Source organism: Lotus japonicus, chromosome 6, assembly GCF_012489685.1.
Source record: "Lotus japonicus ecotype B-129 chromosome 6, LjGifu_v1.2".
Lineage (NCBI taxonomy): Eukaryota > Viridiplantae > Streptophyta > Magnoliopsida > Fabales > Fabaceae > Lotus > Lotus japonicus.
Window position 1 is genome coordinate 19356595 of NC_080046.1, and position 72089 is coordinate 19428683.

Sequence of the window (72089 nt, forward strand, 5' to 3'; positions counted from 1 at the left end):
AGGTTGCAGTTGTTTTTTTAACCACTACTTTAGCCCCCTCCACACTAATTAATATAAAAAAAAAACGTGATAAGGTAGTGGTTCTTTTAAAACTGCCACCTTTAGGCCGTTACCTAATCCTTTTTGTGGTGTAGTGTTTTCTTTTGTTGTTAGTGGTTATATTTTTTAGTTTTGGACAACATTATGGTGGGTCTAGTTGATTTGAACCATTATTATTTTGTTGGGCCAGTTATACTATCCCATTGCGAAGACACTAGCTGAAAAAGCAGGCTGGGATTTTGCAAGGGAAACGGGCTTCGATCTGGTGATGATAAATCCTGGCATGGCCTTGAGCTCTCTTATTTCCCCAAGAATTAATGCAAGTATGGAGTGCTTGCTGGCGTTCTCAAAGGTAATCATGATACTTAATGCTTAATTAACATAAATAATATTTGTTCAATAAGTAAATGGGCTAAAGCATCAGCATCTCTAGCTAGTACTTTTTTAATTCCTTTAGAGATAATGTTTAATTTTCTCGCTATCAATAGACATGAGAGTTGTGTTTGCGAGCGGTTTGTATGTATCTTTGTAAGTGGCCAATTGTGTCAGAAGCATACTGTGACCCTAGAGCCGAACTCACCAATAATTTTTTGTCAGGAAAAAAATAAAATGTAATTCATAACCTTAAAAAAGACAAACCTAGAGCTACAAAGCACCCGCAATGTGCGAGCTCTACGAGAGGACACACCCACATTGTGAATCTAATTAAAGCAATTTTTTTACCTTACATTTTTTCAAGAGACAGATTCAACGACTTGAACTTTTTGACCTTAGGCTCTAGTGTCCTTTTTCTGGCCGATCCAAAAGGCTAAATGGTCGAATATCATCTCATGTGCCTAAAGATTTCGCAACTAAGTGAGCACCATATGGGCAGACAGGATGAATTAGTTAAGGAACATTCTGTTCCAGCTAAGGCCGATCCGCTGTACGACGACACACTTACTAACAACCACACAAGGCTCCCTAAGGGAAACCACAATATCAAAAGTCCTTTCATAAGACTTCCTAACGAATATCATAAGCAATTACGACAGACTCCGAGCCTATAAATACAGGTGTATTTGTTTAATTACATTTGAAGGTATGAAAAACGGTAGAAAGGGGGGGTTTGAATAACGTTTTCAAGATAAAGCTTCCACCTTAAAGATTTTGACAAATCTTTCGAGAACTTAAGTGCTAAAGATAAGAGATAGAAAAGCACACAAGGATTTTATCCTGGTTCACTTGATAAATCACTCAAGCTACTCCAGTCCACCCGTTAAGGTGATTTCTTCCTTCTTAGAATGAAGGCAATCCACTAATCAAGTAAGAGTTACAACTGCACTTGAAACCTACAAGTGACTAACAATTACACTGACTTAGCTCACACTAAGATTCACTCTCTTAGTCTTCTCTAGGATCCGATCAACCTTGATCTCCTAAAGGAACTAAACAAACTGTTTATCAAAGAATTGTTTACAAGAGATTTGCTTCTAAAAAGCTAATAGTAAACTCAATGAATTTCAGATGAAAGAAAGCTTAGAAGAATTTGAATTTGTCTTGTGCGTATGTGAATGCTTCTAGCCGCTTCTTTCAGTCTTCAGCCTCTTTATATACTCCAAGGATTAGGGTTGAGCGTTGCATGGGAAATGCTACCGTTGGAGGGCAGTTCTGGAAAATCCAGCTTCTACTGTGTCTGAGACTGTTAGGTAGGTCGTCAGGAAGGTACAGTTGCTTTTGTACTTGGATAGCGACTTGACCTTTAAACCTAGGAGACTTCTGATCAGGAGAAAGCTTCATGTTGGAACTTGTGAAGCCGGTTGATCAGAGTCAGAGGGAAAGCCCAGATCCTCTGACCATTGTTTCTTCTGATTCTGAACTCAGAGGGAAGTACATGGTCTTCAGAGTATCTTGCTTCTGGACATCAGAATTTCACTAATCAGCTTCTGGATCTTCAGAGTCTTCTACACCATCAGAATATCTGAGCCTTCAGTGTTTCTTGGTTATCAGACTTTCTGGATCTTCAGAATTTCTAGTGACTGAGTCCACATCAGAGTTTGTATAACTTCAGAACTTCTGAAGCTTTTCCACTGTTCATACTGAACATGGTGAATGCGAAAGCGTTGCTTGGGTCGCTCTTTATACACAGTGCTTCTGATTTGTGTGAGATTGAGTTGAGGTCAGAGCCTGTAAATAGCACACTCAGAAAAACACGTTAGAGTACCACAATTGTTCATATCAAAAGGTTAACTTGTAATCATCAAAACATAGAGTTGTACTACTAGATCAAAACTTGATCTTACAATCTCCCCCTTTTGGATGATGACAAAACTAAGATTTTTGATGAACAATTCTTAAACATTAAACTGAATTCACTCAGAGTTTAGAGATATAGAATAAGACTTATCCTGATGTGAATAGTTTATCTTGCTCATTCTGAATTCAAGTCACTGCTTGATTCTGAGCTTAGCTCCCCCTGAATCTAATACTTGATGAAAACATTAGTAAAGTCTAGATTCTGAGCTAAATGATATAAGAGTTCAGAGTGAAAAACTTATGACATAGATGAAAATAGAGTAATCAGAGCGCATAAGTAATCAGAGTCACGGACAAGGTATCAGAGTCTTGGGTATCAGAGTCAAATTAGAATCACTTCAGAAAAAGTGAAATGTATTCCTTGTATTTGCCCAGTGACACATCTATGGTCATAAAGGTGGAACTCTTAAATTCTCCAAAAGAAAAATAAATCACACTAACACATCTTACACATCAAAAACTGGGTTTACTCCTCTTTTTTGTCATAAGCAAAAAGCTTGGGGTGTGAAAAACTTAGCTTGAAGTACAAGGTACTCCCCCTTAGAGAAGGACTAAGTTTAAAGAAAATGAAAACGATGCATGAATCAGAGTTAGGCGAAATAAATAGAAGAGTTAATGCAAGATAAGAACGTTTACCACCGGCCAAGGGAGTAAAGAGGAGGATCAGTTACCAAGAACTTAACCTCGAGAAACTGTAGGAGCATTAACTTTAGAGAGAAAGTGAAGCCTATATAAAGCGTTGGAGAGAGAGGTAAGCTTCACAACTCGAGCAATTTTCAGTAAAGAAAAATGGCATCATACATCATAGCACTAGAAGAGCTGAGAAAGAAGGCCTTTGAGGAGGACTTGTTCCTGAACATTAGGCATCCAGAGGGTACAAAGACCATCGCAGAGCTAACACGGACACTGCTGGAGGAGGACCTGCGTCCAGAGTTGAAGAGAGACTTGAGGGAATTTCTTGCCTTCGTGGAGGAGGTGCAAGAACTCAGCCAGCTTGAACTAAAGCTGCTGGAAGAAAAGGAGATTTTGGAAAAGAAGCTCAAGACCTCAGAAGAAATTCTGGAGAGGGATGAGCAGATCGTCAATCTCAACAACATCCAGTATGCACTGGAGCGTCTGGAGAAGGAGAGGTCAGAGCAGCGCCAGGAGTGCAGAAGAATGAGGAGGGATCCTCCATTCTAGGATTTTAGGAAAAAGAAAGAGAATGTATGATGTAAAAGCGTTTATGATGAATAATAATAAAAAATAATTTGCAAACATAATGTCAGATATATATATATATATGCATGGATAATCACAAACGAACAAAGTAAAGATTAACAAGAAAGAGCTAGAGGTTAACGAAATAAAACATAGATAAAGGTAAAGAAATTAAGACGAAGAGATCCTAAAGATAGGGTTTATCAGATCGACGCAGAAGTTCCATCATCATTTGCTTCATTTCAATCAGCAGAGACTCATGAGTGTCAAGACGTTGTTCCACAATGTCGAGTCTGGACGAGTTTGGCTGGGTAGAACTAGAAGGAACATTCTGAGCAGCGTGAGGAGCTGGAATGGAAGCAGAAGCAGCAGGAGTAAAAACTACGGGTGCAAGTGCTTGGCATCTAAGAGCTTCAGCCTCAGCTTCAAGTCGTTCTGTCTCTAATCTGGCTTGTTCAGCTTGAGCTGCTGCTTGACGTGCAGCTTCTTCTTCTTGTTCTTTCTTTCTTTTGGCTTCTTCAATAGCTTCAAGGAGCTTATGTCTCTGTTCTTGTTCATGAAAAGCCACCCTTCTAGCAAACCTTTGCTTTGCAGCCTCGATCCTCTGACTTCCCTCTGCATGCAGGAGCTGCATCATAACTGGAACTTGAGCCACTAGCCAAGTGCTCAGATTGTTCCACTCTTCAGCCACATGTTCAGCATTCTCGCTTAGGTCAGTCTGACCTTGCACATTACGTAGCATCAAAGAGGCTTCATGATAGAAAATATTGATGCACTCAGAGAGAGATGTGGGTCGGAGGTGAGTGTAAGGAATTATAGAGAGGTTGGTTTCAGGAGAGGCTGGGTGATTGCTGCTGTGAGCTTCAGAGGCACCTTGTGGAGAGCCAATGTTAAACATTTGAGCATTTGGTTCAGAGGTTCCAAGGTGAGGTTCTGAAGTTTCAACCAGAGGATGGGGTGATCTAACTGAGGATTGGTTAGACACAGATTGTTCTGGTTCAGGTTCTGGTTGAATAGGCTCTTGTTGGTCAGGGGCAGGGTGAGCTTGTTGAGCCAAAGGGTCTGCCTCATGTAAAGGATTGGCCAAGATAGGTTCATCTGGGTCAACTAGACGTTCAGGTCTAGGGCCAGGATATCTCCTAGGGCTTGGACAAGTGAGATAATATTCTTCTAAGGTAGACACCTTTTCTTTTCTAACTTCCATGAATTTTCGAAGGGATTCAGAGTTGTTGGAAGGAGAAAAATCAGCAACATTTGTTGGGAAGGATACAGGTGTAAGGGCTGTGGAAGAGTCTGTATCCGTGGTTCTGGGAGCCAGACGTTCTGATGCTCTTGGGACAGAGTGATCAGAGGTTCTGGGTCCAGGTTCTGTTTGGGTAGGCTCTGGTTGCTCATGAATGATAGGTTCAGAAGTTAGTGGGTTGTACGGGATGGTAATGGGAGAGGTTGGTTCATCTGGCCTAGAGGGTTGGTTCTGGAGCAAATTCCAGAGAGGTGCTTCAGTAGGAGAAGGTTGAAAAAATGAAGACCTTGGGGAATGTGGTGGAGAGGTGGTTTGTGCAGCTGGTTGGGACTCAGGAATAGGAGTGAGTGGATTTGAAGATTGTTTGAGCATGGCTGATATGGGGAGTGCATCAAATAAATTCAAATCATCATCAGAAGCAACTGCAGACTTACTTGATTGTGCTGATGATCTTGTCACTCTGGCAGGAGTTTCAATCCTTCTGATCACTTCAGCAGCTGGTTCCACCCGAGTAGGCTTCACCACAATTCTGACCTGCTTCTTCTTCTTCTTAGGAGAAGGAGGACCATCCTCATTATCACCATCATCACCATCATCGGGCTTGCTGGTTTCATCATGTTTTCTCTTGGATTGACCAGCCTTCTTCTTTTTGGTCAGAGGAACATCTGATTCCTCAGAAGATTCTTCTAGGATCATCTTCCTCTGAACTTTCTTCTTGATAGGAGAAGGAAACTCTGGAGCTGGCGGCAGTCTGCTGAAAAATTCATCGAGATCAATTTCATAGCCTTGAGCCCTTAGGTCTTCAACATAGCACCTAATGGCTTCAGGATTGTCTGCCTGTGTCCACAGAGGGTAGTCATTCAGAGGCACCCTTCTACTTCTGATTTCAGAAGATGTGTCTTCATGGGCAGGAGCAATCTTCTTCTTGACTAGGCCCATTTTCTTTAGAGAATTCGCAGTGAAGACATCACTGACAATGGTGGTCAGATCCTCTGTGCATCCAGCATTTACCAGATCTTGAATGAGGCCACTCTCAATGAAGAGATCAGACAACAGTCTCCCAAAGGGAATATACTTGATTGCTGACTTGATGGAGGCAGTGGTACGAGACTTCCGGATACACTCCTTCAAGTAGGAGAACAGGAAGTAGGGAAGGCAGATCTTCTTCTTGTCTTGGATGAAGAACAACATCGCCTTCTGGTTGAAGTTGATGTAGTCTGGGGAACTGCCCTTTGGTCTCTGGTTTATGCAGTGGAGCAAAATCTTGTGCCAGATCCTGAGCTTGGGATGAAGGTCCATCACTTTGTAATTAGCCTTGCCCGGTTTGTAATTGGTGTACAGGGCCTTGTTGGTCTCATCCTTCGTCTTGGGTTTCAGCTTCGATTCAGTGAATTGGAAACGATACCCAAGAGCAGTTTCTGCACCCAGCAAGTTCACGAAAGACTTCTCTGTAATGATGATCTTTCTTCCAAGAATGTGAGATACCACCTGAGTATCATCGCAGTCGGCGTGCTTCCAGAATTCCTTGATCAGTTTGTCATACACCGGTCCTCGAAGCCTGTTGAAGTAATTTCCCCAACCTTGAACTTGGACTTCAGGACGAAGATCATACCCATTTGTAGCAAGGTTGTCGAGGTCGAATCTCCATTCTGCCAGTACTTGAAGTTCCTCAGGAGCATATACGCAGTGAACGGCACAGCCCCGTTCTGCAATCGGAATAATCTGCTCTTGAGCTTGACCTTGATCTTGAGTCGGATTCTCAAGACCCCTTTGACCTGTTGCTAGACCAACTACCATATGAGGGAACTGGGTTGCATCTGCAGTAGCTCTTCTGGTTTGACTCACCATTTTTGGAGCGGTTGAAGGTTTAGGTAGAAGATGAAGGTTGAAAGATGAAGAGAGATCGAGAGAGAAATCGAGGATAAGCGGTTTTGAAATAGCAAGAGAGAGAGAGAGTAAAAACCGAAAGTGAAGGAGATCGTGTGTGTATAGTGGGTTTTGACAAATAACCGTTGTTGATTCAAAAAGCAATTTAAAATCAACGGTTGAAAATTAAAGATAGATAGTAACAGTAAATACACATATCACACACAGGAGAGAAGCACATCTACACGCAACATGACAGACTGTCACACGGGCACAAGGAACTATGCATCAGAAATACTGACACACGTGTTGCTGTCTCAGCTTCAGAGTCAGTACCAATGGGTACGCACACTCTGATTGAGTTACCTTCTGGACTAGACATCTTCTGATCAAGAAGTATCATAGTCAGAAGTTCTGATCCATCTTCACTCTGGACAAAAGTCCATGTTCAGATTTTTCAGAATAAAATTAAATCTATCCTCTGCTAAGGGCTTTGTAAAGATATCTGCCCATTGATGGTCAGTATCAACAAACTTCAGAAGAAGTACGCCCTTCTGTACATAATCTCTAATAAAGTGATACTTTACCTCAATGTGCTTTGCCCTTGAATGCAAGATAGGATTCTTACTCAATGAGATTGTAGCAGTGTTATCACAATAGATTGGGATATTGCTCTCAAGGATCTGATAATCCTCCAGCTGATGTTTCATCCAGAGCATCTGAGTGCTGCATATTGCTGCTGAGATATATTCTGCCTCTGCAGTTGATAGTGCAATGGTTGATTGCCTCTTGCTTGCCCATGAGACTAGATTGCTTCCCAGAAATTGACAATTTCCAGAAGTACTTTTTCTCTCTGTTCTATCTCCAGCATAATCAGCATCACAATAACCTGAAAGCTTATACTCTGATGTTTTCTTATACATCAAGCCAAGGTTAGTGGTGCCTTTCAGATACCTTAGGATCCTCTTAACAGTAGTTAAGTGGGTTTTCCTTGGATCTGATTGGAAACGAGCACATAAATGAACACTAAATAGTATGTCTGGCCTAGATGCAGTTAAGTATAGAAGTGAACCTATCATGCCACGATAGAGCTTCTGACATACTTTACCACTTTTATCTTCTTTCTCCAGAATGCATGTAGGATGCATTGGAGTCTTGGCCACTGTTGATTCTAGCATATTGAACTTCTTCAGAAGTTCTTTGGTGTACTTGCTCTGATGGATATATGTTCCTTCTGGTGTTTGATCAACTTGTATTCCCAGAAAGTACTTTAATTCTCCCATCATACTCATCTCAAATTCAGCCTGCATCATCTCAGAAAATTCTTTGCATAGAGATTGATTAGTAGAACCAAATATAATATCATCAACATAAATTTGCACAATTAAGATATCATCTTTATAAGTGTTGCAAAAGAGAGTTGTATCTACTTTACCCCTTACAAACTCATTCTCCAGAAGGAATGAGCTGAGTCTCTCATACCATGCTCTGCGAGCTTGCTTCAGACCATAGAGTGACTTCTTCAATTTGAACACATGGTCTGGCTTCTTCTCATCTTCAAAACCTGGGGGTTGATGAACATAGACTTCCTCTGAAATATAACCATTTAAGAAGGCACTCTTCACGTCCATCTGATGTAGAACTATGTTGTGATTCACTGAAAAAGAGATCAACAGTCTGATTGCCTCTAGTCTTGCTACTGGAGCAAATGTTTCAGTGTAGTCTATTCCTTCCTGCTGGCTGTAGCCTTGAGCAACTAGCCTTGCCTTGTTTCTGACTACATCTCCTTTCTCATTCAGCTTGTTTCTGAATACCCATTTTGTTCCAATTACATGGACACTCTTAGGCTTCTTCACTAAGCTCCAAACATCGTTCTTGGAGAATTGATTCAATTCTTCTTCCATAGCCAGAATCCAATCCTTGTCCTGAAGAGCTTCATCTATGGACTTGGGTTCAATTAAGGACACCAATCCTTTCAGACTGAGCAAGGTCTCTTCAGAGGGTCTGAAGGCAGATCTGGTTCTGACTGGTTCGTCTTTGTTGCCCAGAATCAATTCCTTAGGGTGAGCTGCAGTGATTCTGCTCTTCTTCAGAGTTTGTGAGTTAGAGGGACCAGCTTCTTCCTCTGGTTCATCTTCCTCTGGCTCAGCTTCCTCTGGCTCAGCTTCCTCTGGAGCTTTGCCTTTGTCAGAAACATTAATGCTTAAATCTGCAAACTTCTCAACTAGCTTTGACTGGTCAGAGTCAAGCTTATCGTCAAATCTAACATGAATAGATTCTTCAATAGTCTTAGCATCAGTATTATAAAATCTAAAACCTTTAGATCTCTCAGAATAACCAAGTAATAGACATTTAGAAGACTTAGCATCAAATTTATGCAATCTATCCTTAGTATTGAGAACATAACAAACACAGCCAAAAGGATGAAAATAAGAAATGTTTGGTTTTATGTTCTTCCACAATTCATAGGGAGTCTTATTCAGAATTGGTCTCACAGAGATTCTGTTCTGAATGTAACATGTTGTATTTACTGTCTCTGCCCAAAAGTGCTTAGCCATACCAGTTTCTTGGAGCATGGTTCTAGCCATCTCCTGAAGAGTTCTGTTCTTCCTCTCAACAACACCATTTTGTTGAGGAGTTCTGGGACAAGAGAAATCATGTGCAATTCCATAGGAATCAAACAGACTCTCAAACTTGTCATTCTCAAACTCTCCACCATGGTCACTTCTGCCACGCACAATCCTACAAGCCTTCTCGTTTTGCACTTGGGCAATGAAGGTAGAGAACACAGCATGAGACTCATCCTTGCGGGTTAGAAACTTTACCCATGTCCAGCGGCTATAGTCATCAACGATAACCATCCCATATCTCTTGCCACCTATAGACTCAGTTTTCACTGGTCCAAAAAGGTCGATATGCAGAAGTTCCAACGGCCTTGAGGTTGAGACAACATTCTTTGCCTTGAAAGGGACTTTTGTGAATTTGCCTTTCTGACATGCTTCACAAAGAGCGTCTGAAGCGAACTTCAGATTGGGTAAGCCCCTGACAAGGTTTAGCTTGCTCAGCTGAGAAATCTTTCTCATACTGGCATGCCCTAACCGTCTATGCCATACCCACTGCTCTTCATTAACAGACAGAAGGCACTTCACATTCTGAGCCTCCAACTCAGATAATCTGATCTTATAAATGTTGTTCTTCCTCTTGCTGTTAAACAGAACAGAGCCATCGATTTGACTTACAGCCCGGCAGGACTTTTGATTGAATATAACATCATAACCCTTGTCAGCTAATTGACTTATAGACAATAAGTTATGTGTTAAGTCGTCTACCAATAACACATTATCAATGCATGGACTATTATCTACACAAATAGTACCAGTACCAACAATTTTACCCTTTTCATTTCCTCCAAAGCCAACTTCGCCTCCAGGCTTAAGTTTCAGCTCTTGGAACATACGCCTTTCTCCCGTCATGTGACGCGAGCATCCACTGTCCAGATACCATGATTGGTGTTTCAGTGGAGCTATCAAGGATATCTGCAACATAGATAATCTTGTCCTTAGGTACCCACTTTCTGGGTCCTTTCTTGTTAGTTACCCCAGAGGTTCTGATCACCTTGGGTGTCTCAACATGATATTTTAAAGGAATGTTTGCATGATATTTAGACATAGAGAAGGATCCCTTTTTAAGAGGGTTTTTAGCAACTTTAGCAGGTAAAGGATCAGGCAATATGGTACCAGAGGGAACAAAGCATTCATACAAGGATTTAGCTTTAGACACAGAGGGCTCATTTCTAATTGGTTTAGAATAGCCAATGCCATGCATTCCATTTCTGCTTACGCCATAGATCATTGAAGCCATTAAGCTTCTATCCACGCTTTTAGCTAGGAATCTTTGAAAAGACTTTTCATACTTAGACTCATTTCTACAATCAGAGGCATCACAAGCAACAATTTCTTCTAACTTAGCAATCTGGTTCTTAAGCACAGAGTTAGAATTGATCAAAGCATGATTATCATTTTTCAAATCAGAAATAATTTTCTCATGTTCAGAAGGAGTCTTGGAAACAGCAGATAAGTCCTTTTTCAGCTTCTTATGCTTAGACAATAAGGAGTTATACTTATCCATGATATCAGACAATGCATGTTTCAGTTCAGAGGTAGAGAAAGAAGCGAATACCTCATTTTCATCGTCTGAGTTAGGATCTCCTTCTGATTCTGAGTCAGAGTCAACAGCTCCCTTTGACTCTGCTTCCTTGTCTTTGACAATAGCCATGAGTCCTTGGACTTCACCATCAGAGTCAACATCCTCTGACTCTGATTCATCAAATGTCACCATCAGACTCTTCTTTGTCTTGAAGTGCTTCTTTGGCTTCTTGTCCTTCTTCAACTTTGGACAGTCACTTTTGTAGTGCCCTGATTCTTTGCACTCAAAGCATGTGACTTCCTTAAGTGAGGACTTCTTCTGACCTGAGGATTCAGACTTTCCTTTTGCCTTTCCAGAGCCTTTGTATTTGCTCTGCCTGTGCTTCCAGATGCGATTGAGTCTCTTGGAGATCAGAGTCAGCTCATCTTCATCGGAATCTTCTGATGCTTCTTCAGATTCCTCTTCTTCAGCTTGAAGAGCTTTTGACTTCTCAGCCTTAGCCTTTTCAGATTTAGATTTCAAGGCTATGGACTTTTTCCTCAGATCTTGCATCTCTGAGCGCTTCAGCTCATGGCATTTCAAAATGCTAATGAGTTCTTCTAAACTCATATTCTCAACATCTCTCGTGAGCTCTATTGAAGTCACTAAAGGCATCCAACTTTCAGGAAGACACCTGATGACCCTTATGACATGATCTTTTGTTGTGTAGCTCTTGTTGAGAGGTCGTATGCCAGCTACAAGCAACTGAAATCTGGAGAACATTTCTTCAATGGACTCATTTGGCTCCATGATGAAGGATTCATACTTTTGGATCAAAGACAATGCCTTTGATTCTTTGACTTTCTTGTTTCCTTCATGAGACATCTTCAGAGATTCGAAAATGCCTTTCGCAAACTCACGATCTGTAATCTTCTGGTACTCTTCATAGGATATAGCACTTAGAAGAATTGCTCTTGCTTTGTGATGTTGTGAGTACAGCTTCTTTTGATCTGCAGTCATTTCTGACCTTGGGATCTTCTTGCCATCTGCATCAACTGGACGCTCGTAGCCATCCACAATAATATCCCAGAGATCTGCATCGAAACCCAGAAAGAAACTTTCCAGTCTATCTTTCCAATATTCGAACCTTTGACCATCGAACATAGGAGGCTTTGCATTGTAACCATCTCTTTGAGTTTCACTGGTGGTGGCAGCCATTGTTTTTCACACCAGCCCGGATCACTGAACACTGTTAGGTGTGGTAATCAGAACTTGCGCTCTGATACCAATTGAAGGTATGAAAAACGGTAGAAAGGGGGGGTTTGAATAACGTTTTCAAGATAAAGCTTCCACCTTAAAGATTTTGACAAATCTTTCGAGAACTTAAGTGCTAAAGATAAGAGATAGAAAAGCACACAAGGATTTTATCCTGGTTCACTTGATAAATCACTCAAGCTACTCCAGTCCACCCGTTAAGGTGATTTCTTCCTTCTTAGAATGAAGGCAATCCACTAATCAGGTAAGAGTTACAACTGCACTTGAAACCTACAAGTGACTAACAATTACACTGACTTAGCTCACACTAAGATTCACTCTCTTAGTCTTCTCTAGGATCCGATCAACCTTGATCTCCTAAAGGAACTAAACAAACTGTTTATCAAAGAATTGTTTACAAGAGATTTGCTTCTGAAAAGCTAATAGTAAACTCAATGAATTTCAGATGAAAGAAAGCTTAGAAGAATTTGAATTTTTCTTGTGCGTATGTGAATGCTTCTAGCCGCTTCTTTCAGTCTTCAGCCTCTTTATATACTCCAAGGATTAGGGTTGAGCGTTGCATGGGAAATGCTACCGTTGGAGGGCAGTTCTGGAAAATCCAGCTTCTGCTGTGTCTGAGACTGTTAGGTAGGTCGTCAGGAAGGTACAGTTGCTTTTGTACTTGGATAGCGACTTGACCTTTAAACCTAGGAGACTTCTGATCAGGAGAAAGCTTCATGTTGGAACTTGTGAAGCCGGTTGATCAGAGTCAGAGGGAAAGCCCAGATCCTCTGACCATTGTTTCTTCTGATTCTGAACTCAGAGGGAAGTACATGGTCTTCAGAGTATCTTGCTTCTGGACATCAGAATTTCACTAATCAGCTTCTGGATCTTCAGAGTCTTCTACACCATCAGAATATCTGAGCCTTCAGTGTTTCTTGGTTATCAGACTTTCTGGATCTTCAGAATTTCTAGTGACTGAGTCCACATCAGAGTTTGTATAACTTCAGAACTTCTGAAGCCTTTCCACTGTTCATACTGAACATGGTGAATGCGAAAGCGTTGCTTGGGTCGCTCTTTATACACAGTGCTTCTGATTTGTGTGGGATTGAGTTGAGGTCAGAGCCTGTAAATAGCACACTCAGAAAAACACGTTAGAGTACCACAATTGTTCATATCAAAAGGTTAACTTGTAATCATCAAAACATAGAGTTGTACTACTAGATCAAAACTTGATCTTACAACATTTGCATGACTCATTATGCTAAACTCTAATTCTTCCTGGACTTTGAGATTCGGTTTTTCCTTTCACACTAACTTGAGCGCTAGAGTGTCTTCTGCTGGTAAACCTCTCACCGTGTCAATGCAACTTCTCCATGACAGTGAAATCAATCAAGGCTACACAAACCACCACCAGAAGCAAGGAGATCCAAGTAATTTTATTTCGAAAGAACAATTTCTTTATTCCTGCAAATGATACAACAACTTGTGGTGGAGTTGTTCGTGACCATGAGGGCATGTTTAATTCTAGTGGGGTTCTTTGTTGTTGGGGAAAAGGCACAACTTGATTTAGACAGTACGATAGAGCGAGAAAACATGAATAAACCACACAGAAAAATTTTGGTCACGCAATTCGGCCAAATTGCCTACCTCTGCGGCTATAAAGTAGGTATAGCTCCTTCCATTGATTCTCAACAATAGCAGTTTCTCTCAACTGTCCAATTGTTGTGTACCCTCACGCACCGCCAAATTGCGGCACACTTGCGCACCACCCAATTGCGGCGCACTCCGCACACATCTGGTGCACACTAGCACACTTTTAGGGTTGGGGACCTTATCTATTTATAGTGGATTCTGTTGATCTCTATTTTACAATTAAATCTTAATAAATCCTATAACAATCCCTTAAAACCTTTTACAATCCACATTAAATCAAATCCTAATAAATTGAATATTTGCCTCAAAATAAAATCTGTGGGCCCTAGATTTTTCTAATGAGCCAATTCCCAACAATCTCCACCTTGGCGAATTTCAAACTCCCTTGTGATGATCTATTGCTTCAGTTTCTTGACTCCGATTTTTGAAATGGTGGTGACTGACTTGGTCAACATGTCCGCTGCACTCTAACACTCAAACTCCACCTTGCTCAACACCATGTCCTGTGTTTGTTAGATCCGTCAGTTTCTCCTCTCGGTGACTTATGCAATCCTCATGGCCTTTATTCGCTGCGGAAGATATCCAACCTTGCACTGTCGTTTGCTCCACCGTGAGAAACAGAACACTCCACATGACCACACCGTCAAGGAATACTTTCGGCACACCAGCCTCGGTCTCGCGAACCAAGCGCTCTGATACCACTTGTAGGGGAAAAGGCACAACTTGATTTAGAGAGTACAATAGAGCGAGAAAGCATGAATAAACCACATAGAAAACTTTGATCACGCAGTTCGGCCAAACTGCCTACCTATGCGGCTATAGAGTAGGTATAGCTCCTTCCATTGATTCTCAATAATCAATTATGTTTACAATAGAAGTTTCTCTCAAATGCCCAATTGTTGTGTACCCTCGCGCACCGCCAAATTGCGGCACACTTGCGCACCACCCAATTGCGGCGCACTCCGCACACATCTGGTGCCCACTAGCACACTTTTAGGGTTAGGGACCTTATCTATTTATAGTGGATTCTATTGATCTCTATTTTACAATTAAATCCTAATAAATCCTATAACAATCCCTTAAAACCTTTTACAATCTACATTAAATCAAATTCTAATAAACTGAATATTTGCCTCAAAATAAAATTTGTGGGCCCCAAATTTTTCTAATGAGCCAATTCCCAATAATTGTTAAACTAGAAAAGTTGCTTGGTTAATCAGGCTTAACTATAGAAAATTGTACATGGCATTAGGAAGGTTAAATCTTAGGGTTCTCTATGATATTAATTGAGTCAATTCTGAATTGCCAATCAAATTCATGGATTAAAAAATGGCAAATTCCAGCTCTAATGCTTATTTGGTTAGAGAGATCAACGTCCTGATAGACAAGAATTCTCATATTCATTGAAGGCTTATTTATAAAGAGACTAATTCTATAAATTCGTTCGCGACTTGCTTACACAGATGAAGATATATGTAAATGATGGACTCAAAGTTTGTTTTGGGATTATAGCCCCTTTGATATTAGGCTTAATTGCACTTTTGGTCCCCCAACTTTGACTTTCTTGCGAAAATCGTACTCAAACTTCAAAATTAGCAAAAAGTATCCCTGAAGTTAACACCCAATTGCAAAATTGGTCTTCTATTAAATTCCGTCTGAAAACTAACAGAAAATTCTGAACTCCACCTTTCCCATTGGAGCAAATTTGGTCCCTAACAAATCAATTTAGCAATTTTCATCCCTTACTTTGAGAAACTACAGCAGTTTTGGTCCCTTATCCAAAATCTTCCAATATTTAACGGTTCAACTGGAAAATAAAAAAGTTAATGAAAAATAAACCCATCAAATATTCATCAGCTTCATCACCTACCTCATCATCATCTTCAAAGAAAAACCCAAGAACCTTCATCATCATTGTTTTCTTCATCATTCATTATCATCTTCCCCAAATTTCTTCCCATTTATCTTCACTAAACCCCCAAAATTTTCTTTTCTCCCCCAAAATCTTCTCTTCTTTATCGCAACCCCAACCCCAGCCCCCATTAAACCCAGCCCCAATTTAGCCACTCTAGCCCCCATTAAACCGAGCCCCAACTCAAGATCTCAAAACCCAACAAAATCCCAATCACAAATCTCAAAACCCAACCCACAACCTTGAGATCGAGATCGATAGAGGGAGGGAGGGAGAAACTTTTACAATCCACATTAAATCAAATTCTAATAAACTGAATATTATCCTCAAAATAAAATTTGTGGGCCCCAAAGTTTTCTAATGAGCCAATTCCCAACAATTGTTAAACTAGAAAAGCTGCTTGGTTGTTCAGGCTTAACTCTAGAAAATTGTACATGGCTTTAGGAAGGTTAAATCTTAGGGTTCTCTATGATATCAATCAAATTCATGGATTAAAAAGTGGCAAATTCCAGCTCTAATGCTTATTTGGTAAGAGAGATCAACGTCCTGATAGACAATAATTCTCATATTCATTGAAGGCTTATTTATAAAGAGACTAATTCTATAAATTCGTTCGCAACTTGCTTACACGGATGAAGATATATGTAAATGATGGACTCAAAGTTTGTTTTGGGATTATAGCCCCTTTGATATTAGGCTTAATTGCACTTTTGGTCCCCCAACTTTGACTTTCTTGCGAAAATCGTCCTCAAACTTCAAAATTAGCAAAAAGTATCCCTGAAGTTAACACCCAATTGCAAAATTGGTCTTCTATTAAATTCCGTCTGAAAACTAACAGAATATTCTGAACTCCACCTTTCCCATTGGATCAAATTCAGTCCCTAACTAATCAATTTAGTAATTTTCATCCCTTACTTTGAGAAACTACAGCCGTTTTGGTCCCTTATCCAAAACCTTCCAATATTTATCGGTTTTTCTGGAAAAGAAAAAAGTTAATGAAAAATAAACCCATCAAATATTCATCATCTTCATCACCTACCTCATCATCATCTTCAAAGAAAAACCCAAGAACCTTCATCATCATTGTTTTCTTCATCATTCATCATCATCTTCCCCAAGTTTCTTCCCACTTATCTTCACTAAACCCCCAAAAGTTTCTTTTCTCCCACAAAATCTTCTCTTCTGTCCCCCAACCCCAACCCCAGCCCCCATTAAACCCAGCCCCAATTTAGCCACTCTAGCCCCCATTAAACCTAGCCCCAACTGATCAAGATCTCAAAACCCAACAAAATCCCAATCACAAATCTCAAAACCTAACCCACAACCTTGAGATCGAGATCGATAGAGGGAGGGAGGGAGAAACTTTTACAATCCACATTAAATCAAATTCTAATAAACTGAATATTTTCTTCAAAATAAAATTTGTGGGCCCCAAAGTTTTCTAATGAGCCAATTCCCAACAATTGTTAAACTAGAAAAGCTGCTTGGTTGTTCAGGCTTAACTCTAGAAAATTGTACATGGCTTTAGGAAGGTTAAATCTTAGGGTTCTCTATGATATTAATTGAGTCAGTTCTGAATTGCCAATCAAATTCATGGATTAAAAGTGGCAAATTCCAGCTCTAATGCTTATTTGGTAAGAGAGATCAACGTCCTGATAGACAATAATTCTCATATTCATTGAAGGCTTATTTATAAAGAGACTAATTCTATAAATTCGTTTGCAACTTGCTTAGACGGATGAAGATATATGTAAATGATGGACTCAAAGTTTGTTTTGAGATTATAGCCCCTTTGATATTAGGCTTAATTGCACTTTTGGTCCCCCAACTTTGACTTTCTTGCGAAAATCGTCCTCAAACTTCAAAATTAGCAAAAAGTTTCCCTGAAGTTAACCCAATTGCAAAATTGGTCTTCTATTAAATTCCGTCTGAAAACTAACAGAATATTCTGAACTCCACCTTTCCCATTGGATCAAATTCAGTCCCTAACTAATCAATTTAGTAATTTTCATCCCTTACTTTGAGAAACTACAGCCGTTTTGGTCCCTTATCCAAAACCTTCCAATATTTATCGGTTTTTCTGGAAAAGAAAAAAGTTAATGAAAAATAAACCCATCAAATATTCATCATCTTCATCACCTACCTCATCATCATCTTCAAAGAAAAACCCAAGAACCTTCATCATCATTGTTTTCTTCATCATTCATCATCATCTTCCCCAAATTTCTTCCCACTTATCTTCACTAAACCCCTAAAAGTTTCTTTTCTCCCCCAAAATCTTCTCTTCTTTCCCCCAACCCCAACCCCATCCCCCATTAAACCCATCCCCAATTTAGCCACTCTAGCCCCCATTAAACCTAGCCCCAACTGATCAAGATCTCAAAACCCAACAAAATCCCAATCACAAATCTCAAAACCTAACCCACAACCTTGAGATCGAGATCGATAGAGGGAGGGAGGGAGAAACTTTTACAATCCACATTAAATCAAATTCTAATAAACTGAATATTTTCCTCAAAATAAAATTTGTGGGCCCCAAAGTTTTCTAATGAGTCAATTCCCAACAATTGTTAAACTAGAAAAGCTGCTTGGTTGTTCAGGCTTAACTCTAGAAAATTGTACATGGCTTTAGGAAGGTTAAATCTTAGGGTTCTCTATGATATTAATTGAGTCAATTCTGAATTGCCAATCAAATTCATGGATTAAAAAGTGGCAAATTCCAGCTCTAATGCTTATTTGGTAAGAGAGATCAACGTCCTGATAGACAATAGTTCTCATATTCATTGAAGGCTTATTTATAAAGAGACTAATTCTATAAATTCGTTTGCAACTTGCTTACACGGATGTAGATATATGTAAATGATGGACTCAAAGTTTGTTTTGGGATTATAGCCCCTTTGATATTAGGCTTAATTGCACTTTTGGTCCCCCAACTTTGACTTTCTTGCGAAAATCGTCCTCAAACTTCAAAATTAGCAAAAAGTATCCCTGAAGTTAACACCCAATTGCAAAATTGGTCTTCTATTAAATTCCGTCTGAAAACTAACAGAATATTCTGAACTCCACCTTTCCCATTGGATCAAATTCGGTCCCTAACTAATCAATTTAGTAATTTTCATCCCTTACTTTGAGAAACTACAGCCGTTTTGGTCCCTTATCCAAAACCTTCCAATATTTATCGGTTTTTCTGGAAAAGAAAAAAGTTAATGAAAAATAAACCCATCAAATATTCATCATCTTCATCACCTACCTCATCATCATCTTCAAAGAAAATCCAAGAACCTTCATCATCATTGTTTTCTTCATCATTCATCATCATCTTCCCCAAATTTCTTCCCACTTATCTTCACTAAACCCCCAAAAGTTTCTTTTCTCCCCCAAAATCTTCTCTTCTTTCCCCCAACCCTAACCCCAGCCCCCATTAAACCCAGCCCCAATTTAGCCACTCTAGCCCCCATTAAACCTAGCCCCAACTGATCAAGATCTCAAAACCCAACAAAATCTCAATCACAAATCTCAAAACCTAACCCACAACCTTGAGATCGAGATTGATAGAGGGCCAGATCTCTACAGATTGGAAATAGATCCGGACTCAATGCTTTATTTTTTTCATCTTTTCTTTTCTTCACATTAATAGTAGATCTGATTGGTATTTTTCTTGTTGTTTTCCTTGGGTTTAGGTATTGTGGATTGGTTAGAGTCGGATGGTGGTTGATCACTGCAATTCTGGGTAAGATATGAAGTTTGGGTTTTGCAACAGCACCATTTGTAGAAGCTCGACAGTGTTCCCATGGGGGGAGCACGTCACGATCAGTGGCAAGGTGGGATTGAATTTAATTTAGTAGTTACAAATTTTCTGGGTTTGTATTGATGAAGATGGAGAAAGTGAGGAATAAGGAGGGAGGAGGAGTGGTACTTATAGAGTGGGGGACTAAAAATGCAATTGACTAAATGTTATCTAATTAAAAAATTATTTTTTTCAGTTAAAATTAATTTAGAAATGTCATATCATTATTTTCAGTTTGATTTCAGACGGAATTTAACGGAAGACCAATTTTGCAATCGGGTGTAAACTTCAGGATACTTTTTGCTAATTTTGAAGTTTCGGAACGATTTTCACATGAAGGCCAAAGTTAGGGGACCAAAAATGCAATTTAGCCTTGATATTAATAAAAAAAAAACTTTGAAGTGGATCCGTCACTGCTTATAATCACTCTTTCTTTTTAATCATATACAAAGGGCCCTGAACCTACCAACCCAACATGATCAAGCTGTATTCCCTGATCATAAAAGTGACCCGGGTCACTTTTCCGGTTTTCCCTCAATTCTAGGATGGTGACTACCTTGGATAAACGATTTGTTCCACGTTACAGCTTTTCATTTGAAGTCCATTGAATTCTATCCATGCATGCATTAACTAAGTCTAATTGCATATGTTTGAAAAAGTAGCTTTAAAATGATTAAAAGCTCTTCCTAAACGTAATGTCTTCATCACCAAGTGTTTTTCTATACGTTTCCAAGTCCTAAAGTTCAACTATGGCAGCTGCGTGAGATTTTTTGCGCAACTTGTGCGTTGAATTAAAGTACTCCAAAAAATGTACTCCTATTAAATGCAACAGTGTTTAAAACCTTGACAACGGTGCAGCACATTCACTTAAATCTGCCATAAGTGAGATCACATTGATCTTATTTATCCAGTAGTACTTCCTTTCCTTTTTATATATAGTCATATGATTTTTGAAGTTTTAATTCTATCATCTAAAGTGCTTTCATATTATTCTATTTATCAACATAAGCTGAAAATATTAACACTACTAACAGAAACTGTAACAGAGGATGAAATACAGGGAAAGAAATAGCCATGATCATCAAGAATCAAGAATCATGTTCAAGACCCGGCCTGGAGCCTCTGATAAACTTGACTCATGCTGGGTCTCATATCCTTGTCTTCCGCGACACACTCCAAAGCCACCGTTGCCAAAATCTCCATTTTATTCATGTCATAATTTTTCCCCAATGCAGGATCAACAACTTGTTCCACCCAAGATGCCCCTTTTGCTCCACTCCTCTTCTTCTCCCTCACCCATGTTACCAACCTCTCATGATGTGGTTCTGCTCCCTCTAAGATTTGAATGATACCCGTCATTGGGCTCTTTCCGGTTATCATCTCCAGGACAACAATTCCATAGCTATAAACATCCACCTTCGAAGTAATGGGCAAGTTGAAAACCCATTCGGGTGCCATGTAACCTCTTGTTCCTCTTATCCTTGAGAAGCTCGAATTGTTCAGATCATCCCTTTGCAGCAGCTTAGACAAGCCAAAATCCGCAACCGTGGGTTGGTAATTAGCGTCAAGAAGTATGTTTTGGGGCTTTATGTCACAATGCAAAATCCACTCCAAGCATTCTTCATGTAGATAGGCCAAACCCCTTGCCGTTCCCAGAGCAATGTTATACCTCTTACTCCAATCAAGTGCATTTGATGACAAATTCTTAGCTAATGTACCGTTTTCCATGTACTCATACACCAAAATCCTGTGCTTCCCCTCGGCACAATACCCCCACATTCCAATTAAGTTCATGTGGTTAAGCCTTCCAATGAATCCCACTTCAGCAAGGAACTCACTCTCTCCTTGATTCGCAGCGTGCAACACCTTAATCGCCGCAACGCGATTATCCGATAACACACCCTTATACACAGTTCCTCCGGCACCCCTTCCAATCTCTTGGCTGAAACCTTTGGTAGCTTTCTTCAGCTCAGAGTAACCGAATCTCTGAAACCCTGTTGCGGCCGCAAGAACATAACCTTGTTCGTCTCCGCCGCTATCCCTAAACAAGAAACACCACACCAGAAGGAAGCACACAAGCTCAAATCCTCCAATACCACTCGCAAACCAGAGCACAAATTTCACAGATCCATTGTCCTTCCCTTTCACATACGCTCTCTCAAGCTGCTCCGCCGCCACATTTCCCGAACAAACCAAGCTGTTACGCTCATTGAGGCTGTTATCAGTGCTTCTCGGCAACGGCACAAAGAAAGATCCAATGAAACTCTCTGATCTGTGCCCATTCAGCAACTGCGTCTTGGGGTAGCACCAAAACAAACCATTTTCAATCGCAAACGTGTGCTGAAACCCAATGCACTCGCACAATCCCAAACACAGATCCACGCATTGTTGATAAGTGTGATTCGGATACGATCCGAGATCGTAACCGTAGAAATCAACATGAGGTATAAACTGGATCTGATAATCTGCTTCAGATCTGTTGCAAGAGCGTTGGAAATTCGGTTTGCAACCTTGTGTCCAATCCTGATTGTTGATCCAGCTATACCCTGGAATGCAAGAGCATTTTCTCCCAGATCTGGTATCGTAACTGCAAATGCTGTTAGGACCACAGATCCCGTGAATGAAGCACGGTTCTTGCTGAATCTGCGCTGAAACCGACCACTCTGATTCACCGTCGTTGCGGCTGTAGACACGGACGTTACCATCGTGGTCGAGGGTGACTCGCCGCTGGAGGACGGTGCCGTAGTCGCACGCTTTCATGGTGAAGTTATCGGAGGAGTGAAATCTTCCCAATGGATCCAGTTTCGCGACTCTGGTGCTGTTGTAGGTGGTTCTGCCGCCGCTGTTGCTCACCAGCCACGGATCCGGCCAGTAAACGCTGGAGATTCTCGGTCCTTCGTAGAGAAGACGGAGAATGTTATCGTCGTCGAAGAAAAGCTGGTAGAATCCGGAGGAGAAGTTACCGGCGCTTCTGGCAGAAACGAGCTTCATGTGTCTGGTGAGGCTCTGTTCTGGAAGCAGAGTATCCGTCGGAAAATCGAAGCTCTGCCAGAGGATGGAGCTGGTTTCATTACGGCGGCGGTCACGGAGGACGAGGTTACCGGTGTCGAGAAGTTCCACATCCGGCGAGTTTAACGAGGCGGTGCTGGTGGACCAGACGGTGAACTGGTCGGCGTCGGTTAGGATGAGGTTGCCGGTTTTGAGAAGGGAGAGGGAGGAGCGTTTTCCGTTGACGGGTTGGTCGCGGTTGGCGATCCAGACGACGGTGGCGGATTGGCGGTGTTGTTGGGTGAACCAGATGGCGAAGCAGTAGGCGTTTTCGCCGACGGGGTAGAAGCCTGCGGTGAATGCGCGGTTGGGTGAGAGTATGATATCGTCTTGGTGATTCTCGACGGAGAGGGAGAATGGTGATGAAGGTTGAACGTGGAGAAGTAGAATGAGAACAAGAGAGAATGAGAAGATTGAAGAGGAGGATGACATTTTCGTTTGTGTTGGTGGTTTCTCAGTGGTGATGTTGTTTTTATCTTCATTGTGAGAAGAAGAGTACTAGTTGTTGTGATTGTGAGTGATGAATAGGGTGGTGGTGGTGGCTGCATTCTTTCATTTCAAACAGTTTCGGTCAATCTTATCTGCTGAGTTGACTCAGAAAGTTATGCGTGTATGCATTGCATGCGGCTTCGAACTTCAAGAAGGAACAGTTTCCAATTATTGTTCTATTTTTTATTCGGACACTAATATATATGGACGTAAAGAGGCAAGAATAAAAAATTGGATGATCGATGGGAAAATGAAAGGTAAAACATGAAAAAATCATTATTCACTTTATATTTTTTTTAAAAAGGCCAAATTATTTTTTAGAGATTTGATTTCTTGACGTTTTTATCTTCAACTCATATAAAAAGATATTCACTTTCAGTCTATTTAACCTTTTTTTTCTTTTAATTAATTACATGTGTATTTCCTGGCTTATAAAAGAAAACATGTGTATTTCCTTGATCTTTTCTTCTTATCTGTTTTGAAATGCTCTCCGCTTTCACTTTCACTTAGAATAATTCCTTCAATTTTACTTAGGCTCAGTTTGGAAAAGCTTATTTGAGCTTATCTAACAGCATAAACTCTTATGTCAGTGTTTGGGAGAGCTTATGCAAACAGCTTATGGTCTGTCATAAGCTGTTTTCAGCTTATTTTCATAAGCTACTCAGGATAGCTTATGAAAAACAGCTTATGCTTATACACAGCTTATTTTTAATTTATTTCAATAAATTTTTAAAAATAGCTTATGAATAAGCGCTTATGTCATAAGCGCTTATGACCATAAGCGCTTAATTAAGCTGTTTATCCAAACGGGGCTTAGTCCTTCAACTTTACCGTGTGAATGTGTGTAGATAAAAATAGTCAGCAAATTAAAAAGTTACTCTAACACCATTATTCATTTCTATGTCATACACAAACAGAACAGTATGTGAAAAATGTTAGGAAATAACACAGCTGAAGAAGTAAAATAAACCAGGAGCGCAATCAACAACACAAGAATATAACGTGGAAACTCCAAAACCGGAGATAAAACCACAGCCGTTGTCAAAACCGACAACCAGAGAATAAACACTATGTGAAAATTGTTACAACACATAGACTTCACTCTAACCACCTCATAACCCCAGTACACCCACACTCTCCAAAGTAAATGTTTAAACTACATCTCACAATACTCTTAAACAAGAGCATAAGAGAAAAAGAAAACACAAATATAAACTTAAAGTGTTTTCAGGTGTTACATGTTTGGTGTTTTAGTGTGTTGAAACAAGGAGCTTGAGATCCCTATATATAGTCTTGGACCCTCCCACCCCTCACTAATCTAAGCGATGTGAGACTTTTCCAAAATGCATAACTTGATCTTTTTTCTCCTTCATTAGCAATGTGGGACTTACATTGCAATCAACCCCAACAATCTCCACCTTGATTGTAATGGTCTTTAGTCTTCATTGTCTATACCGACAATCATTGTCTTCACCGACAAACATAATTCTCATTGTCTATATACTGACAAATTAAATTATCATACTCCACCATAAAAGAGTACACTAAACTTAGAACTAAATCATCCCAAGAATTTTCTTCACTTGGAACTAAACCATTCCAAGAATTTCCACATGCCGAAACTTGCTGAAAATTTATGGTGCAACTTCCATGTTGGCTTTCCCTGAAAGTTCATCAGCCATCGACATAACCACGTACCTTGCATCAACGCCAACCAATGCCCGCACGCTATCATCACACACCTTGCATCTATATCAACCAATGCCCGTGTGCCACCTGGACAATCTCATGCCCAGAACGCCTTGTGTAATCATGATTGCATCAACTCCTCCATCACAGCATCATCACAGCTGCAGACCGACTGTAAACCGTGCACCAGGTTGGTTCCCAGAAAAGAGAGGTGTCTTTCAAGAACCTCCCAAAACAGCACTTCACAATGTCACACTTCTTCAGCACCTTCGCAATACCACACAAAGTGATATTCATCGAACCGGAAGCTCTGATACCACTGTTAGGAAATAACACAGCTGAAGAAGTAAAATAAACCAGGAGCGCAATCAACAACACAAGAATATAACGTGGAAACTCCAAAACCGGAGAAAAAACCACAGCCGTTGTCAAAACCGACAACCAGAGAATAAACACTATGTGAAAATTGTTGCAACACATAGACTTCACTCTCAACCACCCCATAACCCCAGTACACCCACACTCTCCAAAGTAAATATTTGAACTACATCTCACAATACTCTAAAACAAGAGCATAAGAGAAAAAGAAAACACAAATATAAACTTAAAGTGTTTTCAGGTGCTACATGTTTGGTGTTTTGGTGTGTTGAAACAAGGAGCTTGAGATCCCTATATATAGTCTTGGACCCTCCCTAGTCTTTACCCATTATGGGCCAAGGGTTACGACACACACTTTAACCCACACCAGCTACTCAGGCCAGATTAAAAAGTATTATTTAATTAATAAAAGAGCTCAATGCACCTCGTCAGAATTATGAATTAACCAATTTTTCACAAACAAAATAACAATTGATTGCAGCCCAGAAAACGTTAGATAAATCAGACATTCTTCCACTTGGGAAAAATCAATTGTATGATTTTATTTTTAAAAAATATGTTTAAAAACAACTCTCGGGTTATGACTAATTTCTTAAAATGTGGTAACACATAATTCCAGGTGCAGTATCTAAGTACGACTCCGTCTAACAAAAGCCAAACAATATGACAATTATCATATCCTTCATTGATGCAAAACCTTCCATGGTTAGAAATGTCACCGACTTTGTTGACTAGTCATTAGTGTGGAGTGTAGCAAGAAAATAGCATGTCAATGTGATCCAACAACCATACTTCTATTTTCTTTGTCAGTCCTAACAACTTCTCTCAATTGTCGTAAAGCCAAAGAAATTGTCTATTTTTATAAATCATTGTGTCTCAGCTTCAATATTTTATTGACCACCGGCATAGTTGTCCCAACGACACCGAGCTCAACATTATAATTGTGTCGGCCTCAGCTCCAATTCGGCATCGACCACCGACATAGTAGTCCCAAAGACGTCGAGCTCAAAATTCTAATTGTGCCTCAGCTCCAATCTAACGTCGACCACCGACATAGTATTCTTAATGATGCCTAGCTAAAATACCAATTTCTCTTATATGCTTTAAAGCCAAAGAAATTATATGGTTAGCCATCATGCCTCAGCTCCAAACTGGCGTTGACCACCAACACACGTTGAGCTAAACTATCATTGTACCTTAAACTCTAAAGTCGACCACAGGCATGATGGTCCAACAACATAGAGTTCCAATTGTTAGGAAATAACACAATTAAAGAAGTAAAATAAACATTGAGCGCAATCAGCAACACAAGAATATAACATGGAAACTCCAAAATCGAAGAAAAAACCACGACTGTTGTCAAAACCGACAACCAGAGAATAAATACTATGTGAAAATTGTTACAACACATAGATTTTACTCTCAATCACCCCATGACCCTAGTACACTCACACTCTCCAAAGTGAATATTTAAACTACATCTCACAATACGCTAAAACAAGAGCATAAGAGAAAAAGAAAACACAAATATAAACTTAAAGTGTTTTCAGGTGCTACTGCTTTGGTGTTTCGGTGTGTTGAAACAAGGAGCTTGAGATCCCTATATATAGCCTTGGACTCTCTTATTCTTCACTATTCTAAGCAATTTGGGACTTCTCCAAGATGCATTCTTTGATTTTTTTTCTCCTTCATTAGCAATGTGAGACTTACATTGCAATCAACCTCAACACTAATATGCCACATACCTCTAACTGGTGTCAACCACCGGCATGGCGCGATCCCAACAACACTAAGTCTCAATATGCCTAAGCTCCAAATGATGTCAATCACCGACACAACGGTCCCAATGACGCCGAGCTAATTATTATTATTATTATTATTATTATTATTATTATTATTATTATTATTATTATTATTATTATTATTATTATTATTATTATTATTATTCAGAAACATCTGAATGATAAGTTTTAGTTGAAACAAAAAGTTCTTTTTTTCCATCTCAGAAAAATAACTTAAGTTGCATATATATTAAATCTTCTATTTAATTTAGATCTCTGCAAATCAATTGCAGAGTAAAATATATTTATTCTATAATGATGACCATTACCCCTAAATTGAGGGGATTTTATATTTTGAGAACGTCGTTGTAAGAACTAATAAAGAGCATCACTGATTCCTAATATTTCTATCCTCACATGTAATTTAAAAACAAATTCAAAACTCATCAATTTACGAGAATTAAACTTTGCGAGGGCCGGAGTCTAAGACTAAAAAAAACTACAATCGGTTATCTTTTTAAAATTCTTGTAGGGGTCGTGGCCCCTACCTGCCCCTCCCTAGATACACCCCTACGACCCTACCTCAAATATATCTCTCTATTCTTTATTATCTTCTTTTATTACACTGGGCATATCCAACTTATGAGTAAAATTAGAGCCTCTAATTTTTTTAACACCAAAAAACTAAAAACTCTAGTTTTACTCATAAGTTGTAGCCGGATAATAATTATTATTAATTTTGGCAAAAATTAACCAATAGGAATAATAATTTTTTTTTTGAAAGAAAGAACAATTATGAATAATAATTCAAACATAGATATTAGATTAAATAGGAATCGGCGCTAAAATTACAGAATTAAATAAATAAACCATTTATTTAATCTGGGGTTTGACCGTACCAGTATCTTGTCGTGTTCAGTTTCCGTTCTTCATAGCACTGTACCTCCCAACGTGTGAGTACCAGTTCGGTTGAGGGTGTTGCTATTTCCACCACCTCATTTACTAACCACATCACTCGAGAGGTTTTAAATTTCAAAAGTACCCTTAATATGGGGATTCCGGAATTAATTTCATGAATGATTTAATTTAATTCTGTGATATGCTTTTGAAAACAAAGTTCTGAAATATAATTTGATTCCATTTCTTGAACATCAGACCTTACATATTGATTTATGGAATGTAACTTTGGATATCAAGCTTATCACTCTTATTTGCATAAAATACCGCTCTGAAAATTGAGCCTTTTGCATGTTGAGAGTGCATACATATATATGAAGTGGTACTGGCACACACCCAACTTTATTGCATTCTATAATTTCCAACAATGTGAACAAAATAGCAAAGTATATTAAAAAAATATATATAGCTGCACCAAATATGCTTTCAGCCATTTAAGAAATTTCATAAAAAGGGAAGAAGAGAAAACCAGGTGAATGCTATTCCTAACAATCCTAAAGTGATAAAGTTCTGTTTGCTGGGTGAGTTGCCTGCAAAGATAAATAGCTGGCATCATTTTTTTTTAAATATCATAAATGTATATGCAATAGTGTGTGTGTTCCACCAAATCTGTATTGTTTACCTAATTGAAGATAGTTGTTCCTAATGTTCCATTCAAAATCCCAATGCACCCTGTCATTTTTTATAGTCCAATAACACCATCCAAAGGAAGCTTCATTGTAGACATCTAACTGCGCCCTTCCAAAGTCCTGATAATCTTTTTGTGATCCGCTTGTCACACTCCACTCATTCACCCACTCTCCTGAAATAAGCACAAGCTTTCAAGTTATATCAACCTTAAGATAAAAAGAAGACTTCACCAAATTATTTCATGCATGTCAGGAAAATGTTGGGTACACACCCAGAGTGAGAAAGGAAGTTAAGAGAGAGAAGTAATGAATGTGATATATAATGTGATGTGATAAAAAGAGATGGAGAAAAAATGTGGTGTATGTAGAGAGAAAAATAGGGTGTATGTGGGGGTGTCTGTATTGTTTGGGTGTCTAAAGTATCATAACTGGTTTAAAATTGTGAAGCATCCAATGCACTACAAACAAACATTAAGGGGAGTTGCCTTACCAATGTAAACGAGTGGACCATTTGAATTGTTCAAGGCCTGCAATTGACCTTCCCTGCTTTTGTATATGTACTGTATGTTATCCTCAGCGCTCTTATTAACAAAAAATGTGTCAAAGAGATTGTAGAAATGTAAATCCAAAACTAAGTTGTGAGATCCTATGTTGGCTTGATAAAGTTCCATAGGATCTGCATTGCCAATTCTCTGGCAGATTATCACATAAGCTGATGACGAGTGTTTCCGAACAATTTGGTAGCCCTGTTTATAGTATGAAATTAAAGTATCTAATGGAACTGCGGGAGCAGATGATTCATTCAAAAGCTCGATTCCCAGCAACGCAGGATGTCTTGCATATCTGCAAATGAGAATGTTTACTCAGTACTCAGTAGGTTCAAAACACAGATTCACATTGCTTTACCATAAAGCCAGAGAAGGGACTAAAATCTCGTATACGGAGACAGAGTCAAGCTGTTCCAATCTGCTAGAACCCATTTGGATGCAAACCAAAGAGAACTTACTGGAGCTTATCTAAAGCATTTTTAGTAGATAAGCTCCACTAAACTCCAACAAGTCTGTATCAAAATAGGCTCATAGCATCCAACAGAAAAGGCCATTGCCACTTCATAGTAGGAAGCAACTTTAGGAGAGAAAAAAATAACGACTATTCTTTCTTTGTGATGAAATTCATATCAGTACTAGTGTACTACCCTAGAAAGAAATGGGACAGTAAAAAATTATAAAAGGGGGAATTATTTTAAAGGAAGCAAAAGCTGAATGATGCCTTCTAATTTTGCATGAAAATCCTACTTGGACACCATTCATAAATCTAAATTCAGTGTTTGGGTGTTAAACAATAATCTTCTTACTGCAAAAGAGCTGAATTAAATATATTTAGAGGATGAAATTACGACAAGCATGATATTTTATCTCCAAAGCAATATTCCAGGGTGCATGGTCATGGAAGCTGTTTATTCCATAACAAGAACAATTTCTATATATATATTTGCAAACTTGAAACATACCTAGAAACCAAAAATTCAATAACATGTAATGACTCTGAAATGAAATCCGGAGAAGTCGGCCAGCCCGTAAATCCATCTCTGCTGGCACTATGTTCCATTCCATTTTGGGAACCAGGAGCAGCATGAAGGTCAATTATGCATTTTGTATCATATTCTCTGCAACATAATAATTAGGCATGTTGTCTAAAGGAAAAATGAAGTTTTAATCGTGTTCAAAACATTGAAGATAGTACGTAAAAGTAAAACCTACTGTGCCCATGAAAATGCATTATCTAGAGCTTCAAGACTTCCTCCAATAAATGGATCTGGAGGATCAGGGTCAAAAGCAATCCACCAACCAACTGGTATCCTCACAGTATTTATTCCATGTTTATTTAGAAATTTGAAATCCTCTATAGTGATAAAGCTATTTCTATGTCTCTGCAGTTACAAAAAGGTGAACAATAAACTGGGAACACAATCTGGTTATTTTGTATTCTGTTTGTGATGGTTTCCATTAGAAAATATGTTGCATAAACGAAATAGATAAGTTGGAAAAGTGATGTTATACAAAACTATGTGCACAACACTACAATTACTTTCAGTGACTGGAAAAAAAAATCTAATGTCAACACTAAATGTTTAAACACAGTTGGCCTCCACAAATTTGCAACAAGATAGTCTATTAGCAAGTTTGGATCAACTTTCTTTCCTCATAATCAATTATGGCACCCAGAAGCTACTCACATAACTTCTCCCCAAAATTGATTATGGCTTCAGAAACAATTGTAGGAGGTTTTCCAAACACGCACTCTGAATAAATTCTGTGAAAAAAATATCATGTTCAGCGAAGGCGTGATGTAGAGAATATTTACAACATATGGTTTACCTTAAGAACATCTTTTGCGGGATCATGCCCATATCCATTTGCTAGCTGGTAATCTCCACGTAAGTAATTTGCTACAATTATCATTTCAAAGGTGGCAGCATTGTTATCCCATCCTGGTGTGTCTGGATAGTCTGCTGTTAGCTGACCACCTGTGGTAGCCTATAAACAGTCGTCTTATCAATCATATGAATCTGTTAAAAGTTTAATGCCAATATGATATTATGCGGTAGAATAAATGGACATGCCATCTTAAAGAAAATGGTGGACAAATGACTTATATTTTACAGAAAGACTGAAATGGTGGATTCTTCATAAAAACATATCTCATGCGGTTTTACAATAAAAGAGTCCAGTAGAAGAACATCATCATATTTTACATGTAAACAAATGGCTTCCAGTGTAGCAGAAACAAGAAGGATGAATACCTGCAGATACGCCCCGTTTTTTGTCTTGATGTGAATCCTGCTTTTCTCATTGCGCTCAATTTCATATGTCTCTGATGTTGAAGCTGATTTTGCTGTCGCAGCGACAGTGCACCCTCCACCATCACATGTAAGAAATTGGCCACCAGAGGTACGGAATTGAAATTCTGATTCAGATACTCTCCATAACTACAACAGGAAAAAGGACAATTTCTGATTATAACTTGGACATTTCCTCACATGACTCTAGCAACTTAAATCATACAATTCCATCATCACGTTTGAAGTTCCAATAAGCTACTGGTTCTTACCATATTTATTCAGCTACACATGAAACTCTCACCCTCCCAAGTCCCAAGATATAATAGCATATGAGAGATGTTAATGAAAAAATACAGCTGGCCAAGAATTACAGCCAACTGCCAGTCTAGAATTACAGCCACTAGCATACAGTTTTCTTGTATTAGAACAGACCAGGACTAGAGAGCCTGAAAGCAACTCTTAAGTAAATCTAAAATAACGGCTGCTAGTCTGATTTCCTCCAAAACAACTATCACCAAAGAGTCGTGCCTTACTAGTATATCATCCTAAAATTCACTGAAAACGGGATAAAAGAGTAGAATGTAATACAACATATCACTTACTTTTTACTTATATTATTTCATAAAATTAATTTGTAAGACTAGAATTTCATCCTTTTGGTCTACTCTAATGCACTGAAACTATTATCTGCTGATAGACATGTACCAAGTAAGAAAAGAAAATGAAGTGTTTCACTGGATAAGGTAAAATTTATCTTCAATGACAATGATTTGTTAGTTGTTTGAATCAGAAGAAGCATCTCTTAGGTGTTGTTTATATATTAGTTAAAGGTTTTTTAGGAAAGTATATAAAAAAAGAAATAATGAGGAGCTAATACTTAAAGATAGTTAAATATAGTAATTAGGATAGAATAATTCTGGAACAAAATTATTACAAGTAGATATCAAGTGTTGTTTTCAGCAACTGGACTGATTTCAAATTAAATCAAATCAGAAAAACATTGATTTACAATTGCCATCTTACCCTGAAGGTTTCCCATGAAGATGGGGCATCCCTGTCAACTGTCACATTCATTCCTCCACCATTCTCTGCAGATACATACCTCTCCAACGTCACCGACTTCAACTGCACCTCCGTCCCATCCTACATTTTTAAAAGTCAACAATTGAATCAGCCAGATAAGTCACTGAAACCCCAAAAGGATCCACTATTTCAAAGAAAAATTGAGGAAACAAAATTGTAGTGGCTCACAAGCATGTCTCCATTGGCAATGCCATCAAACAGTGAAGGCTTAATCCAACCTTCAATAACAAGCCAGCCTCCTAAGTTCACTCCTCTCACTTTAGAACCCCCATGTAACCCCTCCACTTGAACAAAAAAGCAAGTAAGACATTGAGTTCATAACATTGTCTGAAAAGAAAAAATAACTGATAAGGTGTGAAGCATTGAAGTTAGTGAAATTTACCTTACCTGAATATACTACAGAAATGATGAGACAACAACAAAATAAGAATGTGCACGTCCATTTGGTAAAAGCAATTCCCATCAAGAGTTAGAGCTTCAAAAGCACTCAAAGCCAAAGTTGCACTTGGAGTGAAACGGTGCAATTCCTTCCTTATCACCCAGTTAAGACCAAATTCAACTTTGTGAACAAACATGAGAAGAAGGTAATTTGAATTTTGGGATTGCTTCCACTCTCAATTTCTCAATTAATGAGGGAAAAGAGAAAATAATGTTAATAATAATGAAAAAAAGAATGTATGAGTTATATGTTGAAAAGAGAAGCCAGTGGAATACGGATGGAAGAAAAGAACAAGTTTGAGAATAAACATGAGAAGGGTTTTGGGATTGCTTCTCTCAGTTCCTCAATTGATGGAGGGAAGACAGAAATATAATAATAACAGACAATGATAAAAGAATACTTCTGTTATGTTGAAAAGAGAAACCAAGTGAAATAAGGATGGAAGAAAAGAACAACTTTGTAGAGAGGGAAAGGGTAGGGACATGCAGTTTGTAAACTGAAATAGAAAACTTTGCTAGTCGGGTCCATGGCAAAACAATGCGGTGTAGAAGAGCTCAAGAACATGAGAAACGACAAAATACTCAACTACTCAACATTGCTTGAGTATTATTTTTTTTTGAGAGCAAAAAGAAAAAGAGATTATTCAATAATAAATAAAAGATGATACAACCCAACAAGATAGGAAAAAGAAAACACCACCAAGCCAAACAAGAAACACCAAAACACCAACCTAACAAAAAAAAAAAAAAACACCCTCCCTAACACCTAGAAGGACAATTCTCCTTAATAACAGCGGCCAACCCCCGAACAGCATCTTCATCACTACCAGGGAAAGACATGCCTACAGATTTAGCAAGACACCAAGCCTTCATTGCTTGAGTATTATACATCAATCCTCTCTTATATATATATTAAAATCATGGATTATTTAGTCCACCATATAGAACATTTTTTTTATAAGACATGATATGAGTGTGCTTGAATATAAATTAACCACCACCACCACTGCCGCAACTACGGCCGCCAACACCATCGTCGCCACCGTCACCACCACCACCGTCGCCGCCTCAACCACCACGCTCCACCACTTCCACCATTGTTGATATCGTCATCGTTATCGCCACTACTACCACCACCGCCGCCGCCACAACCACCACCGCCGCCACCATTCTCCACTACCGTCGCCGCCACCTCATCCACCACTGCTGCCACCGTCGCCACCACCGTTGCCGCCACCACCACCACGCTTCACCACTGTCACCATCATTGATACTGTCATCAATATCGCCACTACCACCACCGCCGCCAGTGATAAATCCAGAAAGTTTAAGTCGTGGGGGAAATATACACATATAAATTTATAGTGCTGAAATCATAATATATTACTATTAAACATCTCAATAAACATCATATTTGTTCTCTACGATTTTTCATATTTTGAAAACATTGCACAATTTTTTCATTCCCCACACTATCAAATATTTCCCTCTCTATATAAGTAACTAAGAAATCATATCTCCCATGCGATTTCGCATCTGATTCTTGATAATATGCATTGTAGAAAAAGCTCTTTCAACTGGTAGTATTAAAGCCAACTCCAAAAGCAAATATACCAATGGATAAACAAAATGCTTCTTGGTCTCCACAAGTTTTGCAGTAAGATCACTAATTCCCCCCCCCCCCATCTGAAAATGCACTGTCAGAGCATATATCAATGAAATAATTTTGAAGTTGGCTATCAAGTGTCAAAAGCTCAATAGGAGAAAAGTCTAAAAGGATAGAATTGAGTCAAACGAATCAACTTTTCCTTATCAAATGCAACAAATGAATCTCTTGGACTCAAGCAAGCTACACAAAGAAGCAACTCAGTATTCGCTTCTGTAAAACGGTTATTCAACTTCTGAATTTGTCAATCGATCACTTGATTAAACAATTCAACTTGAAAATGATGTAAATTAGAAATCTTCTCCATTTTGCACCTTGATCTTCCTTGCTTTTGAAAGATATCCATCATATTAAGAATGACAACATTATGCTTTTCACAAAATACTGAAACTTCATTGAGCAAAGAATGTCAACCATTATCTCTCATAACTTGCAACAGTGGCGGACCTTGGTAAAAAATATTAGGGGAGCTAAAATAAAATTTGATACATAAATTAAAATATTTTAATCATCAAAACACATATATTTATATAGATGTATATAGAGTCTTAAATAAAAAATGTGTGCATTAAAAAAATTTAAAGAATAGTAAGGATTAAGTTGAAAAAATAGTTTTAGCGGCCAGTATCGAAAAAGTTAAAAAAAAAGTAAAGAAATAAATACATATACAGAAAGGTACAGAAAACAACTCACAAAGTATACACTATTCAAAGAGGCACATAAAACAAAGTTTAGAAATTAAACGTAACGTAATATGCTCGCAAAACGAAAAACACGTAATATTAATGAAAAACGAGAATTGTGGGTTTGGCGGGTTCGAACCTTGTCTCTCGTGGAGATAGGAAAAGTGTGCTACCACTAAGCCGCCAAACTCTATCTTATATATTGTGTACATTATTATTAATATAATATTACAATGACCAAAAAATTTATATAAACCTTATTATTTAAGCCTTTTCTAAATTTTTTGGGGGAGCTACAACTCCTCCCTGTCTCCACTAAGGTCCGCCACTGACTTGCAACCTATGCTTTGATATTGTAACCAATTTCATAGCATTTACAATATCTTGATTACATCTTTGTAATGCTTGAGATAACTCATTAGTAATCCCCAAAATATGTTGCATCAAGTGCAAGACAAAAAAAAAAATTCAAAAGATTGCATAGAAACAACAAAAAAATCTTAGGTGGGTGATAACATGAAATTCTTGGCCTTAAACCAGGATTATTAGGAAGTTGTTCTGAATCAAATTTCAAAAATCTTTTTTTTTGTGGATGGACCCGAAGTTTTTTTAAGAGCTTGAGATTGAAGAGAAGATAATTGCTCCGAATCCGATGTTGGTTTTCTTTTGTAAAAATTTTCCATTGATAGAGCCTAGAGTTAAAACCAACATAAGTAGAAATCACACTTGTCCTAAAGCTATAAATCTTAAATAAAATGGCGCAACCACTTTTCCTCAACCATTTGTCTAGTATATAAAAATAGAGCAAGAAAATGGCACAACGACTTTTCCTCAACCAATTGTTCAATTGTTCTGACACAAATATTAATCAAATCAACCAACACATTGTTTATGCATCTAATAGATACAATGGCAAAATCAGAAAATTTGGAAAGTCTAGACAAATTTTAAAACCGCAAATCCACACGCCACAATATATAAATAGTTATAAACTGAAATAAAAAATACTCGTCATTTTACCAACAAAAGTATAGCTAATTTGGGTTCCATTTAATTTACAAGTGACATGTCCAAGAAGACAATACAAGATATAAAAAATGGAATGTACCAATAGTGTGCTAAGTAAAACCACGAGGCAAATGCCCTCTCCGAGTCTTCTTTGTGGTAAATGTTCGAATAATATCAAGATCACTAAGTGACTTGAATATCACCCGCTCGGTGTAACATATCATCAAGTCATTGAACCGCTCATTGTTGATCGTGTTGCGCAATTTAGACTTGATAATCTTCATTGCTGAAAAAGCTCTTTCAACAGATGTTGTCAACACCGGCAATATCAAAGTCAACTCAATAAGTTTGTAGACCAATGAAAATAGCAAATGTTTCTCAGTTTGAACCATCTTCATAGCCAAACTTGCAACATTATCACAAGTAGAAAATGAAGCATGTCTTTTCACTCGAAGTATATAAGTGGCAAGTTGCTTCTTTATTGTTCCACGGTCATCATAAAAAAAGTCTGCATGATAAATATCAGTAAGATGAGCAAGCTTATCAACATTAAACTTGGAAAGAGAGTTATTGGGGTCAAGACATGAGAAGAAATCAAGCACAATGTTAGTTCTTTCACTAAAGGGTGATCCATCTCCACACAAATTTTATCAATAGAAACATAAAAAATCTCTACACGATTGATAAGAGCAATTTTTACGTATATTTCAATATCATTTTAGGCACTTATTTGACTTGTATGCTTGCATTGTTGATCATTTTACCCCTAAAGTAGTTTATTTAGAAAATATTTAGTTTTAGCATAAAAATAGTATAAATATTATGTTTTTAATGGTTAATGTCTTATTTTGATGTAGGTATGGATTTCATGAAAAATCATAAAAGAAAACCTACTTTTGAAGTAAGGTTTTCGTTCAAGCGGAATATAACTCGCTCGAGCAAGTAAGGCGGCCCAAAATCCTTCAAAGTTAAGAAAGGTACTCACTCGAGCAACCTAAATCTCGCTCAAGCAAAATTAAGACGACCATAACTCTATAAATGGGCAGAACCTTCATTTTTTCGTCATCTCTCCCATTCTCTTTGAATTTCTCCCACTTTTGTCACCAAAACAGAGGTAGGGAGTTGGGCTTCATTGAGGAGAGGTCCATGGGTCTAGGATTGACGAATTGAAGCTCCGGAGCGTGGAGGCGACCACTGTAACACCCCGATTTCGGTGGTGCCACTTTAGTGACTTTAAATCAATAGTGCGGAAAATGCGTAAATATTTTTTTCGTGGTTTTCTTTTCAAATAGAAGACTTAACATAATGAAGACTCAACCCAAAGATAATAAACATAAAGTAATTGGAGATAGTGCCCGCAGGCGAATAAGTATATCCCATGGTCAGAGCCATGAGTTTTGTGAATATAGTTTTCAAGAAGATAAGTCAGCCCTAAACGGGAAAGGACAATCAGAGCTGTGAAAACAATCCCCCCATATAATACACTCCTAACATCGACCCTCATCTGATCATGCATGAAGTCCGGTCCACGTCGAAGGCTCAGTTGTAGTCATTGTGCTCAGGATCCTCCCCGAACGACAAACCATCTTGAATCAGCTGTTGGACGTCTGGCAGCAGGCCGACCGCCCAAACACAACCATACACACAAAGCCAAGGCGCTAGGGTCAACTCACAGAATATAATAGATAATACAAGCAACATGTGATGAATAAAGGGGTATATATATATATAGGTTGTATATAGACATATAAGTTCTGTATCGTCTACCCTAAGGTATATACATAACATGTTATCAGATTTCTAATAACAATTCAATATTCAATATCTCAACAGTTCAATAAATTATATCTCGAAAACTCGATAAGCAATATATCAACGAATATAGTTAAGTGCATGGTGTGTCAATGCAACGTCAATTTCAACGGTTCCAGAAGAAGTAGGCTGGGCACGATCGAGTCGGTCCTAACACTGGCATTGTGTCGACCATAACCCTCGGGTGTCACTTACAACCTTGACATAGCCGGATCAGTCCTAACCCTGCGGGTCGACTTTTCCCTCCGCTATGCCTGACAATCAACAGGTCGATCCTAACCTTACGGTCGATCATATCCCCCGTCGATGCCCGAATTACCCGAAGGTATAAACTGTACCCGAAGGTATAAACTGTACCCGAAGGCATAAACTGTACCCGAAGGTATAAACTGTACCCGAAGGCATAAAATGTACCCGAAGGCATAAACTGTACCCGAAGGTATAAATTATACCCGAAGGCATAAACTGTACCCGAAGGTATAAACTGTACCCGAAGGCATAAACTGTACCCGAAGGCATAAACTGTACCCGAAGGTATAAACATTATCTCATGATGATCTCCAAATCATCCGACTCATCTCTATCCGATGGTCAACACTGCTCAACGAGCAAAGAGCATCAACATACTCGGAAACTACCCGTTTCCCGGCTTATCTCTCAGATAGCCCAACAACACAACTGCTCCCAGAGCACAAGAGTATCAACATACTCAAAACCTCTCAATATCTCAACACTTGGATCCGACGACACTTCTCGTTTTCCAAAAACTAAGATTTGACTCCTAAGCTTTCCTTCGAGATTATTATCATTATTAAAAGGTTTAAAGGTTGTTTAATGTCTTATGAGTTTTCCTTACAAAATAGTTTCCACTTTTGTCTTATCGCAAATCTTATAAGTTCTCGGGATCTCCTAATCCCAAATGACTCCAGAGAATGTCTCGATCCATGAAAAACCATAACAAGGCCCGAATCTCATTCGTCCTATCAAACTTTCTCAAAAACTCTCATAAAAATTCGGCATGACTTGCCCGCTATTCTCACTCCTCAGTACCACAGATATATGTGAAATGGCATAGTTAAATCAACACAGTCAACAACATGTCACATATATCAACACATCCTAGAATAACCACGTAGCACTTAGCATATAAAGCAAATATCACACATCCTAGATTAACCATTTAGCACGTACCATGTAATTCAATCTCAAAAACAGTTAGTAGATGAATCATCTACATTGTCAGCCGAAGCCTCAGAAAACCTTTTCCAATCAAACACAAACAAGTGCATAAACAGTAAATCAAGTCGAATTCGTCGACACCTAAAGCATTAGCTAGTAAGGTAAGTTGCCCTAACCTCGAACTCGTCCAGTGTGTTCAAGCAAGGCTCCTTCACAATCCTCTTTTCCTGCTCCAAGTGTTCCTCCAAACGAATCTTGAGGTCTATGCGTAGCAACGAACTATGGAACGATCAGGCAAGAATCGGCGAAAAACTCTTCTCCTCCTTCTCCTCTTGTGGCCGCGGGTTTGGGTGGGTGTGTTAGTGAGTTTTTTTGTTTCAAGCTTCAACATATATATAGGGAATGAAATGGAAGATATTTATCAAGGATCGGATAAGTATGAATAGATATTTATCAAAGATTGGATAAGGATGAATAGATATTTTGAGAAGATATTTTGTGAAGATATTTTTGAAAAGATATTTTGTAAACCGGTACAGATTTGTTTAGATATCGGAGGATTTAGCTCATAGAGTTAAGATAAAAATATGAGAGTGATTACGATTCTTTCCTACTGATTCCATCGTATTTTAGACACGATATTCTCCCCGCCGAATCTTCTAATTCTTCAAAGAAATATCGGTATGATTTTTGGTTTTCAAGGCATGTGTTTAATGCTATATATAGAGGTTGGAAAAACGCGGAAAACGAAAGTTTCGCGATTCTGATTTTTCCGGCTTCATTCTCCGTGAATTCTAAGATAGGTTTTGGCAACATAAATCCAAAACTCAAAAGAGGTTTCCTAGTATTTTAGGTGACGAATGCAAAGTCGGTGTAAAACTATTTTACCCGATAAGTTACTTTTTGCATCGAATGTCGGAATAGAAAACTTCCTTCTGAAGAAAGATTGAAATCATCAAGAGAAATGGGTGTACGCGTGTGGAATCTTCATTTGAAGCTCCGAATAGAAAAAGTCTTCATCGTCGGTTGATTCTAGGGTTTTGAAATACCAGGGTTTCAGTTTCGGCAAACTTCCGATGATTGGAATCGGACGTTCGTAGATTCTAGGGTTTCGCCTCGAAACGATGGTGATATATGGAAAAAGAGAAGTTCTAACATTTCTCTGAAGATTTTTGGAATAAATTCCTACAGTGTTCCAAGGGTGGAACATAGTTTGATTTCCTAAGGTTCTTGTCCTAGGTTTTAAAACGAATATTAGTCGTGCTATAACTTAAATCGACTTCGATACAATCCTTTGACTTTTCCTGAACTTTCTCCTTCATAAATTTATTTCATTTGGTAAACTCTAGTTCAGGTTTCCCTTCACGATACATCAACCCTAATCGTAAATGGAAATCTCTTCCACTTATTCTAAGCTTAAAAACTTGGGTCTTACAACCACCGAAGGACTATGACAACCTCTCGGAGGCCATGGAAAGCTTGGGAAAGCTTCTATCATTGTGGATCCTTCACCGTTCTTCTTGGTTTCATCTCTTCTTCCTTATCCCTTGTACATGTTGTTTCTATTTTTGTATTTAGATTGTTGAACCTTGACTCTTTGATTTGTTGTAAACTCATTCATTGATGTATATGAAAATTTTTCATGCATGGTGTTTCTTTCTATGCTTCATGATTCTAACCAATCAATTGATAGTCAAATGAGCTTCACTAATTTGTAAATAGATCGAGAGGTTGATATGAGTTTGTGAATGCTTAGATAAATGAAAGTAGAGAGCATATGTCTTAGGTCACAACACCGTGTTAAAGTCTTCAAGTATCGATTGATTCACGCTAGATTTCTAAGGACTAGCATGAGATCGGGAGATAATTGCGGGTCTGGTTCAAGAGAGAAAAGACTCACTGAACCAATTGTCTTAAGGTGAGAATATCTTAGGTAAGAGCAATAGTGGATTTTCACATGACAGGTGGGGTGCTGAGTTCTAATAGGAGTTTCCGGAGTGACAACAGAGATTCGCAAGCCTAGGGTACCTTGTCTTAGGATAGATTGGTTATTGGGAATGTCTTTGAGAAAGAAATTGAGTTGTAGTGTTCCTTTTGGTTTTCAAAATGGTAAGGGATTACGTCTAGGAATTCCAACTGATAGATTCACCTAGACTAGGGATAGTTAGGTGAATAGCTCTAGGCATTATAAATGAGATGAACCATTACAAAAGTGATTGAGTGGAAACAATTAGAGGATTAGGTGAAAATGCAATCTGAATGCGTGTTCTTCTTTGTTACCACCGTAAACTTTCTTTTCTTTTACTGCTTTCGTTTATATTCAAAAACCATAAAAACAATTTTATCAAACACCTTTCTATCCGCTCAAATCAATATTTAACTAGTGGAGTCGATGTTCACACAATCCCTGAGGACGATAAACTCGTATCTGTTTTGCTATGATTGAATCATAAAGGTTTAGCTAAAAGCAGTTCAAACAATGAGGAAAAAACCTTTATCAACGGTAATGGTGAAGATTAGTGATAGTCTTCGCTTCTACCCTTAAACGACCCCGAAATGGTATTTCTTCATCCATATTTGGCACCGGAATACCTTTATCGCCACAAAATTCTTGGACATCACCAAATAAATTATCCCAACCACTCTCTCTCAATGTCTTCAACGAGCTTTGACAACATCAACTAATTTCATTGCAAGCATAATATTAAGATCTTTTTGTTGCAAGATTATTGAAAGCTCGTGTGTGATACCAAACAACTTCTACATAAGCTTCAAAATAAAAGCAAATTTAAAGCTCTCCATTTTTCCTATCAAACATGCTGCTTGAGATGGTCCACGTCTGTTGGTAAATCCGCAAGTGTACGAATCCACCCGGTTTTAAATATCGAACCACAGGGATTGTGAGTGAATAGATTCGGTTCAAGCTTTGAGTCTGAAGGTTTGTTTTATTGAGGCAAACATAAGACGAAGTAGTAATAAGGAAAAAGAAAATATAAATTCAGAAATGAAACAGAGAATGAAAAGAAAGAGTGATTTACTTTGGGTTCTTGCTCAACTAATCAATTCAAGCACATCATTCTAAGCACATGTTCTCATGAATCTCTCCTTGATGTTATAGCCTAGTTACTCACTTATTGATTCCTCACATAAGCAATTCTCCCATACTAAAAGCTAAGCCCAATTCCTTGTGTACTTAGTCATTTATATGAGGTTTTAAATCATGCAAATTCAGGCCAACAAACCCCAACCCTTCCTCTATTCCTAGTAGCAAGCAAAGAAGGGGTAATCCCACAACAAGTCCCTAATCCATAACAAACTTCCGTTCTATTATAGATAAGCATAAAGCTAGCACATGTTCTAACTTGAAACATAAAGCATGGATATGGGATTCAAGGAAAGAAAAAGAACATGTGGGAAAGAACTTAAGATTATAACTTAAAAGGAAAAGTCTTACAAGAAAACCAAAGTAAAAGAAGAGAGATTAGCCAACTAAAAACCTGAATTACAAGCTTAGAAGCCCTCTCACACTCTCCTAGATGCTCCTCTACCTCTGAGTTTATGTAAAAATGAAAGTAGTATCAAAGATTCCCAAAGAAAATGACTAAAATCCTATTTATAGGCAAAATTCATGAGGTTGGGCTGTTCCGGGCGCTCAGGCGCCAATTCAGAGCGCCTGAGCGCCAATTCCATCCTGAAAATGAGCCCCTGGAAGGTAATTGGCGCCTAGGCGCCAATTAAGCACGCCTAGGCGCTCTGACTCGCTGGAAAACCTTTTGATCTTCATTTTAACTCCTCTTTAAGCCTCTTTAAACCTCCCTTCAATTCTCCAAACCTCTAGACACTCCATCTTCAGCTGTTACAACCTGAAAACTTGATGACAAAGCTAGGAAAATATCTAGAAATTCAGAGGTTAGTTTTGCACAAAGGCTCCAAAACAAGTGGAAATTGCCTATGACTCTTAAACTCTAATCAAATGCAACTAAAGCCCTTATAAAACTACAAAATTACTAAATTAATGCAAATGCACAAATAAAAGTAAAAATGCATGAGAATGCATGAAACACTACATGAGACATAAGAAAAAGACTCAAAACTAACAAAGAAAAACCCTAAAAACATCATATAAACCCGGGTCATCAACGTCCATCTTCATCAACCACACTAAGCATTGTTAACACAGAAGACCACATTAGATCCAAACGAATCAAGGTAATATGATGTGAACCCCATCTAGTATCCACGGGTCTAGCGAGACTAGATGATTGGTGCAAGCCCCTTCCTATAGATATGTCACCATTCTCAAGACGATTCAAAATATTTTGGTGTTGTAACTCCCTCAATACATCACTTCTCTTACAAGATGCACTTTTTGTGGTCACAACCAAGGAGATGCACTCAAATAAATCATGAATAGATAAGCAACTACTAGCAACAGACACAACCGACAATTGAAAATGGTGAGCATAGCAATGAACATACAAAGCATAAGGGTTTTCATTTAGAATCTTTATTTGCAAACCATTAAATTCACCTCTCATATTTGAAGCTTCATCATATCCTTGCCCTCGTATCCTTCAAATAGATAAGTTGTTACGATCAAGAATAGCATAAAGAACATCCTTTAGTTTCTCGGATGTAGTATCTTTGACATGATGTAGAGCAAGAAATCGTTCCACAATCTCCCCTTTGTCGTTTAAAAACCTAAAAAAATACAACAACGTTATTTGGCGACATGGAGAACAATAGGTATTAAAAAATACTACTACTAACCTCAACATCACCTCCATTTGCTCTTTGACGATTATATCACATGACTCATCAATAAGCACGAAGAATTTTCTATCACCAAGATCTAGCATAATCTTAGTGGTAACTTCACGCGCACAATACATTGAAAGCTCCTTTTGAATGTTACCAGAAGTAATTCTACATTTTTTTTCACCACAGTCATAAGCGTCTCACACTTGGTCATTTTTAGATTTTACCCAATCTAACAGAAAAGATGAGGATTCATCATGGCCACGGAAAGAAATGCCTTGTGCCATGAGATATCTTGAACAATCTAAAGAACAAGTCAAACAGATCTTATACAATTCTTTTGATTCCTTGGTTCCTCTAGCAAAGCTACTTGTTACACTTTGTCTTTGGTTCTTGTAATCATTATAACACTCGACACATAAGTTGTGGCTACTACCATGACTACCAACATGATCTTTCAAGCCTTGACATGCATGTTTCCAATCTTTATAGCTGTTTTTGGTGAAGGCTTCATAACCAAAGTGTTCAGCCCTACCGGGTTACTTAAAGAGAAAGCAATAGAAACAATAAATTGCATCATTGAATTCACTGTATTCTAACCATGGGTACTTACTATACCATGATTAAGAAAATGCTCTTGAAGCATTTCCAAATTCAGTACGAGGAAATTTTGCCAAATTTGGTTGCATTGGACCCTTCAATATATATGACATTTTCACATCGTCTTGAATATTCGGAGCATGCTCATTAATTTGTTTCCTACAACCTAGATCACACACAATCTCATTTGGATTAAACTCAATGGTAACATTAGGCGGTGGTTCTAATTCAGCTTCCGGTTGCACAACATTCTCAATGCTTTCTCTAGCAACCAAAAACTTCCTCATCTTTAAAATTTAATGATCTAAAAAAGCAACAAAAAAAAGCACAATTAGAAATTAGTATCAAATTCAAAAAGCACTAAAAGCCAACACTAATGGGCTATAATGCTATTGCCTATTGCTATCCACATGCTTGTTTTAATTTCCAAAGTTAATATTCAATTAACATAACTTAAAATTAAAAAAAAAATTTGGAAAAAAAATGGAGCCACTAAGCTTTGACCAGAGCACGACAATGTACATATCACATGGGCCTTCCCATATAAAAAATAATCCATTTCATACCACATGGGCCTTCCAAAATAATTTCCTTTTAATAATTGGGACCAAACTTCCATACTTCACCCCACAAGGGTAAATAAATTTAAAGGAAAATTTTACAATAATAAATATGGGATGGATCAATTTAACTTAGAATCAACAAGTTTCCACATTTTGTACATTGAAGGAAAACACTCGACTAAAATCTGCTAGTTTGACAGATGATATCTTTAAATCCCAAAACTGCAACACAACTCACTTTTGGAAATTTGGAGCAACTGCACTAATGACTAGAGAAGCAACAAAGAAAAGCATAATTAGATATTAGAATCAAATTAAAAAACACTAAAAGCCAACACTAATAAACAAATACAATGAGATCAATATTGCACACATGCTTTTAATGGGGAAAGGACCACCTCCACCCACCTACAATAAATAGTAATTAAAAGTAGTCACATTCCAATTTCTATAGTCAATAGCCACATTTCAATTCATGAATTCAAGTCTCAAGCCTCTCACCCATAAAGAGCTATCTCCATTCCAATAATCCAATCTTACGAATTTCTTATATGGCCAATTTCTAGCCAAATTTTCCCATCTTACACAATTTCTTATAGGGTTAAAAACTATAACCGTCCCGGAACTTTGAGCGAGTTTTGAAAACCGTCCCTCGCCGGAAAATTACCTGAAAACCATCCTCAAACTTTCAAAAACAAATTGGACCCGTCCCTCCGGCAACCATAGCTCCGGCAAGCCGCTTATATGGCATTCCACGTCAATTAATGAGCCTATGTGTAATTGTTTTTATTATTTAAATTAAAAAAATCCTAATTTTTTTATTTAACACAATTACCCTAAATTAAGCCCCCTAAATCTCCAAATTAACCCTAAACCCCCTTTGATTCCCTAAATCTCTAATTAACTAAAACAACAATCAAACCCACCACCCCCAACCTCACCAACCCAGAAACCCATACCCACCACCACCACACCCACCCACCACGGCACAAACCCACCACCCTCAACCTTCATGCTTGTGTCATTGTATACTTAGTGTATTGTGTATGTAATGCTTATGAAATATGAAATTATGTTTATTAAAGCATAACAGGTAGTGGTGTATTTGCAAAAGGAAAAAGGAAATTCTCATCAAGTAATTAACCCTCAATCTAGTACTGCAGCTAAAAGTCCATCCAAACCTGATCGAGGCAGAGAATGAATCATGGGTTGAGATGCAGGAACATCAAGAGGAAGGGGCATTAAAAGTGCAATAAATTTTTGATAAAGATAAAATTCCAAGATTTAAAATCAAAGTTATGAGCGTCAGTACTGTCGAAGAGGAAGGGGCAGAAGACATTGTATCAAGCAATGCACCCAACACCCCCAACATCACCAACCCAGAAACCCATATCCACCACCAGAGAAGAAACCGACCACCCTTACTCCCACCACCCTCACCCCCATCGAACAACCCCCACCACCCAAAAACTCAAACCCAAACCCACAGATCTGTCAAGAAAACCAGAAAAAAAAAGAAGAAGAAGAAGAAGAAACTCACACAGCAACAACAACATGCAAATGGAAAATCAAGTTTAATCGTTTAGATCTGACCGTTTGGGAAGGGATTTAGGGTTCGATTTGTTTGGGAAGGGCTTTAAGGTTTGATTCAGGAAGATGAAATGGGATTTAGGGTTTTTTATGGAAGGGAATGAAAAGGGGGTGAGGAGAGCAGCAAGAAGAAGAAGAAGAAGAAGAAGAAGAAGAAGAAGAAGAAGAAGAAGAAGAAGAAGAAGAAGAAGAAGTGGTGTGGTGGTACGGTGGTGGTTGGGAAAAAGAGAGATTAGGATGGTGGTGAGGAAGAAGGAAAAAGAAGGAAGAGAGAGAGAGAGAGCTGAGGAAGAAATCATAAAAAAAGATTTAATTTTTAATTTTGAAATTTTAATTTTTTAAATGAATAGGAAATGAGTAGTTTTAAATAGGAATTTTTTAATTAGAATAATTTCTAATTAATTTTTTTTAATTTTAAATAATAAAAAATTACACATAGGCTCATTAACTGACGTGGAATGCCACATAAGCTGCTTGCCGGAGCTATGGTGGCCGGAGGGACGGGTCCAATTTGTTTTTGAAAGTCTGAGGATGGTTTTCAGATAATTTTCCAGTGAGGGACGGTTTTCAAAACTCGCTCAAAGTACAAGGACGGTTATAGTTTTTAACCCTTTCTTATATGGTTAATTTCTAGCCACATTTTCCCAATTCACTTCTCACTCTTCTCATTCCCAATTTCCCATTTTATACAATTTTCCCAATTCACTTCTCAGTTCTCACTTTTCCCATTCCCTAACTTCCTTTCCCAATTCCCATCTTCTCGAGCTGCTCAGCTCCCTCTTTGTCACTCACTCTCTGTCTCTTACTCTCTCTCACTCTTTCAACACATGCATCCACTCTCTCTCTCTCAGTCTCACTCGGTCACTCCTTCACTCTCTTAGTCTCTCTTTCTCTCATCTCAAGCCTCACTCACTATCTGTCTCTCACTCTCTCAGTCTCGCTCTCAATTCTCACCGCATGCAGCCAACAACTTCTTGTTTTCTCAATCTCACTCAGTCACTCGCTCCCTATTCACTATCCCTATTCCCCATCATCGTCGGTCGCTCCCCCTCTTCCCTCGCCCAAAGAGACACACACAACCCTCTTCACTCACCCACATCGACACACCCAACCCTCTTCACTCACCATCACTGCCTCACCCACTGCTTCATCATCACTCACAGGCCACACCGTCGCGGCGCCGCTCACTCAATCACTAACCCTCACCCACAAGCGTCGCCACAAGACGAAATTTATGGATATTAGGGACAACATTTATGGAGATTACAATACCTCAGAGAGTCAGAGAGAAAGAGACTTGCGAGGTGGAGACAATTGATCAAGCCAGATGAGGTTTCCATTCGATCAATTTCAAGCCAGAGCCTAGAGGTAAAGTCGTGAAGGGAGCAATCGAGTGGAACTGATCAAGCATTCAAGCCAAATTAGGGTTCCGTTATTTTCTTATTTTCCCCTTGCTTTTTCCGAAATTTGAGTAGGAAATTTTATTTTATGAAATAGTCCCTCAATTTTGCCCTTACCTTTAAATTTTGACTTTTTTTTTTTTACCCAAAAGATAACTTGGTCCAAAGAAAAAAAAATTCCCCAAAGCCTGGGCATGAGCCCAAGCTCGCCGGGCGGTGAATCTGCCCCAGAATAGATAGATAGTAACCACTAACCAGTCATCCAGCCCCAAAAACAAAGTCGTACGACACTAAAGGATGCAAATTAATATAACGATTAAATTCAACCCTACTAATGAGCAAAGACATTAAGGGATAAAGAAATAAAGAAATACCTTAAGGGATTGGAAATTTAAAATACTTACCAACAAAAATCAAATCCAACTCAACTTCTCAAGCTTTCAACACACTGCACACACAACCACAAGTTTTGTGGAAGAGCTTCTTGGAGAAGAAAAGGATTGCTCAAGGGAATGGAACACTAAAAAGTAAAGGTGAGATTATTTCGATTATATAATTTGTATGTGCTACTTATTTCATTCTATTATCGAATAGGCAATTGATGTTGCTCTAGTCTAAGTAGAAAAGAAACAAAAAGTTGCAACAAAGTTAGATCATAGTTTGACTAATTTAAGCTTTTAGTGGCATCAGAGGTAATATTGTGTAGCTATGGGGCATTTATTTTTTCTTGGGGGGAAACAAAATATAATATTAATAAAATAGTATAGTATTGATGACCCAAGATTTAAGGTTATTTTTATTGTTTATTTGCATGTAGTTTAGTATAGTTTTTAGGATATTTCAATCATTTTAGGACACTTTAGACTTATTTCATGCATTTTAATGTTTTAATTTGATTTTAGTATTTTACTAAATTTGTTGTAAAAAAAAACTATTTTTCTAAATTTTATTTTATTTTAGAGATATTATTAGGATTTATTTACTTTAATTTAGGATTAGATAAATATATTTTAAGTTTTTATCTTATTTTTATCTTCTATTTATTTTATTTTATTTTATTGTTATTTAAGGATAAGATTTGAGAAGAGAGATAATCAGAAAAGAAAAAAAAGGAAAATGGACTGCAGTGGAATAGTTATTCCGTGTGTCGCGCTCCAATTGCTTACTGTGCGCCCTCGCCTGCTATTGCGCCACGTAGCTGTCTCTTTGGTCCAGCGTCTAGACTTGTGACGGTGTACTGTGAAACGATGCACCTGACTGCACCAGATCATCTGTTTTGTTGAGAGCTGAGAGTGTCAATGTTCATTCCTAACATGCTTTCACATGCTTGATTCTGTTTTGAAATACATATCGGTTAACTCTTTGTGATGCTTATTCCGTGAAGAGACTAGTAAGAATCTTTGTTGGCTTACATAGTTTGGATTATCAATGCTCCCTTAGTTGCCCAAGTTGAGCCTAAATGAATATTTTCTTGGTCATAAGTTTTGATAAATCTGAATTTGATGAGTGATCTATGTTTGGATTGAGCAGAAAAGAAAAAGAAAAAGAAAAGGAATGGAACTTTCTTCTTAGTTTGTGCTGGAAATTGTCAACCAAAAAGACATGTGTCTTTGACAAAAGAAAGAAAAAATTAAATGTGCTGAAAACAAGAAAAAAAATTACAAAAAAAAGAGAAACAAGAAGTCCCTGTGATTTGTAAGGTTTGGTCAGGTCTTAAAGTTTGATAAAGATCACTCACTAGTCTGTAATAAGCCCTTTGTATTTCCCCTTTGTTCTATATCCTACCTTGCATTGCACCTTAGCCAAAGTTACATCCTGGTGAAGACTTTATCATGTGCTTGTCATTGCTTAAGTTAACCTTGATTTGATGATTACTAGAATTGATGCATTGTGTTTGAATATTAGAGCACCAAAGTGGTGAGGTGAGTGCTTACATGGTAAGGAACTGTGGAGGACTCTTGTATTCTAATTCTTGCTGATTTTTACTCTCCTTTCATCTTTAGCATGTTTACAACTGACCTTTCTCTGTTTTGAGATGTGTTTGTGTTAAAAAGGTTAAGCAGATGAAGGGATGATTTGTTCTGTACTTGAGGACAAACAACCTTGCGTTTACGCTTGAGAAAAGTTGTCGTTGAGTATAGTGGTGTGATGACCCGAGGTTTATTCTATGTTTGTCGAGTCCTTCTTGTCCTTTTTGAGTCCTTTATTGAGTTTTAAGTCAAGTTGAGTCCCTTTTTAATTCATAATTGCATCTGCATTAGTTTAGTTGTCTTTAGTCTATTTATTTGGTCTTTTTATTAGTTTTAGTTAGAGAATAAATTTTATGATCAGTTTTAAGCTGAAGTCTTTTGAATTCATGAGTGTTGATTGCATATTGGGAGTTTTGTTTGCTGAATTGAATGAAGGGATAATGAATTATCATCTTTAATGAGATGTTCACATGAGTTACATTGTTGTTTTGATGAATTCTTGATGTTCTTTTCAGGTTTGAATAGGTTTTTTATGGCAATTTATGATGGTTGAAGGCCAAGTAATAACCAAGATGATAGATGAAGAGGGAGTTACAAAATTGGAGAAGAATATGATGAGCCACGCATGTGCGCCGGCTATGCCACGCACATGTGTGGTGGGCTGACCTGGGCGCTTCATTTTAACAGATAAATCACGCATGTGCGTGGACGAGGCCACGCACATGCGTGGTGCGCCGCTAGAAACTCTATCAATAAGGTTTTTGTTATTTATTTTAGGTATCTTGTACTTTTCTGAACAAAACTTAGAGTTTTAGTTTCTTGGAGCTTGTGGGAGTCTTCTTGGCACTCTTATTTCAGGATTTTGTTCTTTTGATTTGCATTATGAATTCTCTAGCCATGCTTGGCTAGTTTCTCTTTGTACTTTGGGTGAAGTGAACCTTAGTTCTGATTATGGTTAGAACTTTTGCGTTTCTTATATGAATAAAGTTTCATTTCCATGTATCTTTTCCCTGATTCAATATTCTCTTGAGTGCACACAAGTGTTTTGCTTTCTTCTTGCACAACGGTAGTTGGTGAGGATTAAGGGACTTGGGATTAGATTGATTTGTTTGATATCACTTAGGTATAAGGGTAGAAACATATTGTGTTGGCCTGAACTTATAAACTTCATTCTTCAATTGAATTGACTAGGCACTAAGACATTAGGTTTAACAAATGAAATTGAATGACTTACTTGATTAAGGTATTAACAAGTAGAGGTAGAGGCTATAACATCATGATAAGGATCATATAATAACTTGAATTTGAGAAACATAATTGGACTAAGTGGATCTTTGCCTAGGGTACTTCTTTTCTGAATTATAATTCTAGCTTTTCATTACAAGTGTTTTTGCACACAACCAAACTTCAAACATATATTTCTTTTTCTTTTTACAATTCTAAACATTAAGTTCCTTGAGCAAGTTGATAAGCTACTATCTCTGTGGTTTGATATCTTTGTATTACTTCGATCATTCCGTACACTTGCGGAATTGCTATCAGCCACCATCGCCGCTACTACCACTATTATCACCGTCGCCACCACCACCAACACCATCGTCGCCGCAATAACCACCACGCTCCACCACTGCCAGCAATGTTGATATCGCCATCGTTATCGCCACTTCTACCACTGCGCTGCCGCCACAACCACCACTGTCGCCACCATTCTCCAATACCGCCGCCGCCACCTCCACTACCACTGCTGACACAGTTTTCGCCTCCGCCGCCGTTGCCGCCCCCACCACCACGCTCCACCACTGCCACCATCGTTGATACAACCATCGTTATTGCCACTATCACCACCATTACCATCCTCCACCACTGCCACCATCGCCGCTACTGCCACTATTATCACCACTGTCGCCGCCGCCACCACCATGCATTCCAATACCGCCACCACCACTGTCGCCACCAAATTATACAATATCAAACGTTGTATAGTATTAAAATTTTATCAGACCTTATTCTATCAAGCCTAATACAATCATGTCTTATACTATCAGGCCTTATATTATATAGCATACCAAACAAGCCCTTATATTTTCTTTTTATTTATGATTCATTCCCATTTCACTTTCTATTCCATCTCATTTTCAATCTTTTTCTTTATATCTTTCTCTGCGTTACCTATCATATCATATAACTTATTACTTATTTCTTTCTTTTTTTATTCATATTTTATCAAGGTCTAGGGAGAAGATATGGGAAGAAACTTTTTTTTTTCCTGAATCATTAAGTTTATCACATTTGATCATATATAATTAGTAGGCAGATTTGATCATAATATAACTATGAAGCATAAGGACATTCGTTCATCGATTTACCAATTAAAAAAAGAAGTCAAACAACCCGTAGGCCAGTCTGCCCTAGCCCGCCGATAAGTAGCCTAAAATCAGACGAATTAAGCAAGATGTTGGTGGAGCGGGTTAGCTTAACAAATTGAACCCATATTGTCACTCATACCTACAAATGTATAGTATCCTATTAAATAATAAAGTGAGTAAATACAAATGTACAGTATCCTATTAAATAATAAAGTGAGTAAAAAATTAAATTCACATGAATTCTTATCAATTGTCAACTCACAATTCAATCATTATTCAAATACAAATAAGGAAATGATTAATTTTTGTTCCGGTCTAAGGTCTAATAAGGGATATAGAATGTCCTTGATCCCTAGCAGAGCTAAAAGAATATATGTGATGTATGAATTAGGAAATTATCTCATTAATGATCAAAAAAGGTCCCTAGTACAAGGTGAGGACACCCCTTTTATAGTGGGAGTGGTCCTTATCTAGAATGTTCATGGATTTGGGCTTTACATACGAGGCCCGAATCCCAATGTAGAATAAGACAAATACATATGCTTTAAATATAAACAAGACAAAGTAACCCGGACCCACGTCTGCAAGCTGGGACCCACGCCTTTATCCATAAGGCTTTAGTCTCATTGGGCGGGTCAACGGGCTTGTGCTGACCTGCTCAATCCACAAGCCCACAAGACATGAAGCTTCACCTCTCTCTGAAGCTGAAATGTCTTATTATTGGGGCGAAAGATCCATACTGCCTTCATGCCAGCAACCCGTCTTATTTAACCTAGTCCACAAGCCCACAAGACATGAAGCTTCGCCTCTCTCTGGAGCTGAGATGTCTTATGGAATTCAAATGAGGCCGCCCATTTAGCCCTGATCGCCCAAACTGTCTAACTTATCTCGTGCCATTTCATATAGCGTTGCACTATTACCAAGAAATTGTCATCATTAGCATTCAACTGCCGCTATCTTTTCACGCGGGATTCGAGGGATTGCCTCGTTTCGTGCAAGCGTTTGAAAAAAATCGCGTCATTTCCCCTTACTTTCTCTTTCTTCATTCAGTTGGCTATAAAATCCAAAATCCCAAACTTTATTTTCTTTTACTACTCTTCAATCTAAACCTTTGACTTTCTCTGCGTTTCTGAAGCTCTTCCGCTCCGGTGATCCTTGCTACTCCGGTGACCTTTACTACATCATTCCGGCCACCATAGCTCGCTGCTTTCCAGTTACTTCGCTTACCTTCGGTCAGTTTCTCTCTTTACTCTTTATCTTTTGTTTTCTATTCATCATCTCCTTCCCATGAAGCTTCCAAAAATGTCTACACAAGGTCAATCCTATTCTTCCATTTCCCTTAACTCTAGGTCTGATGATGATAGAACCACCGTTAGCCAAGAGGTTATTAAGGTTGACTCTGACTCTGAGTCCAACAACTCGCCCTCCACTTCAAACCTTACCATCAAAAGAACAGCCTCCATAACTTCTCATCTTTCCGCCGATAACCCCTCGACCTCTGAAGATTGGCGCACCAGTGAAAAGTGCATGGATGATAAGTGCCTTTTCCGTTCCATTTGGAACAACGTTCAATCTTTAAACAATAATCGCCTCACCTTCCAGGGTTTCACCAGAGTAAACCCTAACACCGGTCACAACGACGATTTATCCCTGAATGTCTCCCCTTGTGACGATAACGAAGTTGTAACCCTTAAACCTTCAGGGGCCGTTGGGGCGCCCGCTTGGTTTTTCCTTCACGGATATATTTTTACCGAGCTTTTCCTGAAGCTCCCTTTCTCTTCCTTTGTCTGCGACGTACTCACTTTCCTGCATGTCGCTTTTACCGAACGCCTGGGGTTTCATTCGCTGCTTTGAATTGTTGTGTGAGCAGCTAAATTTCGCCCCCACTTACCCCTTATTTTTCTATTTCTATAAGACTAGCATCGCCAAGACCTCCTGTGTATTTTTTGTTCCATTGTCGGCCCGCCCCAACATGTCAATCTTTAAGCCTTTGAAAAGTAATTTCAAACATTGGCAAAAAAAGTTTTTTAAGATTGTCCACTCCCCTGAAATTCCCAATCTCATCCTTGACGCGAAAGATCGCCCTTTGTTCCCCTTGCACTGGACTGTCAACCCTCGCCGTGATATTACTGTTGTGCTCGAGGCGTTGACCGAGGAGGAGCAATAGGTCGCCCTATATATTCTTACTCTTCCCCAAATTTCCTGTTGTGACCTTCTCCAAGCCGCCAAGGATGGGAAACTTCAAGAATTTTTTAGTAAGTTTAGATTTGTTGAATGCTCCTCTTGAAATATTATCTTCTTGAATCGCCTATAACTGACCTGCATATTCTTTTATCTTATGTGCAGCTGAGATGGGCAAGAACAAAGGCGGCGTTAATGCTGACAGTATGCAAGCCTTTATTTCAAGCCAGGTCGAAACTGTCAAGGGTCAGAGAAAAAATGAGAAGAAGGACCCCAAGGGCGAGAGAAAGAAATCGCCGCTGGTTGATGACCGCGAGCCCAAGCGCCATAAATCTGGCAGTTCCTCCAAAAATGATCCTAAGAAAACAACCCTGCATGAGTCTTCGTCTAAGGCTCAGAAGAAACCTCATGGCAACGTTCCCCTGCCCAAGCATTAGACTCATGATGCCTTTGACAATTTGGTGGCCGCCGCTAGCCCTGTTCCGCAATCATCACGGGACGCGGTGCCCGGTAGCGTCACCGGCGCTCTTTACAGCGTCTTTGACACTAAATTCAATGTTATCCACTTTATGGAGAGGAATTTCAATACCCAAATCCCCCATGAAGTGGCCAGCCAAGGTGTTCGAGGCGTAGTGACCCTCGCCGTGAACCAAGCTCTCGCCGCTGCCAGTTGTGCCGCCGGTCTTCTCCATCATTTAAAGAACATTGAATCTGACAAGACCCGCGCCAATCTGAAGCTTGAAGAGGCTAGGGCGGCCTATTTCCAGTTGAAGACTGAGACGGATACTGCCGCTAAGCATGCTGAAACTGCTAAGAAGCAAACTGAGGATGCTTTGGCCGGTGTTCGTCGGCAGTTACAGGGGGCGACGGAGGATCTCGCCAAGGAAAGGGCCGCCAAAGCAGGTCTTGAAACCAAACTTAATGCTGTTGAAGAGAAGATCAGGAAGCTTGAGGCCGAGCGAAAGAAATTCGACGAGACTCTTTTAGAAAAGAGCTCCCGTCAGTATGTCTTGGGTCATCTAAGCGCTAAAGTTCAACTGCGGATTCTTTATCCTAAGCTTGATTTTTCAGAGTTTGGTTTCATGAAGAAGATTGTAGATGGGAAGATCATCGGCCCCGCCGATCCTAAAGTGAGCAGCCTCCCTTTCATGCAAGAGTCTGATGACGAGGGCGAGGACGTGGAGAAAGCTGCTTCAAATGAAAAGGTTCAGGGCGAGGGCGTGGAGAATGCTGGCCCCACTGCCAATGCGGATGATCAAGCAAAGGATAATTAATTAAAAATATTTTCCATGATTGTAACTTGACTTTATTTTGCTTTTATTTGGATCCTGGGCCTCGCCCTTTTCTGTAATGACTTATGACATTGGGCGTTTGTCCCATTTTCTATTTTTAATCAAGTTTTACTTGCGATTATTATAATTCTGTTATGGCTGTTTACTGAGGCTTTGCTCGCCATTTGGGGAGGCTTCTTGTGCTTGGTATGAGGACCAAGGCTTAGGCACATTTTACTGGCCTTAGTCGTTTTACGGACGGGGCTTGGTTTCTAGTGGCCACTAGAATTGCCAAGGCTATGTTTGCTCAGTGATGACACTTTCTGATTGCGAAAGTTTTTTGTCACATTAGATCATTGCCATAGAAAATTTGGTTAAGAAAGTTTATGAGTTAGATCTTGTCAGTTGTGACGAATATCAAACTGTAAAACATTTCTCATTTCCTTTAAATAAAAACTAGGGTCTATAGACCCGTACATGAGAGTTTCCTCCCTTCTTTTACATAGGTCGCCTCATTAAAAACATTTTTCAAGGAAAAAAGAGTGCGACTTTCTTTTTTTTAACTATAATATTGTCTCAAATTGGAGGCGTTCCACGTGCGACGCACTGTCCCGCCATCCAACTGTTCAATCTTGTACGCCCCAGCGCCCACTTCAGCTTTAACCCTAAAAGGGCCTTCCCAGTTTGGTGTTAATTTGTTCTTTCCTGAAGTGAACGTCCTTTCACGCAACACTAGGTCTCCCGCCTTCATTTTTCTAGGGACGACCTTAGTTGCGTATTTTCGGGAGACCCTGAGCTTTCCAGCTTCATTGCGTAAGTGTGTCTCTCTTTGCAATTCTGGGAGCATGATTAAATTTGCAATCAGATTATCATTGTTTTCTTCTTCATTTATGTGCATAACCCTCCGGCTTTGGTTTTCTACTTCCACGGGCAACATAGCATCTGAACCATAGGTTAGCCTGTACGACGTCTCCCCAGTGCTTGTTTGGACCGTAGTGTTCTACGCCCATAAGACTCCGGGTAACTCCTCCGCCCACCATCCTTTTGCCTCATCCAGCTTTTTCTTCAACCCGTTCAGTATGACCTTGTTGGCTGCCTCAGCTTGACCGTTCGTTAAAGGATGCTCGACTGAAGCGAAACGCATGTCAATCCCTAGGTCAGCACAAAAATCTCTTGTCAATGCACTGGTAAATTGCGTGTCGTTATCCATGACCAATGCCATTGGAACTCCAAAGCGACACACAACACGCCGCCACAAGAAATTTCTTATCTTGGCTACCGTAATTGTAGCTAGTGCTTTAGCTTCTATCCACTTGGTGAAATAATCCACCGCCACCACGATGAATTTCATTTGAGCCTTTGCTTTTTGAAAGGGTCGCAAGATATCCGTCCCCCACATGGCGAAGGGCCATGGGGCGGTCATTGTTGTGAGTTGCTCTAGCGGTTCCTTGTGTATATCAGAGAAAACTTGACACTTTGAACATTTCTTCACGTATTCAAGGCAATCTTTCTTGATAGTTGGCCAATATAATCCTGCCCTGAGGACTTTCACAGCCAAAGACCGCCCTCCAATGTGGCTTGAGCAGACTCCTTCATGGACTTCAGCCATTATTTCTTGAGACTTAGCGGTATCAACACATTTAAGCATTGGAGACATAATTCCCCGCCTATACAATTGTCCACCAACCAGGGTATAAAAACTTGCCTCTCTTCTCTTCTCCTTGGTGTTTTTGCTTTCATCTTGAGGTTGCTGACTTAAAAATTCGATAATCGGGTCCATCCAAGATGGTTCCCCATTTTCTATAGCCTTTGCTACTTTGAATTAAATCATATCTGTACTTGGGCGGGGTAGTATTTCTTGTATCACCGTTTGGTAATTCCCGAGTCGCCCAGTACATGCCAATTTAGCCAATGCATCTGCGCGCTCATTCTAGCTTCTTGGTATGTGCTCAAACCTAACTTGTCTGATCGCCTGAATAAGCCTCTGGACAATTTCCAGATACTTGGACAGTTGTGGGTCCTTCACCTGGTACTCGCCGCGAACTTGCTTTACAACCAACTGAGAGTCGCCCTTTATGTATAGTCTTTGCACTCCCAGCTCAATGGCAAGTCTCAAACCAGCTATTAATGCCTCACACTCAGCCTGATTGTTGCTCGCCCGGAATTCAAACTTTAACGATTGTTCAATCAGCATTCTATCTGGGCTTTCGATTGACACACCAGCCCCACTTCCTGATTCATTTGACGAACCATCCACTGAAAGGACCCACTCTGAATTTTCTTTGTCGCCCTCAGTAGGCGTTAATTCTGCTACAAAGTCAATTAAACTTTGAATTGTGACTTGTCCTCTTGGTTCATAAATGATGTCGTATTATGACAGTTCTACAGACCAACTAACCAGTCGCCCTAATAAATCAGGTTTTCGTAAAACTTGCCGCAGAGGAATGTCAGTCTTGACCCTTATTTGAAAGCTCTGAAAGTATGGTCGAAGTCGCCTGGCCGTTTTCAGTATTGCTAGAGCTGCCTTTTCTACTTTTTGGTAACGCACCTCCGCCCCTTGCAGTGTATGACTAACAAAGCATATGATTTTGTACTGCTTGTTTTCCTCTTGAAGCAAAACTGTGCTAACCGCCGCGTCGGTGACCGCCAGGTAAAGAATTAGAGGAATCTCCGGCGTAGGTTTAGCCAGCATTGGTGGCGAGGCCAACAACTCTTGCAGCTGCTGGAAAGCGTCTTCACATGCCCCTATCCATTTAAAAGTTGTATTCTTTTTTAAGCATGCAAAAAATGGTGCTGTCTTATCGCCTGCTTTTGGCAAAAAGCGAGATAAGGCCGCCAATCGTCCTGTCAACCTTTGGACCTCTCGAATATTGGATGGGCTCGTCATGTCCACAATAGCCTTGCATTTGTCAGGATTAACCTCAATCCTCCTTGAAGTGATCATGAACCCTAAGAATTTACCGCCCAAAATCCCAAAGGAACATTTTTCCGGATTCAACCTCATGTTGTACTTCCTGATCTGTGCAAATGCCTCGGCCAAGTCTTTATGGTGCTCACCCCCTTTGACAGTTTTAACAATCATTTCATCCACGTATACTTCCATATTTCTTCCCACTTGACTTTCGAAAACTTTGTCCAGTAACCGCTGGTAAATTGCCCCTGCGTTTTTCAATCCAAAAGGCATTGTCTTGTAGCAATAGTTCGCCTGACTTGTCATGAACGCCGTTTTCTCCTCATCTGGGCGATACATCATAATTTGATTGTATCCTGAATATGCATCCATCAAACTAAGCATTTCATTTCCAGAAGCCCCATCTACCAACTTATCCACATTTGGGAGAGGATAAAAGTCTTTTGGACACACCTTGTTTAAACTTGTGTAATCGGTACACATCCTCCATTTCCCATTGCCTTTCACACCATAACAACATTTGCCAACCATGTAGGGTATTGAACTTCCCTAATGAACTTTCCTTCAAGTAACTTCTGAGTTTCTATCTGCACCGCCTTGTCCTTTTCCTCGCCCATACGCCTTCGAGCTTGCATCACAGGTTTGGCCCCCGGTTGTATTGATAAGTGATGAGCTATGACATTGGGATCAATGCCTGGTACATCCTTGATCGTCCATGCAAATAGATCTAAATTGTTTTTGAGCAAATCAACCAGCCGGTTTTCTTACTCCTTTGACAGGGTTCTCCCAATTTTCAAAGCACGCCCAGATACTTGAATAGATTTTGTCTCTTCCGCAGGCTGAGGTCGCAATTCCTCTGAGTCATCACGTGGATCCAAATTAAAATCTTCGTGTGGAAAGATTTCCGTGACACGATGAGCTTCCTTGGCCGCCTTTTTACCATAAAGCGCCAGACTTTCAGCATAACATGCTCTTGCAGCCTTTTGATCCACCCTTAAAATTCCAATTTTTCCATTACAAGCTGGATACTTTACTGTTGAATGGGCGGTTGAGATTATAGCACACACTTTGTTTAAAGTATCGCGCCCCAAAAGTACATTGTACGTCCCCTTGCATGGAAGAACTAAATACTTCACTTGGAATTTTTTCACAAATTCCCCTTCTCCAAAAGCTGTTGCCAACTCCACATATCCTCTGACCTTGGCCCGGTCGCCAGTGAACCCCACTAAACATCCCTTATATGGCTTCAAGTCTGTCTCCTTTAAACCCAACCTTTCGAATGCATCGCCATAAATGATGTCCCCTGAACTACCTTGGTCCAAAAAGACTTTCTTAGTAATATAATTGTTCACTCGCAAAGTCACCACTATTGGATCGTTATCATGTGGAATCACATGATCAAAGTCTTTGGGCGTGAAAGTGATAGGAGTGTGATTCAACCAACACTCACCCTCATAGGCTTTGTGTACTGAATTCACCGCCTCTACATACCTTTTTCGCCCTCTACAAGATAAACGCCCGCCACCAAATCCTCCAGCGATTGACGAGCACGACCCAGCGGGTGCTCCCAAGTCCTCTACTACTTCCTTTCCCTTTTATGAGCCACCCCCGGCGGCCTTGACAGCTTCAGACTGTGTGTTTTCACCTGAGATGAAGTTTGCCAAGTGACCTGCTTTAATCAATCTCTCAATTTCTTTACGCAAAGTCCAGCAATGTGTGTCCTATGGTTTTATGAAATTCACACCACTTGGTAGTGTCCACATTTGCAGGAGGTCGCCTAGGTGGCCTCGGGTACTGGACTACATTTGTTTATCCAACTGCCCGCAAGATCGTACTAAGATGAGCGTTCAACTTGGTTTGTTGCCCTTGGGCGGGTGCATTTCCTCCCTGATTTGCTAGAGTAGGTTGAGCATTCCGATGCCAAGTGTTACCTTGTGGCCCCTGTCTTCCTGAAGGATATGGCATCGGCCTAGGCTGGCGCGGCGTTTGGGCTGGACGCTGATCTTTCGAACCACGCCCTTTTTCTCTTACAGCTTCAGGTTGGGTATGCCAGTTGTCTCTATCTTTTCTGGTCTGTTCATCTTGTTCCACCATGATAAATTCATGTGCCCTGGCACGTAGGTCCATCATGTCCTGAGACTCGACTGAAACGAGCCATGTATGTTTTGATGCGCTCGCCCACGTGCTGACGAATGTTGAACAAATCAGCCGGGGACGCCTTTTGAGTTTGATTCGCTGAAAATTGTGTTAAGAACTTAGTTGACAAATCGGTGAAGTTTGAAATGGAATATGGAGGCTATTTGATAAACCAAGTCATTGTCACGCCCTTAAATCTGGAAGGCCATAATCTGCACTTTACCACATCAGTCGCCCCTCCAATGATCATCTTAGTATTAAAATACCGTAAATGATCTATTGGGTCAGTGTCGCCCCCATACATATCCGGCGTCAAAGTCTGCAAGTGCTCCAGAATCTCAACTGCAGCCACAATGGGCGCAAAAGGCTGAAAATCGACCACGTCCTCTGCATCCACACGCTGTCCACGCCTCAGATCACGCATTTTGTTAAGATACTCTACTTGAGCCTGTAAGTGCTCATTCTGACGTTGCACCGCCTAGATGGTGTCCAACACTTGCTTCAATTCAGCATATGACGCTCACAACGCATTATCCGGTGTAAGACCCAAGTTTTTAAGTTTAGAATAAGTGGAAGAGATTTCCATTTACGACTAGGCTTGATGTATCGCGAAGGAAAAACCTGAACAAGAGTTTATCGGATGAAATAAATTTATGAAGGAGAAAGTTCAGGAAAAGTCTAAGGATTGTACCAAAATCGATAAAAGGTATAGCACGATCGTTATACGCTTAAACCTAGGTCAGAAACCCTAGTATATAGCTAGTTTTCACTTAAAGTCACGATGGAAATTAATTCCAAAAATCTTCAGAGAAATGTTAGAACTTCTCTTTTTCCATATATCACAATCGTTTCGAGGCGAAACTCTAGGATATACGAACGTCCGATTCCAATCATCGGAAGTTTGCCGAAACTGAAACCCTGGTATTTCAAAACCCTAGAATCAACCGACGATAAAGACTTTTTCTATCCGGAGCTTCAAATGAAGATTCTACACGCGTACACCCATTTCTCTTGATGATTTCAATCTTTCTTCAGAAGGAAGTTTTCTATTCCGACATTTGATGCAAAAAGTAACTTATCGGGTAAAATAGTTTTTACACCGACTTTGCATTAGCCACCTAAAATACAAGGAAACCTCTGTTGAGTTTTGGTATTATGTCGCCAAAACCTATCTTAGAATTCATGGAGAATGAAGCCGGAAATATCGGAATCACGAAACTTTCATTTTCCCGCGTTTTGCCAACCTCTATATATAGCATTAAAAACAAGCCTCGAAAACCAAAAATCATACCGATATTTCTTTGAAGAATTGGAAGATTCAGCGGGGAGAATATCGTGTCTAAAATACGTTGGAATCAGTAGGAAGAATCGGAAATCACTCTCATATTTTTATCTTAACTCTATGAGCTAAATCCTCCGATATCTAAACAAATCTGTACCGGTTTACAAAATATCTTCTCAAAATATCTATTCATACTTATCCAATCTTGATAAATATCTTCCATTTCATTCCCTATATATATGTTGAAGCTTGAAACAAAAACCTCACAAAACACAAAAACTCACCCATTTTCTCTCTTGAAGCCGCGAGTTTGCTAGGAGGAGGAGGAGAAGAGATTTTGTTCATTTCTTGCTTGATCGTCGATTAATCAGTTGCTACTTCAAGGTGTCGAGGTATAGTCGCTAATTCTTACCTCTGATCGCTTTTTCTATAGTTTTTCTCTATACTTTTCTGAGCTCAAAGTTTTGAGGTTTTTGGAAAATTGTCCAAATAGCTTGATTTCTATGTCTAAACATCTTCCCTACGTGCCCAAGAGCACTTCTGCCGGATAAGTTTTTCCGTTATGTCGCCGAAATTCCGTTGGAATCAATTTTAGCATCAAATACCCATTTTTAAGCAAAGTCGCAACCTTTGGGCTGAAAACTATCGCCTTAGCTTAGTGCTAGTAGGATTAGTTGTCTTAAACGTCGTTGGTGACGTCCCCATCCAATTTGCTTTTCGAAATTTCAGTTTTGAATTTCTGAGCTAAAATATTGACCAAAATACCCCTGCGACAGTTTTCGATCCGATAATTTTCCGAGTTTAGAATACCCTTAGTTACGGCTAATGATAGCATAGGAACCAAGTTTGATCGAAGAAAAATCGAACCCCACAATTACCAAAAGTGGCCGAGCCCTATAAGGGGAGAGGAGGAAAATTTCCTTTTTCGAAAACTTGTCCTTTCGCGCTAGATTAACATACCTCGGAGTACATACTACTTCGTGTAACCTTAGTGAGTATTGATAGCTTAGTTTTCGATAGATTTTGATAGAATTCTGTGGTTTTACTCTAAAGGTTCGTTGAGGAATTTCCCGAAGAACAAGGAACTTTGTGGATTCGAGGGGGGAGATTGTGAAGGAAAGATTGAGGAGCTGATTGTGAAGGAGCGTTTGAAGAGAACCCTGGAAATTGGCTAAGGTGAGGGCTACTCTCTGAATTACTAGATAATGTTTTAGGTGTCGACGAATTCGACTTGATTTATGTGTTATGCACTTAATTGCTAAATGTATGAAATGATTTCTGAGGCTTCGGCCGAGCTTGTTGATTTCATGATGCCTTGATATTGTGTGCTAAATGATTCACATGTTATGTGCTAAATGGTTAATTTAGGATGTGTTGGAATATGCTGTTTATGCTTATTGGATTGCGCTTATTTAACTATATTATTTCACATATATCTGTGGTACTGAGGAGTGAGAATAACGGGCAAGTCATGCAGATTTTATTTTGAGAGTTTGAGAAAGTTTGACGGGACGAACGGAGTTCGGGCCTTATTATGGTTATGATGGATCGAGACATTCTCGGGGAGTTAATTGGGATTTTGGTGGATGTTGAAGACTCATAAGATTTGCGATAAGACAAAAATGATATTATTTTATAAGGAAAATTCATAAGACATTAAACAACCTCTAAACCTTTAAAATAATGATAACAATCTCGAGTGCAAGTTGAGGATTGAATCTTAGTTGTGGAAAGCGAGAAGTGTCGTCGGATCCAAGGGTTGAGAAAGATTGTGAGTTCTGAGTATGTTGATACTCATTCGCTCTGGGAGCAGTTTGTTTAGCCATCCAAGGGATGTGCCGAGAAGCTACACTGAGGCGTGAGACCTTGTGAATGTGTGATACTCCACTGAGGCGTGAGACCTTGTGGAAAGCATGGATCTTCACTGAGGCGTGAGACCTCGTGAACAGCATGAAGCTTCACTGAGGCGTGAGACCTTGTGAATGCGTGATACTCCACTGAGGCGTGAGACCTTGTGGAAAGCATGGATCTTCACTGAGGCGTGAGACCTCGTGAATAGCATGGAACTTCACTGAAGCGTGAGACTTCGTGCAAGTGTGTAAATTCACTGGGGCGTGAGACCCCGTGAAAGCATAAAACTTCACTGAAGCGTGAGACTTTGTGAATGTGTGAGACTCCACTGAAGCGTGAGACTTCGTGAGAGCATTGATGACTCGAAGAGTTATCGTGAGTGTTTGCACTCATTTTATGATTATTGTATTTTGTCGCAGAATCGACTTTTACCTTAGGGTATTCTTTTTAGAGACATTAAGTTAGCTAGAACACGTGGCGACGTGTCGAGTGAGGTCGGAGACGTTGTTTGGCTAATAACATTGCATTCATGCATACATAGGAGGTTAATACACGGCGTGATACCGGACCTCGGTGAATTCCAAAATGTCGTCGGTTTCCAAAATGGTCATAAGACCCGGAATGCCGTGTAAGAGCGTTTGTAGACGACTCTTGTAGCAGACCGAAATGGAAGACCTACGGGTTACGGCTGATCTGGCTACCTTTGTGTGGTGTAAGAGGCACGCGGGCAGAAATGGTCCCACCGTTGCTGGTGCTAGGATTGATCCGTTGATGTCCATCCGTTTCCGGAATGCATTTGGTTAACTGGGTTAACCGTCATTTGCATTTCATGCAACATGCATACTGACTTAGTTGCTGAGTGTGATTGATAATTGTTAATCCTATTTGATGCATGCTAATTGTTATTATCGTCTTTTATATTCATTGTGAAATATGCAACCCTAGGATGTTATCCCTAGCTATAAGCCTAAGTGGCTATTCTATTATCTGTATCTATCGGTGCTATTATTTATATAATTCTTTGGAGTTGACCCTCGCGTCTTCTGTGTGTGCTTTGGCGGACAAACGCCCTTTGTCAGATGTCTTTGGCGGGCTGGTTCACGATGGTTCACCCTTTGGGGGGGGGCTAGGGTTGAGATGCTGGAACCGGAGCGCATCGCGGTAGTGAGAGGAGGACGAATGGTGTACATAGACTAGGTCGTTCTGAATTCAGATTCGGACGACGATCATGCTAGCATGTAGGTTTTAGTGCTGGTGTGAGCTCCTCGAGATGGGATTAGTGTAAGAGTAGAGTCTTAGCTCTGACCGTTATGTTTTCTTTTGGGAACAGGGTAGTTTCCCACCTATAGCTTTTTGTGTGGTTCTTTACGGGAATCACAGAGAGTTGGTTGGACTTAGGAGGTCTTCTTTCAGGTCATTGGGTCAGCTTATTCTCAGTTTTGAGGGATGGTGTTGCGGACACTTCACCTTTATATTGGTTTGTACATATTGCCTACGGGCGTTACTCTTCTTTTTACCCGTCACTGGAGGTTTACTCGTGATGAGGCTAGCTACTTTCAGCGGGGACTGTAGTATATATTGTGTATTAGTTCTAGTATATTTTGTCGTCTAGTTTTATTTCTTTCAGTCTTTGGTTCCATTATCAAAAAAAAATATTCACGTTTTTCCGCATTAATTTTCTTTTGGTTACTAAAGTGACGCCACCGAAATCGGGGTGTTACATTGTGGTATCAGAGCTTGTCGAGTCTTTCGGGAGTCTTTGGGGAATAAGTCTTCTGTGCTAGGTTGTGTGACTCTGCAAAGAGTAAAAATTGATTGTCTGCCAAGCGATTTTTCGCTTAGAATTGATTGAAGTTATTGCTTAATCATATTGTATAGTTATGGAAAAGCTATCTTATGATGAGTACTAACTGTTTGATTGACTTAACAAAACCTAGACGTTATCCTAGGAATGGATTAGTTGTCTCACTATCATTGTCTTTTGGACTACAACCGAATAAGAGATTTAGTGGTGTTAGCATTTACGATTGTAGTTAAATCTTGAAAAGTTGAAGATGATATGTCTGTTGAGACGCCGTCGGTCAACATTGGGACTAGAAGAGTGAAACAATCGAGGGGAAAACAGAGTGCTTTAGTAAAAGTTAATTGGAACAAGGACACGGACGGTGCTATAAGGGAATTAGAGGAAAAGATCAAGGAATAATATCCGGAGCATCTACTGAACCCTAAGTTTCGAGGACGAAACTTTCTTTTTGGAGGGTAGTAATGTAAGACCCAAGTTTTTAAGTTTAGAATAAGTGGAAGAGATTTCCATTTACGACTAGGCTTGATGTATCGCGAAGGAAAAACCTGAACAAGAGTTTATCGGATGAAATAAATTTATGAAGGAGAAAGTTCAGGAAAAGTCTAAGGATTGTACCAAAATCGATAAAAGGTATAGCACGATCGTTATACGCTTAAACCTAGGTCAGAAACCCTAGTATATAGCTAGTTTTCACTTAAAGTCACGATGGAAATTAATTCCAAAAATCTTCAGAGAAATGTTAGAACTTCTCTTTTTCCATATATCACAATCGTTTCGAGGCGAAACTCTAGGATATACGAACGTCCGATTCCAATCATCGGAAGTTTGCCGAAACTGAAACCCTGGTATTTCAAAACCCTGGAATCAACCGACGATGAAGACTTTTTCTATCCGGAGATTCAAATGAAGATTCTACACGCGTACACCCATTTCTCTTGATGATTTCAATCTTTCTTCAGAAGGAAGTTTTCTATTCCGACATTTGATGCAAAAAGTAACTTATCGGGTAAAATAGTTTTTACACCGACTTTGCATTAGCCACCTAAAATACAAGGAAACCTCTGTTGAGTTTTGGTATTATGTCGCCAAAACCTATCTTAGAATTCATGGAGAATGAAGCCGGAAATATCGGAATCACGAAACTTTCATTTTCCCGCGTTTTGCCAACCTCTATATATAGCATTAAAAACAAGCCTCGAAAATCAAAAATCATACCGATATTTCTTTGAAGAATTGGAAGATTCAGCGGGGAGAATATCGTGTCTAAAATACGTTGGAATCAGTAGGAAGAATCGGAAATCACTCTCATATTTTTATCTTAACTCTATGAGCTAAATCCTCCGATATCTAAAAAAATCTGTACCGGTTTACAAAATATCTTCTCAAAATATCTATTCATACTTATCCAATCTTGATAAATATCTTCCATTTCATTCCCTATATATATGTTGAAGCTTGAAACAAAAACCTCACAAAACACAAAAACTCACCCATTTTCTCTCTTGAAGCCGCGAGTTTGCTAGGAGGAGGAGGAGAAGAGATTTTGTTCATTTCTTGCTTGATCGTCGATTAATCAGTTGCTACTTCAAGGTGTCGAGGTATAGTCGCTAATTCTTACCTCTGATCGCTTTTTCTATAGTTTTTCTCTATACTTTTCTGAGCTCAAAGTTTTGAGGTTTTTGGAAAATTGTCCAAATAGCTTGATTTCTATGTCTAAACATCTTCCCTACGTGCCCAAGAGCACTTCTGCCGGATTAGTTTTTCCGTTATGTCGCCGAAATTCCGCTGGAATCAATTTTAGCATCAAATACCCATTTTTAAGCAAAGTCGCAACCTTTGGGCTGAAAACTATCGCCTTAGCTTAGTGCTAGTAGGATTAGTTGTCTTAAACGTCGTTGGTGACGTCCCCATCCAATTTGCTTTTCGAAATTTCAGTTTTGAATTTCTGAGCTAAAATATTGACCAAAATACCCCTGCGACAGTTTTCGATCCGATAATTTTCCGAGTTTAGAATACCCTTAGTTACGGCTAATGATAGCATAGGAACCAAGTTTGATCGAAGAAAAATCGAACCCCACAATTACCAAAAGTGGCCGAGCCCTATAAGGGGAGAGGAGGAAAATTTCCTTTTTCGAAAACTTGTCCTTTCGCGCTAGATTATCATACCTCGGAGTACATACTACTTCGTGTAACCTTAGTGAGTATTGATAGCTTAGTTTTCGATAGATTTTGATAGAATTCTGTGGTTTTACTCTAAAGGTTCGTTGAGGAATTTCCCGAAGAACAAGGAACTTTATGGATTCGAGGGGGGAGATTGTGAAGGAAAGATTGAGGAGCTGATTGTGAAGGAGCGTTTGAAGAGAACCCTGGAAATTGGCTAAGGTGAGGGCTACTCTCTGAATTACTAGATAATGTTTTAGGTGTCGACGAATTCGACTTGATTTATGTGTTATGCACTTAATTGCTAAATGTATGAAATGATTTCTGAGGCTTCGGCCGAGCTTGTTGATTTCATGATGCCTTGATATTGTGTGCTAAATGATTCACATGTTATGTGCTAAATGGTTAATTTAGGATGTGTTGGAATATGCTGTTTATGCTTATTGGATTGCGCTTATTTAACTATATTATTTCACATATATCTGTGGTACTGAGGAGTGAGAATAACGGGCAAGTCATGCAGATTTTATTTTGAGAGTTTGAGAAAGTTTGACGGGACGAACGGAGTTCGGGCCTTATTATGGTTATGATGGATCGAGACATTCTCGGGGAGTTAATTGGGATTTTGGTGGATGTTGAAGACTCATAAGATTTGCGATAAGACAAAAATGATATTATTTTATAAGGAAAATTCATAAGACATTAAACAACCTCTAAGCCTTTAAAATAATGATAACAATCTCGAGTGCAAGTTGAGGATTGAATCTTAGTTGTGGAAAGCGAGAAGTGTCGTCGGATCCAAGGGTTGAGAAAGATTGTGAGTTCTGAGTATGTTGATACTCATTCGCTCTGGGAGCAGTTTGTTTAGCCATCCAAGGGATGTGCCGAGAAGCTACACTGAGGCGTGAGACCTTGTGAATGTGTGATACTCCACTGAGGCGTGAGACCTTGTGGAAAGCATGGATCTTCACTGAGGCGTGAGACCTCGTGAACAGCATGAAGCTTCACTGAGGCGTGAGACCTTGTGAATGCGTGATACTCCACTGAGGCGTGAGACCTTGTGGAAAGCATGGATCTTCACTGAGGCGTGAGACCTCGTGAATAGCATGGAACTTCACTGAAGCGTGAGACTTCGTGCAAGTGTGTAAATTCACTGGGGCGTGAGACCCCGTGAAAGCATAAAACTTCACTGAAGCGTGAGACTTTGTGAATGTGTGAGACTCCACTGAAGCGTGAGACTTCGTGAGAGCATTGATGACTCGAAGAGTTATCGTGAGTGTTTGCACTCATTTTATGATTATTGTATTTTGTCGCAGAATCGACTTTTACCTTAGGGTATTCTTTTTAGAGACATTAAGTTAGCTAGAACACGTGGCGACGTGTCGAGTGAGGTCGGAGACGTTGTTTGGCTAATAACATTGCATTCATGCATACATAGGAGGTTAATACACGACGTGATACCGGACCTCGGTGAATTCCAAAATGTCGTCGGTTTCCAAAATGGTCATAAGACCCGGAATGCCGTGTAAGAGCGTTTGTAGACGACTCTTGTAGCAGACCGAAATGGCAGACCTACGGGTTACGGCTGATCTGGCTACCTTTGTGTGGTGTAAGAGGCACGCGGGCAGAAATGGTCCCACCGTTGCTGGTGCTAGGATTGATCCGTTGATGTCCATCCGTTTCCGGAATGCATTTGGTTAACTGGGTTAACCGTCATTTGCATTTCATGCAACATGCATACTGACTTAGTTGCTGAGTGTGATTGATAATTGTTAATCCTATTTGATGCATGCTAATTGTTATTATCGTCTTTTATATTCATTGTGAAATATGCAACCCTAGGATGTTATCCCTAGCTATAAGCCTAAGTGGCTATTCTATTATCTGTATCTATCGGTGCTATTATTTATATAATTCTTTGGAGTTGACCCTCGCGTCTTCTGTGTGTGCTTTGGCGGACAAACGCCCTTTGTCAGATGTCTTTGGCGGGCTGGTTCACGATGGTTCACCCTTTGGGGGGGGCTAGGGTTGAGATGCTGGAACCGGAGCGCATCGCGGTAGCGAGAGGAGGACGAATGGTGTACATAGACTAGGTCGTTCTGAATTCAGATTCGGACGACGATCATGCTAGCATGTAGGTTTTAGTGCTGGTGTGAGCTCCTCGAGATGGGATTAGTGTAAGAGTAGAGTCTTAGCTCTGACCGTTATGTTTTCTTTTGGGAACAGGGTAGTTTCCCACCTATAGCTTTTTGTGTGGTTCTTTACGGGAATCACAGAGAGTTGGTTGGACTTAGGAGGTCTTCTTTCAGGTCATTGGGTCAGCTTATTCTCAGTTTTGAGGGATGGTGTTGCGGACACTTCACCTTTATATTGGTTTGTACATATTGCCTACGGGCGTTACTCTTCTTTTTACCCGTCACTGGAGGTTTACTCGTGATGAGGCTAGCTACTTTCAGCGGGGACTGTAGTATATATTGTGTATTAGTTCTAGTATATTTTGTCGTCTAGTTTTATTTCTTTCAGTCTTTGGTTCCATTATCAAAAAAAAATATTCACGTTTTTCCGCATTAATTTTCTTTTGGTTACTAAAGTGACGCCACCGAAATCGGGGTGTTACATTGTGGTATCAGAGCTTGTCGAGTCTTTCGGGAGTCTTTGGGGAATAGGTCTTCTGTGCTAGGTTGTGTGACTCTGCAAAGAGTAAAAATTGATTGTCTGCCAAGCGATTTTTCGCTTAGAATTTGAAGGTGTGAAAAACGACTAGAAGGGGGGGTTGAATAGCGTTTTCAATATAAAAACTTTCCCCTTAAGATTTAAAGTAAATCTTTTCGGTTTCTCTAAGATAGATGGTGCAGCGGATAAAGATAGAGAGAAGAGAAAAGCACACAAGTATTTTATCCTGGTTCACTTGATAAATCCCTCAAGCTAATCCAGTCCACCCGTTAAGGTGATTTCTTCCTTCTTAGAATGAAGGCAATCCACTAATCAGATAATTGTTACAACTGCACTTGAAACCTACAAGTGACTAACAATACACTGACTTAGCTATCACTAAGATTCACTCTCTTAGTCTTCTCTAGGATCCGATCAACCTTGATCTCCTAAAGGAATCACCACTAAGATTCACTCTCTTAGTCTTCTTAAGGATACTGACCTACCCGGTCCCTTAAGGAAAATCAAACAACTGTTTGAGGTTGGTGTTTACAAAGGTTTGCTTCTAAATAAGCTGAGTGTAAACTAAATAAGAACAGATGAAGAAAGTAGAGGCTTGAATCTTTTCTTGTATTGCAGCTCTTGATTTCTCTCACTCTTAGTCTTTCTTCTTTTCTTCAGCCTTTTATAGTCCAAGGTGCAAAGGATATTTCTGTTGAGAGAATATGACCGTTGGAGGGCATTTCTGGAACTTCCAGAACCTGCTGTGGCTGAACCTTGGTAGGTAGGCTTTTCAGAATAGTACACTGCTCTTGTACTTCTCGATAGAGACATTTGCCTTTAACCATTGACTTCTGATCAGAGTTATGCTTCGTGTTGGAACTTGTGAAGCTTGGTGATCAGAGTCAGAGGGATGCTTGGATCCTCTGACCTTCGTAACTTCTGCTTCTGGACCTTCAGAGCTTCTGAACCTTCAGAGCCTCTGGTCCCTCAGAGCTTCTGGTCTTCAGATCTTCTGATCCTCAGATCTTCTGATCCTCTGATCTTCTGATCCTCTGATCCTCAGATCCTCTGATCTTCAGATCCTCTGATCTTCAGATCCTCTGATCCTCAAATCCTCTGATCTTCAGATCCTCTGATCTTCTGATCTTCTGATCTTCTGATCTTCTGATCTTCAGAACTTCTGACGAATATATCTTCTGGTGTCAGAATCAGAACCTGTTTGTCAAAACACTCAAGACAAACATTAGAGTATCATAGTTGTTCATCCACAAATAAATACTTGTTATCATCAAAACATAGAGTTGTACCACATGACCAAATCTTGATCTTACAATCTCCCCCTTTTTGATGATGACAAAACCATGTATTTTGATGAACAACTCTAAACAAATAAACTGAATACACTCAGAGTATAAGGTATCAGAGTTAAAACTTATCCTGATGTGTATAGTTTATCTTGCTCCTTCTGAATCCAAGACTCGTGCTTGATTCTGAGCTAAGCTCCCCCTGAATCTAGTACTTAATATCAACGT

General features: G+C 39.4%; 2 protein-coding genes and 1 pseudogene across 4 annotated transcripts; all 3 read right to left on the reverse strand.

Annotated features, from left to right (window-relative positions):
* Positions 1-20244: 20244 nt before the first annotated feature.
* LOC130722437 (putative receptor protein kinase ZmPK1) lies at positions 20245-23068 on the reverse strand. Its single transcript, XM_057573159.1, has one exon. The coding sequence runs from the start codon at positions 22855-22857 to the stop codon at positions 20479-20481; it is 2379 nt and encodes a 792-aa protein (XP_057429142.1). The 5' UTR covers positions 22858-23068; the 3' UTR covers positions 20245-20478.
* A 4854-nt stretch (positions 23069-27922) lies between these two features.
* On the reverse strand, positions 27923-33821 carry LOC130722439 (probable glucan 1,3-beta-glucosidase A). Of its 3 annotated transcripts, none has more exons than XM_057573160.1 (10): positions 32661-33821; positions 32442-32557; positions 32214-32333; positions 31152-31337; positions 30727-30885; positions 30109-30278; positions 29859-30014; positions 28839-29191; positions 28342-28521; positions 27923-28265 (listed from the first exon to the last, which is right to left on the reverse strand). In XM_057573160.1, exons 1-10 carry the CDS (start codon positions 32734-32736, stop codon positions 28111-28113), a joined length of 1671 nt encoding a protein of 556 aa, XP_057429143.1. In that variant the 5' UTR covers positions 32737-33821; the 3' UTR covers positions 27923-28110. The 3 variants fall into 3 exon arrangements, with proteins under 3 accessions (XP_057429143.1, XP_057429145.1, XP_057429144.1); XM_057573162.1 differs by having other exon boundaries at positions 32656-33821; XM_057573161.1 differs by having other exon boundaries at positions 27926-28249; positions 32661-33815.
* A 2357-nt stretch (positions 33822-36178) lies between these two features.
* On the reverse strand, positions 36179-48094 carry LOC130725051 (uncharacterized; annotated as a pseudogene).
* Positions 48095-72089: the final 23995 nt, after the last annotated feature.

Coding starts and splice junctions, on each gene's coding strand:
- LOC130722439 (XM_057573160.1), bottom strand. CDS start 32,736: ATGGGAATTGCTTTTACCAAATGGACGTGCACATTCTTATTTTGTTGT. Junction 29,192..29,858: donor ATTGAATTTTTGGTTTCTAG/GTATGTTTCAAG, acceptor TCTCATTTGCAG/ATATGCAAGACATCCTGCGT. Junction 28,266..28,341: donor GAACAACTATCTTCAATTAG/GTAAACAATACA, acceptor AAATGATGCCAG/CTATTTATCTTTGCAGGCAA.
- LOC130722437 (XM_057573159.1), bottom strand. CDS start 22,857: ATGTCATCCTCCTCTTCAATCTTCTCATTCTCTCTTGTTCTCATTCTA.